The sequence below is a fragment of the Nuphar pumila genome, chromosome 8, assembly GCF_984573655.1.
Source record: "Nuphar pumila chromosome 8, dmNupPumi1.hap1.1, whole genome shotgun sequence".
In the NCBI taxonomy this organism is placed as follows: Eukaryota; Viridiplantae; Streptophyta; class Magnoliopsida; order Nymphaeales; family Nymphaeaceae; genus Nuphar; species Nuphar pumila.
In genome coordinates, this window is record NC_143256.1 from 58,002,455 (window position 1) to 58,074,543 (window position 72,089).

The window sequence follows — 72,089 nt, forward strand, 5'->3', positions numbered from 1 at the left end:
GAGGCTTTTATGGAAATGCCACCTTAATCCACTTTTAAAATCCTTTTGAAAAATAATGTTTTATTTTGTTTTTTTTTTTGCAAATCTTTTGTTTTCAATTGGGGTGCCACATGTGTGTGGGCCCACTAACTAAAAAAATAAATAAATAAATAACATTAAGAAATTAAAAATAAGAATTTGCAAATTGGTGCGATCTTCGGGTGGGTCCCGCTTGAAAATAAGAAACTTACCTGGGAATCTGAGTATGATGCTAGTTCAAAGGCGGGTCCTGCTCCATTTATTTGAAAATAAAAACAGAAGAAATAACTTCTTTTTTTGGAATTTTTATAATACGAGATAAAACTTTGTTTGTTTTCAAGAATTTGAAAAAAAAAATTTGGTGTTTCAGGGCTAAAATATGAATAAAGAAAATACAGAAATTTTGTAAAGAGATTTAAAATCTTCTTGTAAAAGGTTTTAAGATAAAATCTTTAAAATCAATATCCAAATATCCAGATTATTTTCCTGAGAAACTTTTATAATTAAAAGTCCTGGGGGTAAAATGGGAAAGATTGGCAATTTTGAAAACCCAGGGTTTTAAAAATCAATTTTGAAAAGTTTAAAAATAAAATCTGGATTGACAATTTTGAAAATCAGTAGTTTTGGATCTCAAAATGACATGTTGTGCAGTGAAATGATGCAAAGTGTTCATGCAATGCTATGCAAAGACATGTTCTATGAAATGTCATTCTGAATCTAGAATTGGAAATTCTAACTTCTTGTCAGGAATAGGATTTTGAAAACTTGCATTTTGAAGATGTCTCTGAACCTAAATATAGAAGTTTTGAGGCTCAAGAATGAAATTTTAGACTTTCTGCATGGTTTAATCTCAAGAAATAACCATTTTGCCCTTCATTGATTCCGGAGAACTGAAATGTGCCGATTGAGGGGGATGTCAGGGAGGTGAGTGAAAATTTGGGGTATTTACAGTGTGGTGATTCTCCAGCAATGCCATTAGGGTGGTGATTTTCTGATGATGCCGTTAGAGTGGTGATTCTCTAACTATGCAACTATGATGGTGATTCCCTAACGATGTTATGATTAACGATGTCATATGAATGATGTTTCTCTTTGTTTTGTTATGTTAGAGTGGTGATTCTCTAACGTTGGTTGTCTAGAATGGTGACTTTCTAGCGATAGCGGCCTTGTATGGTGTCGCTTAAAGTTGTTTATGGAACGTGTTTATTTGTCGTATTGCTGCATGATTTAGTTGTGATGTATTTTGCTTGAAATATGTGTAGTACACCCGATAATTTTTGAATGATTGATGCGATTATCGTTTAGCGAGCATGGTTGTCACACCTATCGATTGATTATTATGTGTTTTTGTCATGATAGATGACTTGGAAGACCAGATGCAACGATATTATGGGCACTGTGAACAACCTTGCAGAGGTTGTGCAACAGCAAGTGGTTGCAATGCAACAGATGGGTGTGAATCTTCAGTCCGTAGCCCAAGGTGGGCATAACATGAGTACGGTTACTTATAAGTGTTTCATGGAGTTGGATCCTCCTGCTTTTGAGGGTAAGACAGACCCTGAAGCTGTTGAGTCATGGATACGTGAGATAGAGCATATTTTTTTCGTTTTGGATGTCCTAGAAGAACAAAAAGTGAATTTTGGTACTTATCGTTTGAAAGACCATGCTGAGAAGTGGTGGGACACGATCTCTTCGGTTAAATTCAAAGACACGAATGTTACGTGGGATGATTTTGTTGAAGTTTTTAACTCCGCATATTTTCTTAAGCATGAACGAAGTAAGAAGATGCAAGAATTTCTGGATCTGCAACAGGGAACGACGACCCTGTCTGATTATATTACGAAGTTTCATTGTTTGGAACGATATTGTCTGAATGTTTACGTCGCGGAGAATGATCGAGCAATGAAGTTCGCTCGTGGTTTGAAGCCTACTCTGAGAACCAAAGTGTTCACTAGCGGGCCAAAGTCGCTCGAAGAGGCTATTGAGGTAGCTACTCTATTGGATGAAGACCAAGCCGAGCAGCATACTCATGTTTTTGCGATTACGAGTGTAAAGAATACTAGTAGGACGAAGTCCTTGCCACATACTAGAGAGCGGAAGCGTCAGAAAGTGCAGCAAAACTGCCAGCAAAGGCAATCCCAGCGATCGAATATCTAGCGAAAGTGTCGACGATGCAATGAAGATCATGCTTTTGGAGCTTGTCCTCTCTAAGATGGCAAGTGTTTCAAGTGTGGACAACCGGGGTATATTGCCAAGTTTTGTCCGAGGAAGTCTACTGGAGACTTAGTTGTTGCCGATTAGGCACCGTCAAATGAGATCTGACCATTTTGTCGTTGTTTGGTGTTTTGTGATTTCGCGGACGAAATCCTTTTTAAGGAGGGTAGGATGTAAGACCCGTAAATTTTTTTGAAGAATTCACTGTTTGCATAGAGTTGATATATAGACTTTTGTGTGTTTATGAGGTTATAACACGTAATTAGATATAATTTGACTATGCTTTGTATTTCAGCTTTATGCGCGTGACCTGAAAACACGTAAGTACACTATATGAGTAAAAAGTGCCCAATTCTGGACGAATTAACTTCTAAAAATTTAAGGATAAGTTTATAAAGTATGTATTTAGTTTGTCCCCGATTTTGGGACCTATACGACAAAAAAACCTTGTGAGTGCATGTGAATTACGAGAATTTCTTAACGATAGTACGCGAGTCGTAACAAGCATATTTCATGCAAACGAAGGGAAATTTCTTTAAGAAGCTTTGAACATTTCATGTCAATTAAGATTGTGAAAATGAGTATTTGAATTATTGAAGTCAAATTTTAGTTTAAAATCATTAAATAAGCATTTCCTTTTATATTATTTAATTTTTGGTTTTGGTTTTTGGATCTGGAGTTGGCCCATATCCATGGACGTCCCAGCCCCATCATGTGTCGCTCTAGGAGGACGTCTGTGGCCATAAGGACCATCTGGTCAATGGTTGACCAGCTGGGCGGTGGCATGACTGTAAAAACCCAACATTTGATTTAAATCTCAGCCATGGGTTGTCCAAGTGGGCCGCAACACATGGCAATCTTGAAAACCTTTTAGTGCAGCCAAAAGGTTGCTCATGCACTGGTTGTAGGGAGGTGGCAACCCTAGGACAACCCTTGTAATTTAACCAAAATTTTAATGGCTTTTACAAGACATTGTCAATGGCATTTTTGAAAGGAATTTCAAAGAATTCAAAAAAGAAGATGTCTATTGGAAGAGTGGGCGGCTATGGGGGGGCGTGGAGCACCCCAGCTTTCCATCTCCTCTACTTTGATCCCAGCCATTCATCTAAGAAGCTTTAGGTACTTAACCCTTAGAGAAAGGAGGAGAGCCCTAGTGGACGACTTTCTCTTCTTTCTCCTCTCTTGCTTCTCTCTCTCTCTCTCTCATATTCCTTTCTTCTCTAAATCATGTAAGAGAGTGAGTGTGGGTGCCAAGTTGAAGCTCCTCAGCCCTAGCACCCTCTCCACCATTTTGAAAGCCTTGGAGGTGAGATTTCGACCCCTTTTTTTCATTCACAAGCCTTCTTGTTTTCGTTAAAAGATGCCTATGTTTTCTCCATCGTAGTGGCATGAAACCGAACTCCGTTTTATGCATTTTGGGACATGCATGGAGATTTTGGTGGATTAGACAATGCATGTTCATTTTTTTAGAATTCGGCAATGCCTTCTTATGTTTAAGTTGTGCTTCGAATGGGTTTTTGTTGCATGAAATTCCCCTTTTCTCAAATGATGCGTTTGGGGCTACTTGCGCTTTTTCCCATTTCGAGGTGGTGGCATGGGTGTGGCCTTCCCGGTTGCAGCCACCACTCATAGTGGGGAAGGTAGCAACAATGCTGCCACCTTCATGGTTGGGCTGGGGTGGCAGTTCGTGCTTGCACCAGGCCGAACTCACCAACCCACCCTCTCTCGGTTTTTGTCTCAGTCTGAACCGAGTGGGTTCAGACTGGGCATTGGAACCCTAGGTCTGAGCACAGGCTCAAACCGGCTAGGGTGGACTTCGGTGTGCCCAGGTCATGCTGAGTGCTGGAAAAGCACTCGGGTGGTCCGGTGGCACTGGCGCCCATGCGCGCACTGGCGCCTTTGGCACTGGCCCCCTTTTTGGTAGGCGCAGGCTGCAGCACCCTGCCCCTTTCTGTTTGGTGCGACCCGCACCTCTGCTGGTCTGGACACCTTTGTCCAGACCAGTGCACAGCCCCCCCCCCCCCCCCCCCGTGATGGACCCAGGCCAGTACCAGGACAGAGTCAATCGGTTGTTGCACCTGAACCGAATTCGATTTAGGTGGCGTGCGTGGCTTGCATGCGGGCAAGTCTGGACCGAATGTCGAGACTTGTTGTTGGCATTCTGGCCCTTTGGCGTGGGTCTAGGTCTGTACCAGACCTGTACCCAGCCTTGTTGCACCTGAACCAAGCCCGGTTCAGGTGGTGCATCGTGGACGCGGACTTGGGCAAGTCTGGACCGAATGTCCAGACTTGCTACCAAGTATTTCGGGACCCCATGGTCCAGCTGCATGGATCTGGACCTTTGTCCAGACCAGTGGGCCGCTAAGTTGGCATGGCAACAACACTTATTTGGTGTTTTTGGGAAGCCTCGTTCCCGAGTTGCACCTAGGGGTGCGGCTGCGGCGCTTTGACTGCAATTAGGTTAGTGTGTGTTGCAGGTTTGGGGCCAAGGCGTGGCCTTAGTGCAACCTCGTATATGAGGTTGCTGCAGTTGTTTGGGGCAGCAAGCGGTCGGGCCCCACTCTTGTTGTTACGCGGTGTTTCGCATAGTATGGTCTTCCACACTCTTATGAGCAATTCCACCTTTGTAAAACAAAGTGTATAATGGTTGTGTATGACATTGTATCAAGTGCGCAATAAATATTATTATTGCATGAACAAGAAGCTCATTGTGTTTCGAATCGTAACATCTTGCATGAATTAATGCAAACATGGCACTATTCTTATCGCACTCCGCTTGTACCTTGGTACGTCATAGATTATTCATTGGAGCGTATTATCTTACATGTAAGTGTCATAGTGTTACATGGCACATGCATTGTTGAACACTCTAGCACGAAAGCTAGTGCATAAATGTATGCTAGCCTCTGTTCGTATATGTTATTGGGCACGAATCACACTGGCAATTAAATGTAATCCCTAAGTACGAAGGGATTTTGAGGCACATATATGGAAACGTTAGTCTTTCGAGACTTATGTGAGTGTTGGAATACTGTGAACACCCCAAATTTTTCAAAATCTTTTAAATATCCCCTTTTTGCCCCTGATTTCATTTTCTGAGCAATTGAGTCACTTTTAAATCTAAATTCCAGTTCATTTCTCAAGTTTTACTGAAATTAAATTCATTTTATATATCTGACTTGATTTCGAATCCGGATCCATTGTCAAGATCCAAATCTAAGTCTCGTTGTCCAACTTTTAATTAAAATTACAGAAAATACCAAAAATAGTTTTTAAATAGCTCGGACAGTCCATCTGGCATCCGTTTGGATCCATCACGTTGTATTTCTCGATTCGAGTTTTAAAACGTGAACGTTTTCTAAAAACCTGAATCCAAACCCATTTTCTGAAGGAATTTCCCCAAAATAACCCCGATCTTTCATAAAAACCCTTCTTTTGTAAATATCTTAAAATTTTCTAAAATCAGTTTAAATTCCTTAGTTTTTAGAGTTTTGTTTTCAAAAAATACAAAAAAAAATGTAGAAAATTCAAGAAAAGAACAAAAAATAAGAAAATCGAAAAAGAAAAAGAATTCCAAAAAATCAGAAAAATATGCAATTAAAACTCTTTTTTTGAAACTTGTTTTACTAAAAACCCTCTCTTAAAGCCCCTTTTTTTTTTAAATCGTCTTATAAAAAACCACCTTTTAGAAAACTTTTTTGAAAGGAACCCCCTCTTTATAAATATTTTTTAAACAGAAGGACCAATGTCGAAACATGCCTAACGGCCTCTTGTTATAAAACAAGAGGCCCGACACCCCTCTTTCACATCCACAATCCCCCTATCGATCCACCATTCGCCTCCCCTCCACGACTCACCTCTTCATTGCATCATTCTCGCTTCTGTCCTCTCCTTCTTTTTCCCCTTTCAGTTTTTTTTATTACATTCATCTGGTGTTTTTCCCTTCCAAGCAACTAAAGGCAGAACACATTTACAGGTAAGAAACATATCCTTTTACTTTCTCCATTCCATTTCAGTATTTTTTTGAAGTTTATTCCTATTCATTTTTTTTAGATTTTCATCATCTAGCACCTACGCATCATTCTTCTATTCTTATTTTTGTTTCTCTTTTCTTAAATTTTATATGATTTTAATTCATCAATGCACATTCGGGAATATCAGATTGCTTAGGGTAAAACTGATTAACCTCAGTGCGATAACCAGTGGAACGAATGGTTCCAACATATTTCTCTTATCTCTTTATTTATTTATTTTTTTCTTTATCTTTCCAGTTTACAGGGGTCTTAATGTATATTTACAGACACGATCCTCCATTGTATCGGATTTCTAAAACTAGATATAGCAGTATTCTGTCTTAGCGTTACTTGATCCCTCGATATTTTGCCCTTTTCATCTCATAATATCCCAATCCGATTATGCTTTGTTTTGGTTCTCTTTTTTTTGTTATTGTTATTTTCCTGTAGGTTTCAACTTCTCATCTACATTAGGGTCACTACGTTTGACACTTGATTTTGGTCTATTGCATTCCGATTTTCATTATTGTAATTGCTTGGGTAATTTTCTTTATCGTTGATTCATTCCATCTAATCAAACCTGCATCATTGATTTGGATAGCCCTGTTCATATCCCCTACAGGTTTCATTTCTGAGATAGTTAGACTCCTAGATTGGATTTCAAAGTTCTGAAGGTGGATGTAAAATTTTGAATCTAGTTGGTATACAACAATGGATTATAATTTACAACATTCACATTTATTCTATTTAATTGCAGCACCCATGGTGGATACGAGATTTTCACTCTGTATATACGACTAGTCGTATGTGTGAATAACTAAAATTTTTAGATCTCCTCTGGATCCATGAATGTATGCAACTGTTCTTTCTAAATAAAATGCTCTGATATTTTCTTTACATTGAGGGTTGTCTAAAGCTGGAACCCAATCCCCATAACTACTTCATTTCTTTAATTACCATTTCTTTGGAATTTTCTGTTGGTTCAGTGTGGAGTGGATAGTGGTGTTAATATCAGGAAATATTCACTTTGGTTTACAAAGTAAATAACAAATGAGAATCATCAGACCTTGTGGTTTGTATTCGTCATTTGGTGATCTTACAACATTCCAGGAGGTCGCTGGGATTTATGTTGTTTTAAGGATCGACTGTGTATCCAGCCGAGATTAATTTACATTTCGCAAACGAAATTGTTAAGATGGAAGTGAGATCATCTTTAGTGACCTGTAATGGATGAATGTTCTGGATCATACGATCATCATTTGATATGGATGCGGATGTCTCGGCTGTGATATCCCCAGCAAGGTATGTAAATCAACTTAATGCTGAAGATGTCGTTTTATTTACAGGAAATGACCATCAACTCAAAAATTTTGGCAGCCACCTGTGGCAAAATGACCAGACTGTCATTACAGGAATCATTCTTAGTGTAATTTGGATTCTCAATGCCTATACACGGCACATATTTTCACATCTCAACACCATCACCAGTTGCCTACTACATTACATTCTCTTTTTTTTATTATATATATATATATATATATATATATATATATATATATATATATATATATACATTAGCAACATTTGTATACCTTATTCCATCAGCATTATCAATTGTTTTATGTCAGAATTGTGCACCACCAGCTTTTGTATTTTATCATGCTGATTTCCTGTATCATCCGAGAAAGGTAAAGGTAAGGTCGTTGGTGAAATTTCAAGGGCATCAGACTTCAAACTACATACTACATCAAAGAGGTTGGATGTGCGGCGTTACAGAGACTTGTTCATCTCAAAGCCTAAGAAACAGAAGAATGAAGAGTCAGGAATCATGGATTATGGTGATGAGCTCAAAAAAAAAATGGAGATTGTAGTTTGTTATGTTGAGATAGTTTAGCAAAGTGGAGATGTGTGTAATGATAAAACTGCAGTCCAGTGCTTTCAAGAAAGATTCTCGAAGTGGAAGCCTTGTTACTGACCTCCAAACCCAGCATCACCGACTCCCTGCAACTATCTGTGTATTCCAGCTGCAACCCATTATATATTACAGTCACTGCTACCTAATCCCACAGTAGCACCACATTGTGCCAAGCCCCCCCACCCCCCCCGAATTTCCATCTTCTTCATGGTCCCAGTTGTGCTCATTTTGTGCATCCTGCTTTTTGCACCCCTAAAGCTTGTTCCACTCCCACTTACACATTGCACAACCCTTCAGCATATAATAACCTCTAGCATCCCTGTAACATTCATTATCATAACCTTCACCACCATTATCACTCCTCATATTCATTCCAGTGTTTTGCCATCCATGCCCTACCATCATTGGCATAGCTGCCCTTCCATGTTATCTATCTCCATCTACAGATAATGCACTGTGGTACTGCTATCACAGTAACACCCACAAGTCCGTATTTACACCATTATCAATTGCAACATGTCCTTCACCCTTCCTGTTTATTTCCAGCTACTACCTCATTGTATACCCTACTATTTGCATGTTTTCACTCTTCCTATCCTAGCCGCCACTTACATATATCCACCTGCATGTCTGTCAATTGCATTATAGCCACCAGTAGGTTATTTTTCACATTCACAAAATCTTTATTCATTTTCGCCACTCCAGTCACACCACCATCACACAACATATTCATTGTTGGGGCTCATTCTGCAAAATACACTTTAGCGTTCACATCCATCTTGCCCTGCTGCCTCTCCAACCCCAGTGCACCGGCGCAATTGTACTTTATAGCAACATCCATATGGCATTCATTGCTAGTTCCACTTCTCATTCATAACCCTGTTTTGCTGCAAATCAAACTCCTTGCTAACTCAGTGTTTTTACACATGTTAAAAGCATTTTTCTAATGCAGGCAGTCACCAAATCACATCTCACACCTCCATCTGCTGCAGCAAGTTATCCTCTCAAAGCACCTAACCAATCTGGTTATAGAATGCCACCTTGTTACGGTGACTATCAGGCACCAGTTACACATCCCAGTCACGTCTGTCATATCTTTACAACCTATGTCCACTATCACCTACATTTTTTTTTTATCTCCTGTAACACCATTCATCACTTACAGCAATGCTTAGCATTGCTGTAACACCCAACCACTTACAGCAATGCTTAGCATTGATGTAACACAACAAACACTTACAGCAATGCCAGGCATTGCTGCAACATTCGTTTACCCGCAGCAATGCTGGGCATTGCTGAAGTCACCATGTCCATCACCATCACTAGCCGCTGTCCACCCTTGTTGATGCCATCGGCTATCTTCACAGTAGGTTTATTTGATCTTCACTTGTAACATATTATGATTTCCATATCATAGCAACTCTCAAGGCCATTGTAGCTCTTTAAGCATACATGAAGCATTTCCGTATCCATCCTTTTGGCATGTTCATTACATATCAAGTGAATTCTCGCTACATCTTGTATATATTCACAGCATATCAAATTTTTTCATACTTTTAGCAAACTCATCTATTGCTTCCTTACCTAGACATATTCATCATTATTATACCTCCAGTATACAGTTCATCATATATATCTTCATGAAACACAAAGGTAATGAGTGTGCCTCCTCACATGTAGATTTCCATTGGCTTGAGAAGCCATTGTCTCATTAGCTATGTCTACCCACACACACACACACACACACACACACACACACATATATATATATATATATATATATATATATATATATATATATATATATATATATATATATATATATGTATATATATATGGGCATTTCATTGTTAATATAAGCATGGAAGATTTTGTATTGGTGTTCACATTAGAACAGAAATGAGTACATCCACGTTTTTTTTTCATTTCTAGGATTGTACCTTCATCCTTTTCTACAAGTAGTGCCTTGCTAACTCTGTTTTGCAGAAGAAAGCAAAGGGTTAAATTCCTCCTTAAAATTAGAAGCTTTTGTAAATTTAAATTTGACTCCAAATTGTAATAGCTAGGTATAATGAGAGTTATTTACCTTTCAAGCACTAGATTAGAATGTATGAGCATTATACATGTCATAAATTGCTTGTTTTCATACTTTTTCCACTTTTATTTCCCCAGAAATTCACAATGGAAACATGAATGGCACGCGCACCATTCTAATAAAAGGTAACTAAATCCTAAGTTGATGATTTACATCAATGGCCATAGTCAGGATGTAAACAAAACTTAGGATTTTCATCTTTTATGGAATAACATTGGATCCACACCGGATCTCTTTCTAAAAATCATCATACATTTAAATATTTTCTTCTTTTATCAGAATTTTACTTAAAATTAACTCAAAATATATATCAATGGCCATAGTCAGGGTATATTGAGAGTTAATTTCATTTTAAACTCTATAAAAGCACCAAAATATATCTTATTCTTCATTTAAATTTAAATGTGGTTATTATATAATACACTCAATAACCATAGTCAGGGCTGTATTATATCTTCAATCTCATTCTTAATTCATTTAAAGAATGAGATATGATTTTCAAAGTCAATTTCAAAATTCTTTAAATTCATTTCATCATTTAGGATAGAATTGCATCATATTTTCAAAATTCCCTTTTAAAAAAAATTCCAAGTGATTCTTTTCTTCTCAGATCAAATCTTACTTATGGATTCAAATTCAATTCTATCTTATTCTCAAGATTCAAATTCTATTTCAAAGTCCAATTTGACTTTGAAATTTCAGATTCATTTTGTATTCGAATTTCAAATTTCCAATTCAATTCAAAATTCAAATTCAAAGCTCAATTTAACTTTGAAGTTTCTGATTCATCTGCTGATCTCAAAATTCAAAAACAAGGTTTGAGATTGATTCTGAATCTCAAAATCTAAATCCTCTTAAAGTTTTAAATTCAATCTGGATCTTCAAAACCCAGATCCATCTTCAAAAGTCCCATTTGGACTTTATCCAAATCCAAAGTTAGATCCTAATCCCAACTTGGATCCAGATTTCCAAGTACAAATCTCCACTTTGGATCTCAGACTTCAGATCCAATTCTATTTTAGGATCTAGAATTCAACTGTCATCTTGGATCTCAGACTTCAGATCCAAATCCATTTTAGGATCCAGAACCCAGTTCCACTTTGGATCTCAGACTTCGGATCCAAAATCCATCTTAGGGTCCAGAGTCCAACTCTATTTTGGACTTCAGATTTCAGATCCTAAATCCATTTTAAGATCCTAAATCCATTTTCAGATCCAAAATTCATTTTTAGGATCCAGAATCCATTTTCACCTTGGATCTCAGACTTCAGATCAAAACCGATTTTAAGATCCAAAATCCATTTTAGGGCTCAGAATCCGATCCCATCTTGGATTCCAGATCTTGGATCCAATTCTATTTAAGATCCAGAATCCAATTCCATTCCAAATTCTAGATTTCAAAATCCAATTCCATTTTCAGATCCCATCTGGACTTCTTAAATCTATTTCTATTTTTAAATTTCATTTGGATTGCTCAAGTCCTAATTCCATCCTGATTTCAAACTTTAAAACTAGAATTCAATATGACTTCAAATTTTATCTCTTTCTCTTAAATCCATGTTTAAATTTAAATTCAAATTCAAAGTCCATCTCTGACTTTCAAGCTTCATTTTCTTTATCAATCATCTTCAAATCATTCTTTTTAAATTCAAAAATTTATTCTTCCAACTCTCATTATTTCAAAGACTTAGAACTTAATATATCTTCTCTGATCTATCTAAGTTAGATTCAATCATTCAGAAATCATTTCTTCATTCTATTATCAAGTCTATCTTAGAAAAACTTGGAGATTTTTAAAACATTTTTTCAAAAGAGTATACATCCTTGCATTGCACAAGCATGATTCTTTGTACATTTTAGACTTAGAATAAATTCTTAGATAATATTTAGGCAAAGCAAAAGGTATAGATTCGATCCTTGGTTCGATTACCCCTGGTAAAGGCGCCAGGAACGGTCGAACCTCGTACCGACGAGTGAATCCCGTCTCTCCATTTTTCTGCAAACATTTTCAAAACGGAGGCGAGTTATTTGCTAAATATTTTCAAATCAAGGTCAAGTGAGGGCAAAAGACTTTCCTCTTCTCTTCTTTCTTTTCTTTTCTCTTCTCTCTTCTTTTCTATCTTTTATTTTCTCCCTTCGAAAAGGAGAAAATAAAGGATAGAAAGAAAAAAGAGAAGGAAGAGAGAGAAAGATACAAGAGAGGAAAAATTTTGCGATGATCACAGTTTTGGCGACTGTGATGGAACACGTCTCCGTCTCGTCGAATTATGCCCTTTTGCTTTGCTTTAATATTATCTAAGTCTTTATTCTATAAATGTCAGCTTCATTTTTTCATGCAAACCTTAGGAGTCTAGACTCTGTCCTAAAGCTGACGAGTCGATCTCCATGATACCTCAGCAGAAGGGGCCTTACTCACAGCATACATTTTCATCATATAAAGCCCCATTTTCTCAGCCTTTAGGATCACCAATCGTTTTGAGTAAGCAAGAGGTGCAGATGCAGAAGGTGCTTGACCAAGTCAAGCCTGATCATATTCACCACTTGTCTGAAGTAGCATTTATTGATACTCGGTCGGTCCTAGACTCTCGATTCTTGACCAGTCTCTCAGATGAGATTAATGTCCGTTCTTCATGTCAAGAGAGTTATGATCCTACAGTTAGAGGTAGACGGGATGGAAACACAGTGCGTAGTGTCACAGATGACACTCTTTTCTACATAGAGCCCGGTTGAGCCTGACTTCATGTCCATTGATCTCATGGACGATGAAGGTTTTTTCAGGGATCCGTCTGGCTGGGGACGTGAAACTTAGCGCTTTATGGGAGGCAACCCATATCTTGTATATTATTAGATTTGCTTAGAATTTATAGATTTTATTTTTTTTTTACTTTTTCATGAGTTTTTCATGTTCTTTTTGTTTCATTCATGAGTTTTATGTTTTGTCATGTGTACATTGCATTCATTACATTCATAGAACGTGTATTTTTATTTCATGTCAGGTCATTCTACTCTTTTCCCTCATTTATTTCCTTTCATGTGCATTCACTTAGTTTCATTCAAGCATGGGGGAGTGCCACTGGGACAGTGTCATTCAAGCATGGGGGAGGGTGTAGTTTGCACACCTTGATATTTCTTGTTTACGTTCTTGCACATATTTACACATCTCTCATGAAAAGTAGACTTTTAAAGAAAGAGTTTGAACTTATATGAATGTTATTTCAAATCTGATGTTTTTAGAGGATTTTTAAGCCCCACGAAAAAATTTTCTGACATAGATCTAAAAATTATGGTTGTTTATGCGAATTTCAAAGAAATGATGATAAATACATGTTAGAGTTTATTTTGAATCATAAATATGAATATGCACAGTGTTATTTTTGAAAAACTAAGCAAATGAACAAAAGCATAAAAATGAGCTCAAAAAGTGAGAAAAAACATGCGTTAGGTTGTTTGGATAATTTCACAATCCTTAGTAGATGGAAATTAGATGTAAGTTGAAACTTTTAATTCTATTTTCGAAAAGGAGAGTGGAAAACTTCGTGATCCTAAGTAACTGAGAACAGATACAAGTTGAAATGTTTGATTCTCATGTTATAAAGGTGAATGAAGGAAGTCACTTTTATGTCTTAGTTGATATCTTTTGGTATGCATTGAAAAAGTATAGAAGATATTGACATTGCACAAGGCATAAAAGCAGACCACACGCAAGCTATAAGAGAAGAATGAATACGCAAAAAGAAAAAGCGTGAAAAAAATGAAAAAATCGAGAAAAGAGCTGAAAAAGAGAGAAAAGTTCAGTGCTTAGAAGTGTGATTGAGAAAACCTGTGCAGAAAACATATGAGTGAGGATAAGTAAATAATAATATGTTTTTATTGGATTTTCTAAGAATAAAACATAAATAATTGTGATATTTAGAAAGTGAAAGAAATTCTTTTTCTGTGGTGGTATATAAAAGACTTTAATTATATTGTGATTTTGAAATAATAGGTAATATTTGTGAAAACAAAGTCTTTGATTACCTACTGATTGTGAGGATGTGTAATATTATGCATACATGACAGAGATGTTTGTGGGTAGCATCACTGCAAACCCTCACGAGACCTTACTCATCCACTGGGGTAACCCAGGGGTTGAAAGAGCTTGTTGCATGAGCTAAATGCAACCGTGATTCCTACGAAAGTGAGTTAGGTGATAGTTTGATTTCTTGCATTTTTCTAGTTTGCTCGAGGACTAGCAAAACATAAGCATGGGGGTATTTGATCATGCATATAATTCAGGGTTTATTAACATTAAAATATGCATGATTTTATAAAATAATGTTTTAAAAACCCAATTTTATGTTAGTTTTCGAGTAAATGTGCTAAAATGATTTAAAAATAGAAAATGCATGAAAAATAGTTTTATTTTACATTTTTATACATATTTTAGTTTTTGTTATATTCATAGTAGTTTAGTGTTAGTTTTTAATTAAAAATAAAATAAAAAAAATAGAGAAAATAGTTTTTAAAATCATTTTAAATGTTTGTTTTTTAGAAAAGAAAAAAAATTAAATATAAATATAAATATAAATAGTTAGAATAGTTTTTTTTTTTTTTAGTTTCTTTATAAATAAGTTTTGATTTTAATTTTTGAAAACTTTATAATAAACTAGTTTACATAGTTTTTGTTTTTTTTTAAAAATTGAAAAAATATAAAATAACCAACCGGTTTACACGGTTTGGGTTTCTTGGAAAAAATTGAGAAAATCATAAACAAACCGGCTGAACCAGTTTGAATTTTAAAAAAAAAAATAATAACCAAACCGGCTTGAACCGGTTTGCATTTGTTTCAAACTGGTTCCAGCCGGTTTGTTGTTTTTAAAAACCCCAAAGACAGGGAAAGAAAGGGCGCCTCTTCTATACGCCTGAAGCCCCCTTTTCCCATCTTTCCCTCTCTTTCCCTCTTTTCTCACCATCCTCCATTAATATCGGCATTTCTTCTTCCCTACCTTCCCCTTCTCCCTCTTTCTCTGTCTACACTCCAGCCGGTAGCAATGGAGGACTCTTCAGTCCGGTGAATGGCGCACGGTGGAGGTCGCCGCCAACTTCTCTAACCCCTCAGGTTCACGGTGAGTGTTGAGTGCTCTGCATCTTCTCCTACTTCTTCTTCTTCTTCTTCTTCTTCTTCTTCTTCTTCTTTATTTCTTCTTCATCCGATTTCTTCTTTCTCTTCTTTTTCTTCTTCTTCTTCTTCAAAACTTCTTCTTCTTCAGATCTTTTTCTTGTTGCTGATTAAATTTAAAACCAAAATAAAAAGATAAAAATTGAAAAAACAGAAAAAAAAATATAGATCTGCTGGAGTTTGATTGACCGATTGCTGGAGTTGATTGAACGGATGCCTGAATCAATTCACGGATTGGCAGAAATGTTTTAATATCTCTTTGAATTGCAGATTAATGGAATATGTGTCGATTAAATGTGAGAATAACTAGATCATCTACTATTTGATATTTTCCGGTGACTGAATATGAGAATCCAATCTACTGACCGATCGAATGGCTGCAGTTTTTATTTGGTTTTAATTTGATTTCAGTCTGAGTGAGTCATCCAATTTCTGATCATTACCATGAAGAGGTGAATCCGATGGTTTCATTATTGAGCCACCGTGAAATGTATTACACGATTGTTATTCAATGCTGAAATTAAGTTTCATTTCACAAATGTTATTTCAATGTAAATGTGAAAGAAACTGGTTTTTGATTTCAATGTAAATGTGAAAGAAATTGGTTTTTGATTTCAATGTGAGTGTGAAAGAAACTGATTCTTAGTTAGTTGATTACTGGATTTTTTTAGTGACTGATATATTTTTTTTCTGAGTGTTTTGTTTTGGTTGATCGACTGTTTGGAATCCATTGAAGTTAATGTAGTTGATAATTGTAATATTTGAGCTGTAAATTGTGATTGAATTCCAGTAGTGATTGAAGAATTGGATTTATTCCAGCCGGTTATGAATAGTAAAATTCTATAGTCTGAAATTCATTTGAAAATTGGATGGATGTTTGCAGCTTGAAAGTTTGATTTTCAATGTGATTTGGATGTTTGAAATACAAAGTATGTAATGAGTTCATTGTTAATTGTTTTGTAATTAGATTAGTTAACTGATTAGCATATCTTTGTTTGTAGTTTAGAGTTCTTTCATACTATATTTTAGTTTTTTTTTAGTATTAGAAATTAGTTAATCTGGATGTTCTGTTTAGTAGATTTTCTACTTCTTTCTCTTGTACTGCTCGTGTCCTTTTGACTTGTGCAGGATCGCACAGAAGAGGAGCAGAAGTGACTACATGACATACGAGATGCAAGATTAGAAGATTTTTACTTTTAAATTTAGAATTAGAATTTTAATTGGGTTTGTAAATATTGCACTTTATGCCCTCTGTGAAGGGTATTCATTTGTTGTAATAGTTAGTTGTTTTACTCTTTTCTGAACATTTTACATTTCAAATAATTCGGCAATAAAGAATAGTTTAGATTTGTGTACTTGAATACGATATATTCCCGTTCCCTGAGTTCGACCCGGTTTTTATTATTTGATGTCTGGTTTTCACATGTTTTACATTTAAAAATCTTTTCAAAATTACAACGATTTAAAAGAAGACATCAGATGTTGAGAAGCCATTACCTTAGAACCGGAGAAATATTTTTTATGCCACGTACTTTGAGCTTTGGCTTGAGTATATCGGTGTACCTTGATTGGAATCATATGATCTAAATCTTAGAGTTAGGATTAAGGTCCTATCAGCCATTTCAAATATTGCATTTAGAGTCAGCTTTAGGGAGTGCTGATTGTGCATCCTCGTTTGTATATCTGTGATTGTGTGATATTTTATATCTTCCTTATATTCTCCAAAACCTTGGGTATATATTATTCAAAATTTTCTTTTCGTTTTTAAAACCCAGGTGTATTTCCCTTTTATTCTTCTTCTGATTTCTTCAAAATTCTTTTGATCCTGCCTGCAAGTTCTTCAAATTTTAAATCTTTACCATTTATTTTCAAATTTCATTTTTTCTCCTATTTTTCTTCTGATTTTATATTCTTGTTTATAGTTTCATAAATAAAATCTCTTTTCGTCTAGAGATATCCTTTTCTTTGTATTTTAGTTGGTTACTCTCCCTCGTAGAGTAAACAACGCGATTGTCATAGATTCTCAATCCCTAGTAATGGGATACAATTTTTTAACAGATTTCAACCTAATCCTTCCTCTTGTCAAAACTTCTCCAAAAGTTTCTTCGGTCTAAAAAACCTCCACTTTTCTCTACAAAGAGAGCGCTGATATCCGAAAATGGTTCAGACAAGAGCTGGAAAAGAAACAGTTCATCAACACAACGACAGTGAGGCAGAAGAGATGAACTCTCCTAAGTTGGTCAGGGGACAGGGTCAGAATAAAGGAGATGACATTGACCCCGCTATGTATGATATGTTCCAAAAGATGATGTCGGAGCAAGCCGAGGCCAATCTGAAAGAAGCAGTTCCTAAAGGCAAACTGAGGAAGAAGCCTGTAAAAAAGCAAGTCAGAATCATCAAAAAGAAGGTACAGCCAGACACTACTTCCAAAGAATCAGAGTCAGTTGAGGAAGAGTCAGAAGAGGAAGAGCAGATTGTCTACAAACAGAATCCTCTGAGGCAGTCCGTAAAGATAGCTGCAGAAGAGCCCGAATCCGTCAACAAGCCCAAGTCTGGGACTCCAGCAAAGGATCCGATGAGCAAGCAGATGAAGGAGATGAATTGAGCAATCAAGGACATTCAAGCCAAGGGTAAGAGCAAGCAGACCTACACTGGCGAAGATTTTTACGATGGTCTAGATGAGGACGATAACCTGGAGAACCTTCCTCATAAATTTCTCAAGTTTGATGGAACTGACAACCCTAAAGCCCACTTAGCCACCTTTTATGCAGAATGTTGTCGTTTCAGAAAAGACAACAGGGCTTTGTTCATCTATTTTCCCCGCAGTCTAGAGGGTGTAGCAGCCAGGTGGTATGCTGACCACATCAATCCTATCGAACTACGGGAGTTCGATAAGGTAGTAAATTTGTTCATTGAGTGCTTCCTATTCAACACTGAAGCCTCACCTACATTAAATCATCTTTACAACCTGAAGCAAGGTGAGACTGAAAGAGCAGGAGATTTCATTCACAGGTGGAGAAGCACCTGTAATAAGATGAAGGTACCCATTCCAGAGGAGCACGCATTGCAGGTAATCCTCAACAATTTCTCTTAGCCCATAAGAAGCCTCATCGCCACTTCCTCGGCGAAATCCTTCATCAAGTTGATTGAGCGAGCTGAATGGCTCGAAGTAGGAATAGAAAGCGGACTTTACGAGGGCACGCCTCTGGTCAAGAATATCCAAGACCAGAAGAAGAAGGCGCAGTTCGCTCATTCAGTTGATGCCTCCTGTAATAATCTTGGCAGTAGCAGCAAAGGAAACAAAAACAGTAGTGGCAGTGGCCCGAGAATAGATCAGAGCAAGGGGTAGAAGGAGAAATCCTATAAGAACAATGACAAACCGCTTCCAATTGGCCTTCAGCAAAAGGGTGATCTTCAAAAGAAGCCCAAGTATATCAAGTGGGAGAAAGATCGAGTCTTCACCCCGTTAGCTCAAAGTTTAGAAGTGATTATGGATTACCTTTTAAAGCATGGGATGATCAAACTCCCTAAAATCGCAGATCCTCTCATAATGTTTGGAAAATTCAATGACCATTTCTGCAAGTACCATAGGGCAACAGGGCATGACACCGAGCACTGCTTCGTCCTCAAGCACATGATACAAGACTGCATTGACATAAGTGAGCTGATAGAGGACGAAGAAGAAGAGCGCCTAGCAGTCCTGACAGAACCATTTCCAAAACACTCCAAGAATTGAGGATGCCCGAGTTCTTCTGCACTGTCATTTTCTTTTATTAGTCATCTTATAGGGGCAAGTCAGCCCAGTCTTTTTGAATCCTTTCCTTTCAAAGTTCTTTTAAATATTTAGTTTTGTTATCAGACCTTTTTGCTTATCAATGAAATGTCAATTTCCTTTATATATCTTTTATATCCAATACTTCTTTCTTCCTTTGCCATGCTGGGGCATTTAAATTCCTGTTCTTTCAAAATGCAAGACAATCCTGACATCATTCATGAGAGAAATGATATTACCTATGAGGGTTTTTCCAAAAATCATAAAATTTTGAAAGTCTTTGTTATGATAACCAAAAAGTTCGAATATTTTTAAACCAACCTTTGTCAAAAAATCAACCCTCATGTTGATCATATTAGGTTTCGAACCATTGCATTGAAAGATCAACCCTCGTGTTGACCATGTTTTTAAAGATAGGTTTCTGAACCATTGCATTGAAAAATGAACACTGTGTTGATCATGTTTTCAAAGATAGTTTTTTGAACCATTGCATTGAAGGATCAACCCTTGTGTTGACCATATTCTTCCAAGAATGAGTTTAAATCATTATATCTAAAGATCAACCCTTGTGTTGGTCTTATCTTCTGAAATGGGTTTCAAATCATTATATCTAAAGATCAACCCTTGTCTTGGTCTTATCTTCCAAAATGGGTTTCAAATCATTCAAAGATCAACCCCTGTGTTGGTATTATCTTCCAGGATTGATTTTAAATCATTATATTCAAGGATCAACCCCTGTGTTGGTCTTATCTTACAAGATTGGTTTTAAAACATTATATTCAAAGATCAACCCTTGTATTGATCTTATTATCAGTTTCGAACTATTATTTTTAGAAATCAGAACTATCGTTCATCTTCTTCTTCAAAAATAGGTTTTCAAACCATTGCTTTCAAAAATTGACCCTCATGATAATCTCTCATGTTTGATTTGAAGGATCAGATCCTCGCACTGATCATTCTTCTTGCGGTAGATTTTCTTCCCAAAAATGATTTCTCACTTATCTTTCAAATAAACATTTTCCTTTCAAGATCCCATATGCAGGCAGGATCAGAAAAACTCCTTTTTATCAAATCTTATAAATTTTCAGTTAATTTTGATATCTTTATCAGTTTCATTCATTTTATTCATATTTTGATCAATTTTTATCAAGTTTTATCAATTTCTCCTCAATTCTATTAAATTTTATCAAAATCATTACCCTTTCAGGTTAAGGGATAAACCTCACCCTCGTTGTCCGAGGTGTTTACCCTTTTAGGTTAAGGGATAAACCTGACCCTCGTTGTCTGAGGTGTTTACCCTTTTAGGTTAAGGGACAAACCTGACCCTCGTTGTTCGAGGTGTTTACCCTTTCAGGTTAAGGGATAAACCTGACCCTCGTTGTCCGAGGTGTTTCTCCCTCAGGTTAAGGGATAAACCTGACCCTCGTTGTCCGAGGTGTTCCCATTCAGGATAAGGGATAATCCTGAAGCCCCTCGTAGGAGCAAAAATGCTACCTATGAGGATTCTTTTGTAAAGACAATTTTTCAATTCTTCTCGATTTTGTAAATGTTCATCAATTTCTCTTTTAAATTCCCCCAAAGTTCTATTCTTTCACATTACCCTTTCAGGTTAAGGGATAAACATGACCCTCGTTGTCCGAGGTGTTTACCCTTTCAGGTTAAGGGAAAAACCTGACCCTCGTTGTCCGAGGTGTTCCCATTCAGGATAAGGGATAATCCTGATACCTCTCATAGGGGCAACAATGCTACCTATGAGAATTCTTTTTGCAAATACAAGTTTTATCGATCTTTATTGATTTCTAAATTTATATCAATTCTATTTTTTTTCTTATTCAGGACAAGGGATAATCCTGAGACCCCTCGTAAGAGCAATAACGCTACCTATGAGGATTCTCTTGTAAATACCAGTTTCGTCAACCTTTATTGATTTTCTAAATTTATATCATTTTTTCTTCATTTATTTCCCTTAAATTCTATTCTTTTTCCCATTCAGAATAAGGGATAATCCTGAAACCCCTCATAGGAGCCACAAGGCTACCTGTGAGAATTCTTTTCAAAAACAAAGTTTTCATAAATTTATTCCATTTTCATAAATTTTATTTTTTTCCCCTTTCAGAATAAGGGATAATCTTGAGATCACTCATAGGAGCAACAATGCTACTTGTGAGAATTCTTTTATAAAATAAATCAATTTTCCTCAAATTTTCTCTATTTTTGTCAGTCTTTCACCAAGTTCTATCTCCGTCTATCTTCTCAAGTTTTATTCTTTCTTTTCCCCATTCAGAATAAGGGTTTAATCCTGAAAATTGGACCGCATACCTGGTCCATCTAAATCATAGATCATAAATTCTAAATCTTGTCATACCCCTTCTAAATTCCAGTCTCAGGTGATCTCCTCACCAAATCTTCTATTTCCCCTTCAGGTTAAGGGATAAAACCTGAATCACTTTTTCCTAAATTCTCATCAAATGTCTATTCTATTTTCCGTTCAGGATAAGGGATAATCTTAAAACCCCGGCAATCATTCCTGCTTTGATCTCTAAATATCTTAAGAATGTCGGTCTCCTTCCCGACTCTCAGTAGGAAAACCCGGTGCTCGCACTGGTTATTTTGCTAAATTTTCAAATCTAAAGATCAAGTTCATTCATAAGAATCAGTCCTCGTGTTGTTTGAAAGTCTCAAATCAAATCATTAAATCAAAGGTTGTTAAATGAAATGTCCCAGCTACTTCGTTGGTCGTTAAATGAAATGTCCCAGCTACTTCGCTGGTCGTTAAATGAAATGTCCCAGCTACTTTGTTGGTCGTTAAATGAAATGTCCCAGCTACTTCGCTGGTCGTTAAATAAAATGTCCCAGCTACTTCGCTGGTCGTTAAATGAAATGTCCCAACTACTTCGCTGGTCGTTAAATGAAATGTCCCAGCTACTTCGCTGGTCATTAAATGAAATGTGCCAGCTACTTCGCTGGTCGTTAAATAAAAAGTCCCAGTTTCCATTGGTCATTAAATGAAAGGTTCCAGCTTCTTCGCTGGTCGTTAAATGAAAGGTCCCAGTTTTCACTGGTAGTTAAATCAAAGGCTTCAGTCTTCACTGGTTGTTAAATCAAAACTCCCAGCTCCTTAGCTGGCCGTTAAATAAAATGTCCCAGTTTTACTGGTCGGAATTTCCAAAATCATAAAATCAACTCAAGGTCGCATCAAAATCTATATTGAGTGATTATTTCACATAAAATTCATGAAAACTTTGCCAATTTGCTAAAAATATTTGTTGATTTCAAAAATTCATACTACACAAAAGAATAACCTCAAATTACCTCTAGTATTCTTTCCAAAAAGGTGAAACTCTTTGTGAAAAAGGGATAAAATTCAAATATTTTTCCTGTTGATCAACCAAAAGGATGAAAGAAATATCCTCGGTATGATTAGCAAAAGAAATATTCAATGACATTGAAAAGCCATAAGCGAATTGATATTGATCATGGCTGTGACGCATGTTTTAAGACGGTTTTCTGGCAACCAGGCAGTGGAAATATCCTGAGCGATAAAAAGAATTCACTCAACCAATGTCTCCTCAATCCAGTATAGTTGCAATCAAATATCCACAAAAGGGATCTCTCAATTGTCGTCAAGATGAAGACGAATAGGCGAGCTAGACCCCCGAGGCTAAAGAAGATTTGGATCATCTCCGAGATGAAATAGTTTGTGACGGATCCTTCCAGGGAAAGTTCAGATCACCGTCGAGTGCGATGAACCTACCGACAAACCCTAAAAGATATTTGATTTCTGCTATCATCTAAAGACCTCTTTGAGCCTATATCATCAATATAATGCCTGAGATAAAAAAAGGATCAGAACATCTCCAAGATAAAGGAGTTTGTGACGTACCCTTCCCCGAAAAAGAGAGAAAAGTCAGGACATCTCCAAAATGAAGGATGATGTAAAAAGCCCGAAAAGCCCAATGACTCAAAAAGAGTGCAAAAAGATCTATCATGGGAAAACACCCAGATATCAAATTGTCAAAGTTGCCAAGAAGTCGTCTTTTTCTTATGCAAAAATTCTTTTATCAATATCTTTTCACTACTTGCTTTTATGAAATTGAGAATATTTCTTCTCTTCTCATATCAAGGAAATGGATAGCTTCCTTGAAGAAAATCATTAGCGCTAAAATTTTGAATTTGACTCTTAAAACCGAGAAGTTAACCTCCTTGGAGGAAATACTCTAGGTAAAAGAGGGAATGTCTTTTGCACACACGTGCATATTTTCAAGCGTTTAAGTCAACTATAAATTTATCTTATTGGCAAAATTCTCTAGATATTCCAAGAATAAAATAAATATTCAATATCCATTTTGATGCAACCTAGCGTTGTTTATATCTTCCAGAAGAGTTGCCCCATTTAGTTGAAGTATCTCTTTTGTCCCATCACGGTTTCGAGAATTCCGTATGGTTGTACCCACTCAGATTAAGGGTCAAACCTGTACTTTCTGCGAGAGGTCATTGATTTCAAAAGGCTATTTCAGTCTCAACAATGAGACACCCAAGATCATCCCTTTTCCAAGCTTTAGGGAACCCCATTGTCCTCCTTTCGCAAACCCCTTTCGGATTTGTTCGTCCAAACTCTGAAGGTCCCATCATGGTTTCTTCGTTCGAAGATTCCATTTGGTCGTCCCCTTCAGGTTAAGGGTTAAGCCTGAACCTCGCCCCTCAAGGTATCTTCCTTTTCAGGTTTTGGATAAACCTGAATCTCGTTCTAAACGAGTTTCCCTCGTTTCGACGAGGTGTTTTCTTCTAGTCCCATCATGGTTCTTCCCATCGAGGAATCCATGCTTTGTATATCCATCCAGGACGGGATCCTACTTGAGCTTCATCTCATGAGGCATTTTCCAAAAAAAAATGTCCCATCAAAGTCCTCATATATTCCTTTCCCCATTCAGGTTATTTTGAGATATCTTCGTCCCATCCAGGTTAAGGGCTAAACCTGACTCATTCCAAAAAGCTGATCTTGTGTCACCCACGAGACTTGATCAAAATTCTTATCTCTTATCAATTCGGGATCCCCAAAGTCCCATCATGATTTCTTCATCTCTATTATTCAGTCATATCATTATTCGAGGATTTCGTCTCCCCAAGCCATTCAGGATAAGGTTTTTAAGCCTGAAAAGCCATGTCTTTCAAATAAATTCTTCCACACCCAGTTCAGATCTGTTGACTGGGGCATTTTTCAAAATTTGGAGTGTTATCTTTTCCACTAAGCTCGGCTTTCAACCGGCTTAGTAGCAAAGAGGGGCATCTGTGAACACCCCAAAATTTTCAAAATCTTTTAAATATCCCCCTTTTGCACTGATTTCATTTTCTGAGCAAATGAGTCACTTTTAAATCTAAATTCCAGTTCATTTCTTAAGTTTAAATGAAATTAAATTCATTTTATATATCTGACTTGATTTCGGATCTGGATCCATTGTCAAGATCCAAATCTAAGTCTCGTTGTCCAACTTTTAATTAAAATTACAGAAAATACCAAAAATAGTTTTCAAATAGCTCGGACAGTCCATCCGGCATCCGTTTGGATCCATCGTGTTGTATTTCTCGATTCGAGTTTTAAAACTCGAACATTTTCTAAAAACCTGGATCCAAACCCATTTTCTGAAGGAATTTCCCCAAAATAACCTCGATCTTTCATAAAAAACCTTCTTTTGTAAATATCTTAAAATTTTGTAAAATCACTTTAAATTCCTTACTTTTTAGAGTTTTGTTTTCAAAAAATACAAAAAAAAATGTAGAAAATTCAAGAAGAACAAAAAAATAAGAAAATCGAAAAAGAAAAAGACTTCAAAAAATTCATAAAAATATGCAATTAAAACTCTTTTTTTAAAACTTGTTTTACTAAAAACCCTCTCTTAAAACCCTTTTTTTTTTAAATCATGTTATGAAGAACCACCTTTTAGAATTTTTTTTTTGAAAGGAACCCCCTCTTTATAAATATTTTTTAAACAGAAGGACCAATGTCGAAAGATGCCTAACGGCCTCTTGTTATAAAACAAGAGGCCCGACTCCCCTCTTTCGCATCCACAATCCCCCTCTCGATCCACCGTTCGCCTCCCCTCCACGACTCACCTCTTCATTGCATCATTCCCACTTCTCTCCTATCCTTCTTTTTCCCCTTTCAGTTTTTTTTTTTACATTCATCTGGTGTTTTTCCCTTTCCAAGCAACTAAAGGCAGAACGCATTTACAGGTAAGAAACATATCCTTTTACTTTCTCCATTCCATTTCAGTATTTTTTTGAAGTTTATTCCTGTTCATTTTTTTTAGAATTTCGTCATCTAGCACCTACGCATCATTCTTCTGTTCTTATTTTTGTTTCTCTTTTCTTAAATTTTATCTGATTTTAATTCATTAATGCACATTCGGTAATATTAGATTGCTTATGGCAAAACTGATTAACCTTAGTGCGATAACCAGTGGAACGAATGGTTCCAACATATTTCTCTTATCTCTTTATTTTTTTTTATTTATCTTGCCAGTTTACAGGGGTCTTAATGTATATTTACAGACACGATCCTCCATTGTATCAGATTTCTAAAACTAGATGTAGCAGTATTCTGTCTTAGCGTTACTTGAACCCTCAATATTTTGCCCTTTTCATCTCATAATATCCCAATCCGATTTTGCTTTGTTTTGGTTCCCTTTTTTTTGTTATTGTTATTTTCCTGTAGGTTTCAACTTCTCATCTACATTAGGGTCACTACGTTTGACACTTGATTTTGGTCTATTGCATTCCGATTTTCATTACTGTAATTGCTTGGGTAATTTTCTTTATCGTTGATTCATTCCATCTAATCAAACCTGCATCATTGATTTGGATAGCCCTGTTCATACCCCCTACAGGTTTCATTTCTGAGATAGTTAGACTCCTAGATTGGATTTCAAAGTTCTGAAGGTGGATGTAAAATTTTGAATCTAGTTGGTATACAACAATGGATTGGAATTTACAACATTCGCATTTATTCTATTTAATTGCAGCACCCATGGTGGATACGAGATTTTCACTCTGTATATATGACTAGTCATATGTGTGAATAACTAAAATTTTTAGATCTCCTCTGGATCCATGAATGTATGCAACTGTTCTTTCTAAATAAAATGCTTTGATATTTTCTTTACATTGAGGGTTGTCTAAAGCCGGAACCCAATCCCCATAACTACTTCATTTCTTTAATTACCATTTCTTTGGAATTTTCTGGTGGTTCAGTGTGGAGTGGATAGTGGTGTTAATATCAGGAAATATTCACTTTGGTTTACAAAGTAAATAACAAATGAGAATCATCAGACCTTGTGGTTTGTATTCGTCATTTGGTAATCTCACAGCATTTCAGGAGGTCGCTGGGATTTATGTTGTTTTAAGGATCGACTGTGTATCCAACCGAGATTAATTTACATTTCGTAAACAAATTTGTCAAGAGGGAAGTGAGATCATCTTCAGGGACCTGTAATGGATGAATGTTCTAGATCATATGATCATCACTTGATATGGATGCGGATGTCTCGGCTGTGATATCCCCAGCAAGGTATGTAAATCAACTTAATGCTGAAGATGTCATTTTAATTACAGGAAATGACCATCAACTCAGAAATTCTGGCAGCCACTTGTGGCAAAATGACCAGACTGTCATTACAGGAATCATTCTTAGTGTAATTTGGGTTCTCAATGCCTATACATGGCACATATTTTCACAGCTCAACACCCATCACCAGTTGCCTGCTGCATTACATTCTCTTTTTTTTTATTATATATATATATATATATATATATATATACATTAGCAACATCAGTATACCTTATTCCATCAGCATTATCAATTGTTTTATGTCAGAATTGTGCACCACCAGCTTTTGTATTTTATCATGCTGATTTCCTGTATCATCCGAGAAAGGTAAAGGTAAGGTCGTTGGTGAAATTTCAAGGGCATTAGACTACAAACTACATACTACATCAAAGAGGTTGGATGTGCGGCGTTACAGAGACTTGTTCATCTCAAAGCCTAAGGAACAGAAGAATGAACAGTCAGGAATCATGGATTATGGTGATGAGCTCAAAAAAAAATGGAGATTGTAGTTTGTTATGTTGAGACAGTTGAGCAAAGTGGAGATGTGTGTAATGATAAAACTGCAGTCCAGTGCTTTCAAGAAAGATTCTCGAAGTGGAAGCCTTGTTACTGACCTCCAAACCCAGCATCACCGGCTCCCTGCAACTATCTGTGTATTTTAGCTGCATCCCATTATATATTACAGTCACTGCTATCTAATCCCACAGTAGCACCACGCTGTGCCAAGCCCCCCCCCCCACCCCCACCCCTAATTTCCATCTTTTTCATGGTCCCAACTGTGCTCATTTCGTGCACTCAGCTTTTAGCACCCCTAGAACTTGTTCCACTCCCACTTACACATTGCACAACCCTTCAGCATATAATAACCTCTAGCATCCCTGTAACATTCATTATCATAACCTTCACCACCATTATCACTCCTCATATTCATTCCAGTGTTTTGCCATCCATGCCCTACCATCATCGGCATAGCTGCCCTTCCATGTTATCTATCTCCATCTACATATAATGCACTGGGTACTGCTGTCGCAGTAACACCCACAAGTCCTTATTTACACCATTATCAACTGCAACATGTCCTTCACCCTTCCTGTTTATTTCCAGCTACTACCTCATTGTATACCCTGCTATTTGCATCTTTTCACTCTTCCCAGCCCAGCCGCCACTTACATATATCCACCTGCATGTCTGTTAATTGCGTTATAGCCACCAGTAGGTTATTTTTCACATTCACAAAATCTTTATTCATTTTCGCCACTCCAGTCACACCACCATCACCCAACATATTCATTGTTGGGGCTCATTATGCAAAATACACTTTAGCGTTCATATCCATCTTGCCCTGCTGCCTCTCCAACCCCAGTGCATCGGCGCAATTGTACTTTATAGCAACATCCATATGGCATTCATTGCTAGTTCCACTTCTCATTCATAACCCTGTTTTGCTGCAAATCAAACTCCTTGCTAACTCAGTGTTTTCACACACGTTAAAAGCATTTTTCTAATGCAGGCAGTCACCAAATCACATCTCACACCTCCATCTGCTGCAACAAGTTATCCTCTCAAAGCACCTAACCAATCTGGTTATAGAATGCCACCTTGTTACATTGACTATCAGGCACCAGTTACACATCCAAATCACGTCTGTCATATCTTCACAACCTATGTCCACTATCACCTACATTTTTTTTTATCTCTTGTAACACCATTCATCACTTACAACAATGCTTAGCATTGCTGTAACACCCAACCTGTAACACAACAAACACTTACAGCAATGTCAGGCATTGCTGCAACATTCGTTTACCCGCAGCAATGTTGGGCATTGCTGAAGCCACCATGTCCATCACCATCACTAGCCGTTGTCCACACTTGTTGATGCCATCGGCTATCTTCACAGTAGGTTTATTAGATCTTCACTTGTAACATATTATGATTTCCATATCATAGCAACTCTCAAGGACATTGTAGCTCTTTAGGCATACATGAAGCATTTCCCTATCCATCCTTTTGGCATGTTCATTACATATCAAGTGAATTCTCGCTACATCTTGTATATATTCACAGCATATCAATTTTTTTCATACTTTTAGCAAACTCATCTATTGCTTCCTTACCTAGACATATTCATCATTATTATACCTCCGGTATACAGTTCATCATATATATCTTCATGAAACACAAAGGTAATGAGTGTGCCTCCTCACATGTAGATTTCCATTGGCTTGAGAAGCCATTGTCTCATTAGCTATGTCTACCCACACACACACACACACACACACACACACATATATATATATATATATATACATATATACATATATATATATGGGCATTTCATTGTTAATATAAGCATGGAAGATTTTGTATTGGTGTTCACATTAGAACAGAAATGAGTACATCCACTTTTCTTTTCATTTCTAAGATTGTACCTTCATCCTTTTCTACATGTAGTGCCTTGCTAACTCTGTTTTGCAAGAGAAAGCAAAGGGTTAAATTCCTCTATAAAATTAGAAACTTTTGTAAATTTAAATTTGACTCCAAATTGTAATAGCTAGGTATAATGAGAGTTCTTTACCTTTCAAGCACTAGATTAGAATGTATAAGCATTATACATGTCATAAATTGCTTGTTTTCATACTTTTTCCGCTTTTATTTCCCCAGAAATTTACAATGGGAACACGAATGGCACGCGCACCATTCTAATAAAAGGTGATTAAATCCTAAGTTGATGATTTACATCAATGGCCATAGTCAGGATATAAACAAAACTTAGGATTTTCATCTTTTATGGAATAACATTGGATCCACACCGGATCTCTTTCTAAAAATCATCATACTTTTAAATATTTTCTTCTTTTATCTGAATTTAACTTAAAATTAACTCAAAATATATATCAATGGCCATAGTCAGGGTATATTGAGAGTTAATTTCATTTTAAACTCTGTAAAAGCACCAAAATATATCTTATTCTTCGTTTGAATTTAAATGTGGTTATTATATAATACACTCAATGACCATAGTCAGGGTTGTATTATATCTTCAATCTCATTTTTAATTCATTTAAAGAATGAGATATGATTTTCAAAGTCAATTTCAAAATTCTTTAAATTCATTTCATCATTTAGGATAGAATTGCATCATATTTTCAAAATTCCCTTTTCAAAAAAATTCCAAGTGATTCTTTTCTTCTCAGATCAAATCTTACTTATGGATTCAAATTCAATTCTATCTTATTCTCAAGATTCAAATTCTATTTCAAAGTCCAATTTGACTTTGAAATTTCAGATTCATTTTGTATTCGAATTTCAAATTTCCAATTCAATTCAAAATTCAAATTCAAAGCTCAATTTAACTTTGAAGTTTCTGATTCATCTGCTGATCTCAAAATTCAAAAACAAGGTTTGAGATTGATTCTGAATCTCAAAATCTAAATCCTCTTAAAGTTTTAAATTCAATCTGGGTCTTCAAAACCCAGATCCATCTTCAAAAGTCCCATTTGGACTTTATCCAAATCCAAAGTTAGATCCTAATCCCAACTTGGATCCAGATTTCCAAGTACAAATCTCCACTTTGGATCTCAGACTTCAGATCCAATTCTATTTTAGGATCCAGAATTCAACTTTCATCTTGGATCTCTGACTTCAGATCCAAATCCATTTTAGGATCCAGAACCCAGTTTCACTTTGGATCTTAGACTTCAAATCCAAAATCCATCTTAGGGTCCAGAGTCCAACTCTATTTTGGATTTCAGATCCTAAATCCATTTAAAGATCCTAAATCCATTTTCAGATCCAAAATCCATTTTTAGGATCCATAATCCATTTTCTCCTTGGATCTCAGACTTCAGATCAAAACCCATTTTAATATCCAAAATCCATTTTAGGGTTCAGAATTCGATCCCATCTTGGATTCCAGATCTTCGATCCAGTTTTATTTAGGATCCAGAATCCAATTCCATTCCAAATTCTAGATTTCAAAATCCAATTCCATTTTCAGATCCCATCTTGACTTCTTAAAACTATCTCTATTTTTAAATTCCATTTGGATTGCTCAAGTCCTAATTTCATCCTGATTTCAAACTTTAAAACTAGAATTCAATATCACTTCAAATTTCGTCTCTTTCTCTTAAATCCATGTTTAAATTCAAATTCAAAGTCCATCTCTGAATTTCAAGCTTTATTTCTTTATCACTCATCTTCAAATCATTCTTTTCAAATTCAAAGATTTATTCTTCTAACTCTCATTATTTTAAAGACTTAGAACTTCATATATCTTTTCTGATCTATCTAAGTTAGATTCAATCATTCAGAAATCATTACTTCATTCTATTATCAAGTCTATCTCAGAAAAACTTTGAGATTTTCAAAACATTTTTTCAAAAGAGCATACATCCTTGCATTGCACAAGCATGATTCTTTGTGCATTTTAGACTTAGGATAAATTCTTAGATAATATTTAGGCAAAGCAAAAGGTATATATTCGATCCTTGGTTCGATTACCCTTGGTAAAGGCGCCAGGAACGGTCGAACCTCGTATCGAGGAGCGAATCCCGTCTCTCCATTTTCTCACAAACATTTTTAAAACAGAGGTGAGTTATTTGCTAAATATTTTCAAATCAAGGTCAAGTGAGACCCCACAAAAGAGTTTTCTCTTCTCTTCTTTCTTTTCTTTTCTCTTCTCTCTTCTTTTCTATCTTTTATTTTCTCCCTTCAAAAAGGAGGAAATAAAGAATAGAAAGGAAAAAGAGAAGGAAGAGAGAGAAAGATACAAGAGAGGAAAAATTTTGGGATGATCACAAATACCTCGGTGAGCTTTGTGTGGGCGATGTCCCCACCTCTTGAGACGAGCTCATTATGATAACAACGTATTGTTATTCGCACTTTTCTCGCTAAAGTGCACCTCGTTCGATGTATGTTCAAGAGAGGCCTTGCCTTAGTTAATCAATTGCCGAAGTGTTCCTTATTACAATTACGCTTGGCTCCTATCTTTAAATAAACAAAATTGTATCACTGCAATGCACATAAACGTATGCATACACTGTTTGAGTTAGTTTACCATGGCTAAATATTTCTAACTGTCTCATCATAATGCACTTTCTTTGGAATGTGATGATGCATTAATTACGCATAATCTTAATACATTTTCACTGCATAAATGCATCATTTATAAATTTAGAACCCACACTTAGATGCATATTGATGTCATGAAGCTACGGTTTAAATTTCGTCTGAATCGGACTTAAAACGAGGAAGGTATTGCATTTACAGTGTAATGGGTCACACTTCGAAGTAAATTTGGATATTTCAGATCCAAACCGCCCATCTGGGCTTTGGATCTAGGCTAAAATGCATCAAGATGCACTCCAGCCCATCCCAACTCAAGTTTTACAAAATGTTATCCAGAAACCCCTCCTGAGAAGAGGCACCCAACTATTAAATTGGTTTTAATCCTCTTTCTGGAAATGCCAGAAAGTGATCTATTCATTTAAATTGTAATTGATGCCCAGCAATAGCCGTCTTTGCCTAGGGTTTTGCAACCCTAGAGACCCGATTCTTGCTTTCCCACCTTCTTCCCCAGCTGCCCTTCACATTCACTTTCTTCTTCATCCATGGAGTTGTCGAAACTGCAGCCACCATTAGAGCAGTCGTCGACCTCTTGTCTTCCATTTCTTCCTTGCATACCCCGTCTTTTCTTCTCACCTTGTTGTAACTGTTGGTTCCTTCAATATCGATTTTAGTAAATAGTCTTGATGTGTTAGGTTTTTATTTTAATTAATGTAGATAATGTAGTAGTCTTGCAAAGTAATTTACATTAGTTAAAAAATAGTGTTTTGCTTTTATTAGATTTTGTGGTCTTTGTTTAGTTTGTTTACAGGTTTGGTTAATTAATTCAATTGCTTGTGTTTTCTTGCAGTTTAACAGTAGATTAGAGTAGTTTAGGACTGTTTTGACATGCAAGTCAAAGTTATAGTGTCATTAGTGGATTCATGCAAATGAATAGTGCACTGATTTAAAAACCAAAATTTTACTGTATTTTGCACTCGTCATTTCATGGGTAAAATTTTGAAGTTTTCTCATAATTTTTCTTATATTCTCTTCATCAGAATGTTAAATATCACAAGACCAAAAATCAGCTCATTTAGAGTTGTTTTGGTCTGACTTTTAAGCATTTTCCAAAATCAGCTTTTTGGGTTTTTCAGTTTCGGGACATGCGATTTCCAGAATTTCCATGAATTTGAAACGCTTATATCTGGAGCTTCAGAACATATTTTTCAAATCCGTAAAATCTGACAGAATCTTGAATCTGTCAAGAATAGAACGAAAGAAATTTCGTGAAAATTGGACTAAATTTGCATATTCAAATCATCTGTTTGTGAAAATCTTTCAGAATCCACTTTTGCACTATTTAGGGACAAAATAGTCATTTAGTTAGTTGTTTGATTTTACGGAGTTTTTAGTATTTTCTAGCATGTAGTTATTGAATTAACAGTAGTTAGAATAGTTAGAGTGCATTTCCTTAGTTAGTTCAGTAGAAATTAACGTTTAGTTTTCTTTATTTGTTTAATTGTAGTTTGATTCATTCAGAAATAATTGTAGATGTAATTTAGAATTAATTGTTGATTGTTATTGACTTTTTTTTTCCATTGTTGTAGGTTGATAAGTTAGAAATAGGTCTACATGTGTATTTACAATGTGAAGTGCAAATGCACGTGTGGTGAAAAGATAGAATTACCCCTGGCGATCTAGAGAAGACTTAGCTACCTGTTTTAGTTCATTTTCATTTTTAGATTGTTATTTAATTAGAATTATAATATTAACATAGTTGTAAACATGTGTGATATTAATAAATTGATGTTTTAGATTTAATTCAGAATGTATCCCGTTCCCTGTGGATTCGACCCGTACTCGCCACATCTGTGGAAAGTCAATTTTAGAATGGAGTTTTCTCATAATTTTTCTTCTATTCTCTTCATCAGAATGTTCACTATCAGAAGACCAAAAATCATCTCATTTAGAGTTGTTTTGGTCTGACTTTTAAGCGTTTTCCAAAATCAGCTTTTTGGGTTTTTCAGTTTCGGGACATGCGATTTCCAGAATTTCCATGAATTTGAAACGCTTATATCTGGAGCTTCAGAACCTATTTTTCAAATCCGTAAAATCTGACAGAATCTTGAATCTGTCAAGAACAGAACAAGAGAAATTTCGTGGAAATTGGACTACATTTGCATATTCAAATCATCTGTTTGTGAAAATCTGTCAGAATCCACTTTTGCACTATTTAGGGACAAAACAGTCATTTAGTTAGTTGTTTGATTTTACGGAGTTTTTAGTATTTTCTAGCATGTAGTTATTGAATTAACAGTAGTTAGAATAGTTAGAGTGCATTTCCTTAGTTAGTTCAGTAGAAATTATCGTTTAGTTTTCTTTATTTGTTTAATTGTAGTTTGATTCATTCAGAAATAATTGTAGATGTAATTTAGAATTAATTGTTGATTGTTACTGACTTTTTATTTTCATTGTTGTAGGTTGATAAGTTAGAAATAGGTCTACATGTGTATTTACAATGCGAAGTGCAGATGCACGTATGGTGAAAAGATAGAATTACCCCTGGCGATCTAGAGAAGACTTAGCTACCTGTTTTAGTTCATTTTCATTTTTAGATTGTTATTTAATTAGAATTGTAATATTAACATAGTTGTAAACATGTGTAATATTAATAAATTGATGTTTTAGATTTAATTCAGAATGTATCCCGTTCCCTGTGGATTCGACCCGTACTCGCCATATCTGTGGAAAGTCGGTTTTTATTATCTTTGATTGACAATTTTCTAAATACTTTTATTGAAAATAATGTTTTAAAAATATCACTGCAAAAAGTGCAACCAAATTTTGGCGCCGTTGCCTGGGAACCGACGATTATATTTTGTTATTTCTGAGATTTCAGTTTATTAATATGTGTTCAGTTAGTTGTTTTTATTTGTTTTAGTTAGTAGGATTAACATAGTTAGAAAATATAGGATTCACATGTTGTTTTCCTTAGGATTCACTGAATTTCATGATTTAATGAGCGATTAGACAAGTGTGTCTTAGAGAACATAGTGATGATTTTCTGTATTTATTGATTTTGTGATTTAGATTTAAATTGTCTTTTATTTCAGAGATTCATTAGATTGTTTTAGCATTGCTTAAAATAGAGTATTTGCTAAACTTGCTGATTTAGATATAGATTAGTTTTTATAGAGTAATTCTGACATAGTTTAGATGCTTAATATGTTAGAACTTTTGTTTTGTTAGTTGTTTTTCTTTATGTATCATATGTATAATAGAAATAAAATAGTTATTTGTTTAGGCGTTATGTTCTGACTTTTGTTTCGGATTGCATTGTTGTCATGCATGAACACCATTCCATCTGATGCCTCAATGCATGAATCCAGGTTGCCAGACATAGAGCATGCCTTCAGGAGCAGACCATTGACCAGATCAGCAGAAAACTATGCATTCGTATATGCATAGTGGTGGTGCGAAGTCAAGTCAATCATTAGCTTCAGAGGCTCGAGCATATCAGGTTGTATCTATCCTTTCTCCCATATTTATTTTATTGTTCTATAGTGTGCATCTGCATTGCATGTTTGCATATTTTGTATGCCACTAGGGACAGTGTCATTCAAGCATGGGGGGGTGGTTTAGATGCACACTAAATTTTTTTTTATGTCAGGTAGCAAAAAACTCATCAAATTAGGTCTTTAAGAACAAGTTTGTAGCATATATGAATGTTTTTACATAATCTGACAAGTTAGAAATTTTTAAGCCTGATGTCTTCTTTTAAATCGTTATAATTTTAAAAAGATTTTTTTAAATGAAAAACATGTGAAAACCAGACATCAAATAATAAAAACCGGTTCTCACTAGTGGATGAGACCGGGTCGAACTCAGGGAACGGGAATATGTTGTATTCAAGCACACAAATCTAAACTAATCTTTATTGCCGAATTATTTGAAATGTAAAATGTTCAGAAAAGAGTAAAACAACTAACTATTACAACAAATGAATACCCTTCGCAGAGGGCATAAAGTGCAATATTTACAAACCCAATTAAATTCCTAATTCTAAAAATAAAAGCAAAAAGACGCTTTATTCTTCGTACTTCGTGTCACATAATCGCTTCCGCTCCAGTCTGTGCTATCCTGCACAATTCAAATGAACACGAGCAGTACAAGATACTAACAAGTGTATTATGAACAATGTAAATCTAGAACTGACCAAAGATCTAAGATATGATGAAACTTTATAAAGCAACTATACTATATGTAATCAACTCAAGAACCTAGATACAATGCAGTACAAAAGCTAAAACAGTAAAATGAAATCTATACTAAAACAATAAAATGAAAGGTTTAACATGCTGAAGTAGTACAAAACAACAACAAACACTTAACTGATCTACATTACAGGTAATCAACAAGAATTTATGGAAAACAACAGAATTTCAGTAAACTCAGAAACAACTTAGTAAAATGCAAAACAGAAATTTAATGTGATAAGGAAAACATGATGCAAACAACTAATGAAGGAAACTTATGAAGATGAACTGCAATGTTGTAACAAACAAATCAAACAAATCAAACAGGAAATACAGAAAATGAAGAACACTTGAAACCAGAAATGAGTAAGTAAAAAATAGAAAAACAAAGAATACTAAGCAAAATAGGAAATACAGAAAATGATTGATTACACTAAAAAGAAAATAAAAGATGCAATAAAAAACAGGAAATTACAATGAAAAATGTAACAAAACATGAATAATCGGTAACAGGAGATAAAAAAAATTGAACAACAGAAATTTACTTAATGCAATGAGTAAAAAAAAAACATAATGCAAAACAATGAATGAATGAAATTATGAAAATAACAGGCTAATCAAAACAGAAAAAAAATAGATGTATAACAAGAAAATTAAACGATGAACATAAATTTCAAAAACAACAAAACAGGAAAATAACAAAATGTCAAACAGAAAAAAAAAACAAATTACAGATTAAAAACAGAATTATGAATACATACAGCAAATCTAACTAAAAATGAACTACAAAATAGAATATCGGACGATACAAAAAGAAACAAAAACTGAAACATCTATTGATTTTTTTTTCTTTCTTTTCGTTTTTAATTTTTTTTTTATTCTGTTTTTCATAATCAACACAGCTGAAGAAAAATTAACAAAGCTGAAGAAGAAGAAGAAGTAGAAGAAGAAGAAAAGGATCGGATGAAGAAAAATCGGAGGAAGAAGAAAAAGAAACTGCAGAAATTGGAAGAAGAAGAAGATCTGAAAAAGTAGAAGAAGAAGAAGCTGCAGAAGATGAAGATTCGGATGAAGAAGAAATAAAGAAGAAGAAGAAGAAGAAGAAGATCTGAAAAAGTAGAAGAAGAAGAAGCTGCAGAAGATGACGATTCGGATGAAGAAGAAGAAGAAGAACACTCAGCACTCACCGTGAACCTGAGGGGTTTGGGGAGAATGTGGCGACCTCCACCACCACGCCGTCGCCGGACTGAAGCTTCACCACCACCGGTTGCCGGATTTGACAAAGAAAGAGGGAGAAAGGGAAGGTAGGGAAGGGAATAGCCACCGGTGTTAGTGGAGGATGGTGAGAAAAGAGGGAAAGAGAGGGAAAGAGGGGAAAAAGGAAGTTTCAGGCGTAAATGGAGAAGGCGCTTTGTTTTTTCGTTGCTTTGGGTTTTTAAAACATTACAAACCGGTTCACCGGTTTGTAACAGTTTTTATTTTGAAATGCAAACCGGTTGGAACCGGTTTGTGATATATTTTTTCATTTTTTTCAAGAAATCAAACCGTGTAAAACGGTTTGTTATTTTATAATTTTTTTTCAGTTTTTTTTTTTAAATTCAAAAACTATGTAAACCTAGTTTATTATAAAGTTTTCAAAAATTAAAATCAAAACTTATAAAGAAACTTAAAAAGTATTCTAACTATTTATTTCTATTTAATTTTTTCTTTTCTAAAAAAAACAAACATTTAAAATGATTTTAACAATATAAAACTATTTTCTCTATTCTTTATTTTTTTTATTTTATTTTTTAATTGAAAACTAAAACTACATTACTATGACTATAAGAAATACTAAAATATGCATAATAAATGTAAAAGAAAACTATTTTTCGTGCATTTTCTTTTTTTAAATCATTTTAGCACATTTACTCAAAAACTAACATAAAATTGGGTTTTTAAAACATTATTTTATAAAATCATGCATATTTTAATGTTAATAAACCCTGAATTATATGCATGATCAAATACCCCATGCTTATGTTTTGCTAGTCCTCGAGCAAACTAGAAAAATGCAAGAAATCAAACTATCACCTAACTCACTTTCGTAGGAATCACGGTTGCATTTAGCTCATGCAACAAGCCCTTTCAACCCGTGGGTTACCCCAGTGGACGAGTAAGGTCTCGTGAGGGTTTGCAGTGATGCTACCCACAAACATCTCTGTCATATATGCATAATATTACACATCCTCACAATCAGTAGATAATCAAAGACTTTATTTTCACAAATATTTCCTGTTATTTCAAAATCATAATATAATTAGAATCTTTTATGTACCACCACAGAAAAAAAATTTCTTTCACTTTTCTAAAAATCACAATTATTTATGTTTTATTCTTAGAAAATCCAATAAAAAACATATTATTATTTACTTATCCTCACTCATATGTTTTCTGCACAGGTTTTCTCAATCATACTTCTAAGCATTGAACTTTTCTCTCTTTTTCAGCTCTTTTCTCAATTTTTTCATTTTTTCACGCTTTTTCTTTTTGCGCACTTATTTTCTCTTATAGCTTGCGTGTGGTCTGCTTCTATGCCTTGTGCAATGTTAATATCTTCTATACTTTTTCAATACATACCAAAAGATATCAACTAAGACATAAAAGTGACTTCCTTCATTCACCTTTATAACATGAGAGTCAAATATTTCAACTTGTATCTGTTCTCAGTTACTTAGGATCACAAAGTTTTCCACTCTCCTTTTCGAAAATGGAATTAAAAGTTTCAACTTACATCTAAGTTCCATCTACTAAAGATTGTGGAATTATCCAAACAACCTAACGCATGCTATTTTTTTTTCTTTTGAGCTCATTTTTTACGCTTTTGTTCATTTGCTTAGTTTTTCAAAAATAAAACTGTGCATATTCATATTTATGATTCAAAATAAATTCTAACATGTATCTATCATCATTTCTTTGAAATCCGCATAAATAACCATAATTTTTAGATCTATGTCAGAAAAAAAATTTCGTGGGGCTTAAAAATCCTCTAAAAACATCAGATTTGAAATAACATTCATATAAGTTCAAACTCTTTCTTTAAAAATCTACTTTTCATGAGATATGTGTAAACATGTGCAAGAACGTAAACAGAAATATCAAGGTGTGCACTCTACACCCTCCCCCATGCTTGAATGACACTGTCCCAGTGGCACTCCCCCATGCTTGAATGAAACTAAGTGAATGCACATGAGAGAATTAAATGAGGGAAAAGAGTAGAATAACCTGACATGAATTAAAAATGCACATTCTATAAATGTAATGAATGTAATGTATATATGACAAAACATGAAACTCATAGAAAAGATAGAAAACGAAAAATAAAACCAAATGAAATCTACAAATCCTAACAACAAATGTAAAACTGTACAGAATATGGGTTGCCTCCCATAAAGCCCTAAGTTTCACATCCCCAGCCAGACGGATCCCTGGAAAAACCTTCATCGTCCATGAGATCAATGGACATGAAGTCAGACTCAACCGGGCTCTATGAAGAAAAGAGTGTCATCTGTGACACTACGCACTGTGTTTCCATCCCTTCTACCTCCAAATGTAGCACCATGACTCTCTTGACATGAAGAACAGAGATTAGTCTCATCTGAGAGACTGGTCAAGAATCGAGAGTCTAGGACCGACCGAGTATCAATGAATGCTACTTCAGACAAGTGGTGAATATGATCAGGCTTGACTTGGTCAAGCACCTTCTGCATCTGCACCTCTTGCTTACTCAAAACGATTGGTGATCCAAAAGGCTGAGAAAATGGGGCTTTATATGATGAAAATGTATGCTGTGAGTAAGGCCCCTTCTGTTGAGGTATCATGGAGATCGACTCGTCAGTAGAAATGATATGGGGTTCATGAGTGGATTCTTGAGTAGGGTGACACGCCTTCCCATACTGAAGGGATGTAACAGATTTGACTTGCTCATGATGTGAAGTAGTGGGTTGCAAGTCAAATAACATGGAATCCTCTCCCTTGGATGTGACAACAGACTGACTATGAAGGTTCCCCTGACTTTGTCTACTCAATGTCTGAGCTAACTGTCCCATTTGAGTTTCTAGCTTGGCTATTGACTGCGTATGGGAACAAAGAGTGGCCTTGATATCAGAAAAGGCTTCTAACATCTTCTCTTGAAATGATGAACTTGGAATGGGCTCCTGAGGAGATGGTAGACAATACTGGGAATGAACCTGTGGAAATATAGGATGCGAGTAACCTTGTGAAGGGTTACTGGGTCTATACTGTGTCTGGGAGGGTTGATGGGATAGGGAAATAAACTGGTTTCGCCAACCTGGGTTATATGAGGATGTAAATGAATCAGGCATGGGTCTAGCAAAACCTTGGGCAGCATTCACCTGCTCCTGAACGAATTCAGGATATAATGGCGCTGCCAGACAATCCGCAACACAGTGTGCAGGGCTAGCACATATCTCGCACACTCTTTCTACTGGATTTCTCGAAGAATTGGCTAGGAATTGATCTAACTTCCTAGTCAACTGGTCAACCTTGGTATGCAATTCTAACTCGGACCCAACTTCGGAAATCCCAACTTTCCTAGAACCACTAAGCAGAGATGTAGTCCTATCGAGCCGTGAAGACAAATTATGATGCATCGTGTTTTCACTCAAGGTCTCAAATAGAGACCACGCCTCATCTTCACTCTTGAGCATAAAAGTGCCCCCACAAGACGAATCAACCATTTGACGATGCTTTTCAGTAAGCCCGTCATAAAAATACTGCACCAGCTGCCAACAAGGCACTTGGTGATGAGGACATATGCGGAGAAGATCTTTCAATCTCTCCCAAGACTCGTGAAACTGTTCTCCCTCAATTTGAGAAAAACTGGTTATAGCTTTACGAAACTGGTTCGTCTTACCAATTGGGAAATATTTTTTTAAAAATTCTCTTTGCATTCCTTCCCAAGTAGTAATATGAACCGTCTCAAGAGATTTTAACCAGTGCTTGGCTTTATCTTTGAGAGAGAACGGAAACAAGGTTAACCGCATAGCATCTTCTCCAAAATTATTGATTCGCACAGTCGAGCAAATCTGAAGGAATTCGTCGAGATGACGATATGGGTCCTCATTGCTAAGGCCATAAAACAAAGGTAACATTTGAATCACACTGGCCTTAATCTCAAAATGGCTCGCTCCTACATCAGGTCTCGTGATGCAGGAGGCAGGAGTATACGTATTTGGCATGAAATACTCCCTCAAAGAACGGATCAATTGATGATCGTCAGCCATTGCTTACACCTTAGAGTAGACCGGTGTAGCACACGTCCTAACTCTGGGTTTTCTACCTAACTAACGCACTAAGCGGCCAAACCACGCAAACCACAAAGCGAGTAAACTAAACAAACACCACGCAGTTACACATAACAGAGATTATGCATGAGAAATATAAAATCTATGTGTACGGTACCAATCGTACACAGTCACCTCAAAGGGGGTCCAAGTAGGTGGGCTGTGCAGAAAAATAAGCTCTTCTCTAAGATATGCACATACGTGGTTCTAAACCTAAATGCAACACAAACACTAGGCAATAAAGCGAATACTAATATTACGCCGTTCCCCGGCAACGGCGCCAAAAATTTGATGTCTTCTTTTAAATCGTTGTAATTTTAAAAAGATTTTTTTAAATGAAAAACATGTGAAAACCAGACATCAAATAATAAAAACTGGTTCTCACTAGTGGATGAGACCGGGTCGAACTCAGGGAACGGGAATATGTTGTATTCAAGCACACAAATCTAAACTAATCTTTATTGCCGAATTATTTGAAATGTAAAATGTTCAGAAAAGAGTAAAACAACTAACTATTACAACAAATGAATACCCTTCGCAGAGGGCATAAAGTGCAATATTTACAAACCCAATTAAATTCCTAATTCTAAAAATAAAAGCAAAAAGACGCTTTATTCTTCGTACTTCGTGTCACATAATCGCTTCCGCTCCAGTCTGTGCTATCCTGCACAATTCAAATGAACACGAGCAGTACAAGATACTAACAAGTGTATTATGAACAATGTAAATCTAGAACTGACCAAAGATCTAAGATATGATGAAACTTTATAAAGCAACTATACTATATGTAATCAACTCAAGAACCTAGATACAATGCAGTACAAAAGCTAAAACAGTAAAATGAAATCTATACTAAAACAATAAAATGAAAGGTTTAACATGCTGAAGTAGTACAAAACAACAACAAACACTTAACTGATCTACATTACAGGTAATCAACAAGAATTTATGGAAAACAACAGAATTTCAGTAAACTCAGAAACAACTTAGTAAAATGCAAAACAGAAATTTAATGTGATAAGGAAAACATGATGCAAACAACTAATGAAGGAAACTTATGAAGATGAACTGCAATGTTGTAACAAACAAATCAAACAAATCAAACAGGAAATACAGAAAATGAAGAACACTTGAAACCAGAAATGAGTAAGTAAAAAATAGAAAAACAAAGAATACTAAGCAAAATAGGAAATACAGAAAATGATTGATTACACTAAAAAGAAAATAAAAGATGCAATAAAAAACAGGAAATTACAATGAAAAATGTAACAAAACATGAATAATCGGTAACAGGAGATAAAAAAAAATTGAACAACAGAAATTTACTTAATGCAATGAGTAAAAAAAAAACATAATGCAAAACAATGAATGAATGAAATTATGAAAATAACAGGCTAATCAAAACAGAAAAAAAATAGATGTATAACAAGAAAATTAAACGATGAACATAAATTTCAAAAACAACAAAACAGGAAAATAACAAAATGTCAAACAGAAAAAAAAAACAAATTACAGATTAAAAACAGAATTATGAATACATACAGCAAATCTAACTAAAAATGAACTACAAAATAGAATATCGGACGATACAAAAAGAAACAAAAACTGAAACATCTATTGATTTTTTTTTCTTTCTTTTCGTTTTTAATTTTTTTTTTATTCTGTTTTTCATAATCAACACAGCTGAAGAAAAATTAACAAAGCTGAAGAAGAAGAAGAAGTAGAAGAAGAAGAAAAGGATCGGATGAAGAAAAATCGGAGGAAGAAGAAAAAGAAACTGCAGAAATTGGAAGAAGAAGAAGATCTGAAAAAGTAGAAGAAGAAGAAGCTGCAGAAGATGAAGATTCGGATGAAGAAGAAATAAAGAAGAAGAAGAAGAAGAAGAAGATCTGAAAAAGTAGAAGAAGAAGAAGCTGCAGAAGATGACGATTCGGATGAAGAAGAAGAAGAAGAAGAAGAACACTCAGCACTCACCGTGAACCTGAGGGGTTTGGGGAGAATGTGGCGACCTCCACCACCACGCCGTCGCCGGACTGAAGCTTCACCACCACCGGTTGCCGGATTTGACAAAGAAAGAGGGAGAAAGGGAAGGTAGGGAAGGGAATAGCCACCGGTGTTAGTGGAGGATGGTGAGAAAAGAGGGAAAGAGAGGGAAAGAGGGGAAAAAGGAAGTTTCAGGCGTAAATGGAGAAGGCGCTTTGTTTTTTCGTTGCTTTGGGTTTTTAAAACATTACAAACCGGTGAACCGGTTTGTAACAGTTTTTATTTTGAAATGCAAACCGGTTGGAACCGGTTTGTGATATATTTTTTCATTTTTTTCAAGAAATCAAACCGTGTAAAACGGTTTGTTATTTTATAATTTTTTTTCAGTTTTTTTTTTAAAATTCAAAAACTATGTAAACCTAGTTTATTATAAAGTTTTCAAAAATTAAAATCAAAACTTATAAAGAAACTTAAAAACTATTCTAACTATTTATTTCTATTTAATTTTTTTTATTTCTAAAAAAAAACAAACATTTAAAATGATTTTAACAATATAAAACTATTTTCTCTATTCTTTATTTTTTTTATTTTATTTTTTAATTGAAAACTAAAACTACATTACTATGACTATAACAAAAACTAAAATATGCATAAAAAATGTAAAATAAAACTATTTTTCGTGCATTTTCTAATTTTAAATCATTTTAGCACATTTACTAAAAAACTAACATAAAATTGAGTTTTTAAAACATTATTTTATAAAATCATGCATATTTTAATGTTAATAAACCCTGAATTATATGCATGATCAAATACCCCATGCTTATGTTTTGCTAGTCCTCGAGCAAACTAGAAAAATGCAAGAAATCAAACTATCACCTAACTCACTTTCGTAGGAATCACGGTTGCATTTAGCTCATGCAACAAGCCTTTTCAACCCGTGGGTTACCCCAGTGGACGAGTAAGGTCTCGTGAGGGTTTGCAGTGATGCTACCCACAAACATCTCTGTCATATATGCATAATATTACACATCCTCACAATCAGTAGATAATCAAAGACTTTATTTTCACAAATATTTCCTGTTATTTCAAAATCATAATATAATTAGAATCTTTTATGTACCACCACAGAAAAAAAATTTCTTTCACTTTTCTAAAAATCACAATTATTTATGTTTTATTCTTAGAAAATCCAATAAAAAACATATTATTATTTACTTATCCTCACTCATATGTTTTCTGCACAGGTTTTCTCAATCATACTTCTAAGCATTGAACTTTTCTCTCTTTTTCAGCTCTTTTCTCAATTTTTTCATTTTTTCACGCTTTTTCTTTTTGCGCACTTATTTTCTCTTATAGCTTGCGTGTGGTCTGCTTCTATGCCTTGTGCAATGTTAATATCTTCTATACTTTTTCAATACATACCAAAAGATATCAACTAAGACATAAAAGTGACTTCCTTCATTCACCTTTATAACATGAGAGTCAAATATTTCAACTTGTATCTGTTCTCAGTTACTTAGGATCACAAAGTTTTCCACTCTCCTTTTCGAAAATGGAATTAAAAGTTTCAACTTACATCTAAGTTCCATCTACTAAAGATTGTGGAATTATCCAAACAACCTAACGCATGCTATTTTTTTTTCTTTTGAGCTCATTTTTTACGCTTTTGTTCATTTGCTTAGTTTTTCAAAAATAAAACTGTGCATATTCATATTTATGATTCAAAATAAATTCTAACATGTATCTATCATCATTTCTTTGAAATCCGCATAAATAACCATAATTTTTAGATCTATGTCAGAAAAAAAATTTCGTGGGGCTTAAAAATCCTCTAAAAACATCAGATTTGAAATAACATTCATATAAGTTCAAACTCTTTCTTTAAAAATCTACTTTTCATGAGATATGTGTAAACATGTGCAAGAACGTAAACAGAAATATCAAGGTGTGCACTCTACACCCTCCCCCATGCTTGAATGACACTGTCCCAGTGGCACTCCCCCATGCTTGAATGAAACTAAGTGAATGCACATGAGAGAATTAAATGAGGGAAAAGAGTAGAATAACCTGACATGAATTAAAAATGCACATTCTATAAATGTAATGAATGTAATGTATATATGACAAAACATGAAACTCATAGAAAAGATAGAAAACGAAAAATAAAACCAAATGAAATCTACAAATCCTAACAACAAATGTAAAACTGTACAGAATATGGGTTGCCTCCCATAAAGCCCTAAGTTTCACATCCCCAGCCAGACGGATCCCTGGAAAAACCTTCATCGTCCATGAGATCAATGGACATGAAGTCAGACTCAACCGGGCTCTATGAAGAAAAGAGTGTCATCTGTGACACTACGCACTGTGTTTCCATCCCTTCTACCTCCAAATGTAGCACCATGACTCTCTTGACATGAAGAACAGAGATTAGTCTCATCTGAGAGACTGGTCAAGAATCGAGAGTCTAGGACCGACCGAGTATCAATGAATGCTACTTCAGACAAGTGGTGAATATGATCAGGCTTGACTTGGTCAAGCACCTTCTGCATCTGCACCTCTTGCTTACTCAAAACGATTGGTGATCCAAAAGGCTGAGAAAATGGGGCTTTATATGATGAAAATGTATGCTGTGAGTAAGGCCCCTTCTGTTGAGGTATCATGGAGATCGACTCGTCAGTAGAAATGATATGGGGTTCATGAGTGGATTCTTGAGTAGGGTGACACGCCTTCCCATACTGAAGGGATGTAACAGATTTGACTTGCTCATGATGTGAAGTAGTGGGTTGCAAGTCAAATAACATGGAATCCTCTCCCTTGGATGTGACAACAGACTGACTATGAAGGTTCCCCTGACTTTGTCTACTCAATGTCTGAGCTAACTGTCCCATTTGAGTTTCTAGCTTGGCTATTGACTGCGTATGGGAACAAAGAGTGGCCTTGATATCAGAAAAGGCTTCTAACATCTTCTCTTGAAATGATGAACTTGGAATGGGCTCCTGAGGAGATGGTAGACAATACTGGGAATGAACCTGTGGAAATATAGGATGCGAGTAACCTTGTGAAGGGTTACTGGGTCTATACTGTGTCTGGGAGGGTTGATGGGATAGGGAAATAAACTGGTTTCGCCAACCTGGGTTATATGAGGATGTAAATGAATCAGGCATGGGTCTAGCAAAACCTTGGGCAGCATTCACCTGCTCCTGAACGAATTCAGGATATAATGGCGCTGCCAGACAATCCGCAACACAGTGTGCAGGGCTAGCACATATCTCGCACACTCTTTCTACTGGATTTCTCGAAGAATTGGCTAGGAATTGATCTAACTTCCTAGTCAACTGGTCAACCTTGGTATGCAATTCTAACTCGGACCCAACTTCGGAAATCCCAACTTTCCTAGAACCACTAAGCAGAGATGTAGTCCTATCGAGCCGTGAAGACAAATTATGATGCATCGTGTTTTCACTCAAGGTCTCAAATAGAGACCACGCCTCATCTTCACTCTTGAGCATAAAAGTGCCCCCACAAGACGAATCAACCATTTGACGATGCTTTTCAGTAAGCCCGTCATAAAAATACTGCACCAGCTGCCAACAAGGCACTTGGTGATGAGGACACTTGCGGAGAAGATCTTTCAATCTCTCCCAAGACTCGTGAAACTGTTCTCCCTCAATTTGAGAAAAACTGGTTATAGCTTTACGAAACTGGTTCGTCTTACCAATTGGGAAATATTTTTTTAAAAATTCTCTTTGCATTCCTTCCCAAGTAGTAATATGAACCGTCTCAAGAGATTTTAACCAGTGCTTGGCTTTATCTTTGAGAGAGAACGGAAACAAGGTTAACCGCATAGCATCTTCTCCAAAATTATTGATTCGCACAGTCGAGCAAATCTGAAGGAATTCGTCGAGATGACGATATGGGTCCTCATTGCTAAGGCCATAAAACAAAGGTAACATTTGAATCACACTGGCCTTAATCTCAAAATGGCTCGCTCCTACATCAGGTCTCGTGATGCAGGAGGCAGGAGTATACGTATTTGGCATGAAATACTCCCTCAAAGAACGGATCAATTGATGATCGTCAGCCATTGCTTACACCTTAGAGTAGACCGGTGTAGCACACGTCCTAACTCTGGGTTTTCTACCTAACTAACGCACTAAGCGGCCAAACCACGCAAACCACAAAGCGAGTAAACTAAACAAACACCACGCAGTTACACATAACAGAGATTATGCATGAGAAATATAAAATCTATGTGTACGGTACCAATCGTACACAGTCACCTCAAAGGGGGTCCAAGTAGGTGGGCTGTGCAGAAAAATAAGCTCTTCTCTAAGATATGCACATACGTGGTTCTAAACCTAAATGCAACACAAACACTAGGCAATAAAGCGAATACTAATATTACGCCGTTCCCCGGCAACGGCGCCAAAAATTTGATGTCTTCTTTTAAATCGTTGTAATTTTAAAAAGATTTTTTTAAATGAAAAACATGTGAAAACCAGACATCAAATAATAAAAACTGGTTCTCACTAGTGGATGAGACCGGGTCGAACTCAGGGAACGGGAATATGTTGTATTCAAGCACACAAATCTAAACTAATCTTTATTGCCGAATTATTTGAAATGTAAAATGTTCAGAAAAGAGTAAAACAACTAACTATTACAACAAATGAATACCCTTCGCAGAGGGCATAAAGTGCAATATTTACAAACCCAATTAAATTCCTAATTCTAAAAATAAAAGCAAAAAGATGCTTTATTCTTCGTACTTCGTGTCACATAATCGCTTCCGCTCCGGTCTGTGCTATCCTGCACAATTCAAATGAACATGAGCAGTACAAGATACTAACAAGTGTATTATGAACAATGTAAATCTAGAACTGACCAAAGATCTAAGATATGATGAAACTTTATAAAGCAACTATACTATATGTAATCAACTCAAGAACCTAGATACAATGCAGTACAAAAGCTAAAACAGTAAAATGAAATCTATACTAAAACAATAAAATGAAAGGTTTAACATGCTGAAGTAGTACAAAACAACAACAAACACTTAACTGATCTACATTACACGTAATCAACAAGAATTTATGGAAAACAACAGAATTTCAGTAAACTCAGAAACAACTTAGTAAAATGCAAAACAGAAATTTAATGTGATAAGGAAAACATGATGCAAACAACTAATGAAGGAAACTTATGAAGATGAACTGCAATGTTGTAACAAACAAATCAAACAGGAAATACAGAAAATGAAGAACACTTGAAACAAGAAATGAGTAAGTAAAAAATAGAAAAACAAAGAATACTAAGCAAAATAGGAAATACAGAAAATGATTGATTACACTAAAAAGAAAATAAAAGATGCAATAAAAAACAGGAAATTACAATGAAAAATGTAACAAAACATGAATAATCGGTAACAGGAGATAAAAAAAAAAACTGAACAACAGAAATTTACTTAATGCAATGAGTAAAAAAAAAAACATAATGCAAAACAATGAATGAATGAAATTATGAAAATAACTGGCTAATCAAAACAGAAAAAAAAAATAGATGTATAACAAGAAAATTAAACGATGAACATAAATTTCAAAAACAACAAAACAGGAAAATAACAAAATGTCAAACAGAAAAAAAAAAACAAATTACAGATTAAAAACAGAATTATGAATACATACAGGAAATCTAACTAAAAATGAACTACAAAATAGAATATCGGACGATACAAAAAGAAACAAAAACTGAAACATCTATCGATTTTTTTTTCTTTCTTTTCGTTTTTAATTTTTGTTTTATTCTGTTTTTCATAATCAACACAGCTGAAGAAAAATTAACAAAGCTGAAGAAGAAGAAGAAAAGGATCGGATGAAGAAAAATCGGAGGAAGAAGAAAAAGAAACTGCAGAAATTGGAAGAAGAAGAAGATCTGAAAAAGTAGAAGAAGAAGAAGAAGATCTGAAAAAGTAGAAGAAGAAGAAGCTGTAGAAGATGAAGATTCGGATGAAGAAGAAATAAAGAAGAAGAAGAACACTCAGCACTCACCGTGAACCTGAGGGGTTTGGGGAGAATGTGGCGACCTCCACCACCACGCCGTCGCCGGACTGAAGCTTCACTACCACCGGTTGCCGGATTTGACAGAGAAAGAGGGAGAAAGGGAAGGTAGGGAAGGGAATAGCCACCAGTGTTAGTGGAGGATGGTGAGAAAAGAGGGAAAGAGAGGAAAAAGGAAGTTTCAGGCGTAAATGGAGGAGGCGCTTTGTTTTTTCGTTGCTTTGGGTTTTTAAAACATTACAAACCGGTTCACCGGTTTGTAACAGTTTTTATTTTGAAATGCAAACCGGTTGGAACCGGTTTGTGATATATTTTTTCATTTTTTTCAAGAAATCAAACCGTGTAAAACGGTTTGTTATTTTATAATTTTTTTTCAGTTTTTTTTTTTAAATTCAAAAACTATGTAAACCTAGTTTATTATAAAGTTTTCAAAAATTAAAATCAAAACTTATAAAGAAACTTAAAAAGTATTCTAACTATTTATTTCTATTTAATTTTTTCTTTTCTAAAAAAAACAAACATTTAAAATGATTTTAACAATATAAAACTATTTTCTCTATTCTTTATTTTTTTTATTTTATTTTTTAATTGAAAACTAAAACTACATTACTATGACTATAAGAAATACTAAAATATGCATAATAAATGTAAAAGAAAACTATTTTTCGTGCATTTTCTTTTTTTAAATCATTTTAGCACATTTACTCAAAAACTAACATAAAATTGGGTTTTTAAAACATTATTTTATAAAATCATGCATATTTTAATGTTAATAAACCCTGAATTATATGCATGATCAAAGCCCCATGTGAATTTTTTTTTTGAACTGATCCAAATAGAGGAGTTATTTATGAAACTGTTCAAAGAAAATATAGTATTTGAATGTTAGAAAGTTTTGAATCATTTTATTATAAGTATGCATAGCAGGTTTTGTGGAAAAACTAAGCAATGGAAAGATGTTTTGAAATATGAGCTTAAAGGAAAAGCGCTACGTTTAGTTGTTAAGGTCTTCGCGATTCCTAGTAGTGGAACTCAGACACAAGTTGAAGTGTTTGAGTCTCTTTACGAAAAGGATAACGAAGGAGATCATCTTCTTGTCTAGTCGATATCTGTGGCCTATGTGGTTCGAGTAAGTAGAGTCTGAAGGGTGTTTTACACCTGATGCCCTAAAGCCATCTAGTTTGGGAGCCACCAATTCGAAAGCTCGTTACTTGAACTTCATAGAAAGCCTAAAAGATAGACATTGCACATGATGAGAAGAAGACTATACGTAAACTATTAAAATAGAAGGTTTAGTGACTCGAGCAATTAATTCTGAGGGATACTCTATATTTGGTGCCCTAAGGTCATCTGGCCTGGGAGTCACTGACCCAAAACTCATTACATGGGTCACGAAACCGGATATTTGAAATAGTGCTCAAGTTAGAAGAATGCTCAAGTGAGAGAAATTGAAAAAGGGTGAAAATTTGAAAATCAAAAGAAAAAGAATGAGCTTAATGAGAAAAAATCATTGCTTAGGAATAATTGTGAAATGCTATGCAGAAAATATACAAGTGAGGATAAATGAATAATAGCATGATAATACTTGACTTTCTGAGGAAAATCATAGATAATTACAAGTTTAGAAAAGTGAAAGAAAAAGGTTTTTACTGTGGTGGCATAAGAATTCTAATTTTATTATGAGAGTGTACATTACATGAAATATTTGCTTAAACTGATTTCTTAATTGCCTAATATTTATGAAAATTCATTCTTGCATGACATTGATGTTTGTGGGTAGCATCTCTGCAAAGCCTCACGAGACCTTACACGTCCAATGGGGTAACCCAGGGGTTTAAAGGGCTTGTTGCATGTGCTAAATGCAACCGTGATTTCCACGAAAGTGAGTTAGTTGTTTAATAAGAGTTTGCATGTTATCTGGGTAGTCTGTATCCTCATTGCAAAGGTAGGGTGTATTGCTAGAGACTAGCAATTATTCTAGCATGGGGGTATTTGATGATGCATTAATTATGTATAATCTTAATACATTTTCACTGCATAAATGCATCATTTATAAGTTTAGAACCCACACTTAGTTGCATATTGATGTCATGGAGCTACGGTTTGAATTTCGTCCGAATTGGACTTAAAACGAGGAAGTTATTGCATTTACAGTGTAACAGGTCACACTTCGGGTTAAATTTGGATATTTCAGATCCAAACCGCCCATATGGGCCATGGAACTTGGCTAAAATGCATCAAGATCCACTCTAGCCCAGCCCAACTCAAGTTTTACAAAATGTTTTCCAAAAACCCCTCCTGAGAAGAGGCGCCCAACTATTAAATTGGTTTTAATCCTCTTTCTAGAAATGCCAGAAAGAGATCTATTCATTTAAATTGTAATTGATGCCCATCAATAGGCGTCTTTGCCTAGGGTTTTGCGCCCCTAGAAACCTGATTCTTGCTCTCCCACCTTCGTCCCCAGCCGCCCCTCACATTCACTTTCTTCTTCATCCATGGAGTTGCCGAAACCGCAACCACCATTGGAGCAGCCGCCAGCCTCTTTTCTTCCATTTCTTCCTTCCATATCCCGTCTTTTCTTCTCACCTTGCTGTAACTGTAGGTTCATGTTGTTGTTGCAAGAGATAGCTAAGCGTGGAGTGCACCAGCCATGGCAGGGGTGCTGTCTGCCCCTCCACAGCCAGCAGTCCCTTCCCCCGTCGGCTCTCTTCTTCACCAAATCACGTCATCGTCGGGGCATCTCCATCTAGCGTCTCCCAGCACCCAGCAGCAAAGTAAAGCAGCCCAGCACCACCAAGGGAACTCTTGGCATGGATTTGAAGCAAAGATCGCTCACCCACTACCCCTCCACTCGTCGGATCACCCTTGAGGTATGATCTTCCTCTTCCCCGTCTTTTAGATAAAACCTATATTGTGCAAGTGATTTGTATATATCTGTGTTTTTCTGTTTTTCATGCAGCCATAGTGCAGAATTTGTGCATAGACAAGCACAGTAGGTTAATTAGATATTTTAAGTTTTGATTTCGTTTCTAGTTTCTTTTTTATATTATCGAGCCTTGTTGAATATCGATTTCTGCAGGATTGTCTAAGTCGGTTGTAGCGTTTTATGTTTGAATATTATTTTGATAAATTAGTTTAAGTTAGTTAATTTACTGTGTATTTTTAATCTTGTAGCAGATTTAGTTTATTGCTGAATTTCTGTTTTGGTTTTGAGTTAGCCGATTGTAGTGAATGTCAATGGTGCGTTTTCTATTTTTGATTCATTTACAGCATATTAGTAAGAGTAATATTTGTGTTTAATAGTCTATAAGTCCAGTCCTAGTCGTGTATTATTGTATTTTAATTCAGATTCTTGGTTGGCGTTATGGTGATTAGTTAAATTTAGTTTTGTTTAGTGTGTGTCTTGTACAACCAATGTAATAACTTGTATATTTATATGTTCGTGCAAATCCCATATGTAATAGTAAGTTGGGTTAATGTTGATGCATTTTAGAATAGATTTAGTCATAGGTCGATATTAGGGTGCAATGTCTAGGTCATTGAAATTGGTTTTCGTCATTTTTAGAATGAATTTAGTAATGTTGATTTGTTTGTAGTAATTAAAATAGTTAGCTCTTTCCAATTTGTGTTTTATTTACTATTCATAGTCTTCAAGTTAATCGTGTATGGTTTAATTTAGTTAGGTTAGGGATAGATTAGATTAGCTAGTTAAATATTCTTGCATTTTATATAAGGGGCAGTTGGGTCATTGTGGTTGAAAAATGATTTTTGTAAGTTGAACTCCTCCAAATTCGTGGAATTAAGTAAGGCAAGCTTTGGAAATTGTTATCTAGCCAAGTTAGAAGGGATTGATCTTTTCAATTTTGGAAACACACTTTGATTTTCAAATCACTTTCTAAAAATGGTGGACACGGTTTTGAGAAAGAGTTTAAATCTTTTATTTCCTTGTAATGCCAACTTGAAACCGTGTGGGTCCATCAAGCTGGACGGTTTTGAAATTCCAAGCTTTCCAATTAGATTATTAAAGTAATTATGGAGGAGGATCTCCTTTCCAATTTCGTTGATTCTCATCTATAAGCCCTCTTTACTAATTTCCTAGTTTGACATAGCATAGATTTAATATTAATCAGTTTAGTAAGTTTTGAATTAGTCTTAGATTTTAGAAATCGTGAATTATCCTTTAGGTAGGCTTTCATTAATGTTAGTTTGTATTCCATTTAGTTGTCTAAATTATATAGATTAAGTTTAGTTTTAATTCCTTCAATATCGATTTTAGTAAATAGTCTTGATGTGTTAGGTTTTTATTTTAATTAATGTAGATAATGTAGTAGTCTTGCAAAGTAATTTACATTAGTTAAAAAATAGTGTTTTGCTTTTATTAGATTTTGTGGTCTTTGTTTAGTTTGTTTACAGGTTTGGTTAATTAATTTAATTGCTTGTATTTTTCTGCAGTTTAACAGTAGATTAGAGTAGTTTAAGAATGTTTTGACATACAAGTCAAAGTATAGTGTCATTAGTGGATTCATGCAAATGAATAGTGCACTGATTTAAAAACCAGAATTTTACTATATTTTGCACTCGTCATTTCATGTGTAAAATTTTAGAGTTTTCTCATAATTTTTCTTCTACTCTCTTCATCAGAATGTTCACTATCAGAAGACCAAAAATCAGCTCATTTAGAGTTGTTTTGGTGTGACTTTTAAGTGTTTTCCAAAATCAGCTTTTTTGGGTTTTTCAGTTTCGAGACATGCGATTTCCAGAATTTCTATGAATTTAAAACGCTTATATCTGGAGTTTCAGAACGAATTTTTCAAATCCGTAAAATCTGACAGAGTCTTGAATCTGTCAGGAACAGAACAAAAGAAATTTTGTGAAAATTGGACTATGTTTGCCTCTTTAAATCATCTGTTTGCCAAAAGCTGTCAGAATCCACTTTTGCACTATTTAGGGACAAAATAGTTATTTCGTTAGTTGTTTAATTTTACGGAGTTTTTAGTATTTTCTAGCATGTAGTTATTGAATTAACAATAGTTAGAATAGTTAGAGTGCATTTGCTTAGTTAGTTCAGTAGAAATTATCGTTTAGTTTTCTTTATTTGTTTAATTGTAGTTTGATTCATTTAGAAATAATTGTAGATGTAATTTAGAATTAATTGTTGATTGTTACTGACTTTTTATTTTCATTGTTGTAGGTTGATAAGTTAGAAATAGGTCTACATGTGTATTTACAATGCGAAGTGCAGATGCACGTGTGGTGAAAAGATAGAATTACCCATGGCGTTCTGGAGAAGACTTAGCTACCTATTTTAGTTCATTTTCATTTTTAGATTGTTATTTAATTAGAATTGTAATATTAACATATTTGTAAACATGTGTGATATTAATAAATTGATGTTTTAGATTTAATTCAGATTGTATCCCGTTCCCTATGGATTCGACCCGTACTCGCTACATCTATGGAAATTCGGTTTTTATTATCTTTGGTTGATGATTTTTCAAATACTTTTATTGAAAATAATGTTTTAAAAATATCACTGCAAAAAGTGCAACCAGAATGTTACATTGCTTGTTCTCGTACTTGTCACATAATGCACATGTACGTTCACACACGCCTGTGCTTTACTTGCCTAATTCGTTTAGTTGCATTTAATTATAAAGCATGCTATCACTTGATTGTTGTCAATTATTGTTTCATACACACTCTTTACCGCCTCTTACTTGCTTATAGTTATGCTTGTTCAATTATTGCAAATAAATGATAATGCTATGAATTATTGCAAATGGATTGTCATGGTTTATTTCTCACCAGCTCACAAGAGTACTGACCCCGTTTTTTGGGGATACAGGTGTTTGATTCTAGGCATGCGATAGAGCTTGATGTGCGGCGGAAGACATGAACCCACACTTCTAGAACATCAAGGATCTTGGCAGAGTTTTTGTAAAAGGGAAATGATTGTACCATTTTGTAAAATATGTTAAATAAAATTGTTTCATATCCTTGTTGTTTCACTCTGTGACCCACCCAGGGTTTTCCACTTGTTTTCCCTTTTTGGTACTTCCACATTTGTGCATTGTTTTCAAAAAAAAAAAAGTTTACCCTAAAAGTCTAAAGGATTTTTATTTTCCAAGTTGGAAATCCTTAGGCGTCACAAATCTACCGATGGAGCATGCATGCATAGATGTGTTGGCTCCTCGGTTTCACGATGCACTTAAACAAGGTGAAAATGCGTGTTAAACCTTCACCTTCGGGGCTCGGATGAAGAAGGTAAGTACAGCTGCTCTTCAACGTTGATGGTGGAGAAGCACCCCCGCGGTTGGGAGGAAGAGGAAGGAGAACTGAGAGAGTATGGGAGAGAGAATGAGAGAGAGTGAGAGAATGAACTTTGAAAAAAAATCGCCCCTTCTATGGGGTTCTTGATTTTTCAAAGGGTCATAAAGGGGTTGTGTTAAGATGGAGGGTAGAGAATCACCCTCCAAGATGTGGGGCTGAAGGTGAGTCACGGATTCCCACCACCGCCCAGCTCCACCACTCATCTAAAAGTATTTGAAAATCCTCTTAAAAATAACGAAAATGCCATGGGGCTGCCGCCCCATGCATCATTTGAGGTTTTCTCCAACCTCATCATGTCTCTTCCCTCTTGGGAAGAGCCCTTGGGATTCCTTAAATCCCAAGGCAAGGGGTTCTCAAAACCCACGCGCTCTCCAAGGGAGAATGTCGACCCCCACACACACTATGCACTCTTCCTTTTTGCTTCTTTATTAAACTCATTATTACATTTATTTATTTCTACTTTTTTTTTTATTTGGGTTGGGCCAATCATGGCCCTCCCTTTTAGATTACTTTTGAGTCTCTTATGAGACTGTCACTCATCCAGCTGGTTAATGTGACCAGCTGGTTTCATGGCCATGGTTGTCCCAAGGCCATCCTAAATGGACAATCATGGCTTTGGTCGACCTTTACCAATGAAAGAAATGATTATTTATTATATCGATTTTATTTTTAATTGAACTTTAGATATTTTTCCATTATGTATAATTATTTTATTTTATATTATCAATGTAAATGACATTTCAAAGCTACCCAAGTGAAGAAATCTCTGTTACAAACGGAATGGGTCTCGTTTAGGCCCTCGCTAATTTCTAAGCGATCTCCCGTAATTCACATGCACTGACAGGGTTTTTTTGTCGTTCAAACCTTAAATTTGGGGTTAATCACAATATACCTATTATAAACTTGCCCTAAAAATTTTGGAGGCTAATTCGCTATAGATTTCCCTCAATTTCCTTTTTATGTAAAATTACGCGATTTGACTCGTATCACTATGTAGGCTTAAATACGAAAATTGCCAAATTCAGCAAAAACTCTCGATCTCAACACAATTTGCGTAATATTACCTCAAAACAAATCATGAACCTTACATTAGAAGATATGATGCGAGCTTGTATGCTCAATTGAAAGGGTGAATGAGATTCACACTTGTGTTTGGTCGAATTTGCCTTCAACAACAGTTATCACGCTAGTATCGGGATGGCTCTGTACGAGGCTTTGTATGGGAGACCTTTCCAATCACCCTCATATTGGGACGATATCAGTGAATCGCCGATTGTTCTTCAGCACTACACTCAACAAGTGCAGAAGATTCAAGAGCGTCTGAAGGCAGCTCAAGGTAGACAGAAGAGTTACGCCGACAAGAGGCGGCGAGAACTTCATTTCGATGTGAACGACATGGTTTTTGTGAAAGTGTCACCGATGAAGAGCGTCTTTCATTTCGGAAAGAAAGGAAAGTTGAGTCCTAGATACGTCGGTTCGTTCAAGATTCTTGAGAGGATCGGAGGAGAATCCTATCGGATTGAGCTACCACAACAATATGCTCAAATTCATAATGTGTTTCACATGTCAATGTTGAGGAAGTATATTCCTGACCCATCACACGTCATCCGATACGAAGATATAGAAGTGCGAGAAGACTTGACCACAGCCGAGAAGCCTGTCGAGATTGTTGATCATCGAGATCAAGTTCTGCATACTAAGACCATTCCATTGATTAAGGTACGATGACAATACCATGGCCTAGTGTTCGTGATTTCGTGGATGAAATCCCTTTTTAGGAGGGAAGGATGTAAGACCCACTATATTTCTGAGAAAATTTTAATTGAAATGTGTCTCAGTGTTGGTCATTTCTTGTTGTATCATGAGAATTTCTCATAATTGTGTATATATAGCTATACGAGGTCCTAAATCGCGTAATTTCACTTTACAAGGCAATTCAGGGCAAACCATGATGAATCAAACATCGATATTTCTAGATTTGATTAATTATATATCTACTTATACACACTCCAAATTCAAAACCTAAACAAGGAAAATATCTCATTATTTTATGTAATTTGGCGAAATAGGGCATATCAATAAGTATGAGTCGTAACAAGGTCCAATTTCTTAAGAATTAAAAATTTAAAATAAATAATTTTATAATTTAAGTTGCAATTCATGAACTCTAGTTTAAAATATAGCATTTAAACTATTTTAAACCTAACTTTTAATTAAGAAAGCAAATTGAGTTTTAATGATGTAAATTGCAAATTTTACAAAACCTAATTGAGGTCTTTTCAAAAAAATTATAAAATAAGCATGTTTTAGAATTTATGAAAAGTGGTTAGCATGGAACCCACCTCAGCCTATGCTAATTTAAATTAAAATAAAAAAAAAATCAAAAAAATGCATCTTATAATGTGTTTTTGAAAAGTTTGGAAAAAACCTAACTTGGAGGCTTGTTTTGGCATTTCAAAAGGCGGTTGGCCAAAAAGCCAACGTGATTTTAAGATGGGTTGGGCGCCCCATATGGGGTAGCCCAAGCTTTCATTAATTCCCTACAAAAAAAAATATAATAAAGGTTTGAATTTCAAAAAAAATGAGTTTTTGGGAAGGAGACTTGTCCTTGACAAGCTCCCTCTAAATCAAGGAGCGATTTAGGGAGAATTGGTGGGGGTGGTTGGGGCCAGCCCCTTGACCCCTTGACCAAAGGTCTTGCGTAGGGAGGGGCGTGGAGATGGAGGTCTCTCCATCTCTCCCCCATTCACTCCCCACCCTCCATCTCATTTCCCCTCCTTTTCCTCTTTTTAAAATAGAAGGACAGGAGAGAGAAGGTTGACACCCTCTCCTTCCCTCTCTCCTTCTTCCCTCTTCTTCCCCAATGTCTCTCCTCTCTTTTCCTTTTTTTTTTGGGTGTTGTGTGTGTGGGTAGCAGCAGCCCCTCTTCCAGTTGAGAAGGACTCCTTCCCCTACTCAAGGTGAGTTACCTCCCCTTGTCATTGCGTTTTTCTTTGGAAAAAACATGGGTTGCATGCTAATGGACTCGAACCGGGTTGCACTTGCAAGGTGCATACCAATTCATAATGGCTTCAAGCCATGGTTGTGCTAAGTGGAAACACATGGTTTCCAATGCTTCTCCTTTCGTTTTGTTACATGCACCATATTGCATAAGTTTTGTTTTTGCTCCCTTAGAATGCATTTTCTTGTTTCGGTGGAAACACCCCTTGTGGGGCTGTGCTTGAGGCAGCCGAGCTGGGCTCCTTCGCAGCCAGACTAGGCCTGCTTTTGGTCTCATTTGGGGCCCCATGACCCCACTTGGAGGCTAATGCAAGCCATGCAGTAGGCCCTCAAACTGACCAAGGGTCGGTCAGTCTGGGCCCCCTTCCGTAGCCCTTCGACGATTTTGAGCTAGGGTGGTCTGGGCCACCATGGACTCAGACCTACCCTGGTGGACCCACTCACGGAGTGGGGCCACCATTGGGGGCCATCCCCCACTCATTCGCCCAAGGCATAGGAGTCGGGTGCGATGGGCACCCTGGTCGTCTCCTCCTTGGCGCACCCACTGGTTGGGTGGCTTAGGCTGAGGCAACAACCCTGGTCCGAACCCCTACCAAGTTTGAACCAGGGAGCCGCCCAGCCCCTTTCCTTTTTTTTTGGATCTGCCTAATAGCAGCAGGAAATCGGGTGCACTCATCACCCGGATTTCCTTCTTCCTGGCGCACCCACCTAGTGGGGCGTAGGCTGAGGGCTGGGCTTGGTCTAGACCCTCCCAGGGTCCGACCAGAGGGTACAGACCCCCCCCCCCCCCAACACTCCCCATACTTCTGACCTAGCACGGTCTGGACCCACAGAGTCCAGACCATGCACCTTGGGCTCACCACCCAAATCGAGTGCTAGGCGCCCAATTTTCCCTTGGGCGCACGTTGGTGTGGGTGCAGGCCCAACCAGTGCCTTGGTCCGGGCCCTCCTTTGGGTCAGACCAGAGGCATCTACTGTAAACACCCCAAATTTTACACATCCATTCTCAAACAATCCTCCTCAGGCAGTAGGAGCCAAACCCCAAGTCAGTTTCAGAAAATCACCATTTTACCCATTTTTACTAGGAAAATTACCATTTTACCCCTAGGTCATCCCGGACCCCAGTCAACCAAAGTCATTGATCAGTTCAGAACATTTAGAATATCAGTCATTTCAAGCTCATTTAAGTTCACAGTGAGAAGGCCATTTCCATTTCTGACCATTCCTGCCAAAATGGGACCATTTCTTCAAACATGAACTCATTTCTCACTCAAATCCAAGCCAATTGTCTCCAAGTCAGTCATTCACAGTCAGTCATATTCCTTAGAGTCTAACTTGAGTTCACCAAAAGTTCAAGCACTCCAGTTTCAGTTCAAAACCACTTCCAAGTGTCTAGGAGCTCATTTTAGTCCATTTCAACTCTTTCAGCTGAAATTGAGCTGAGTTCAGTCAATTGAGCTAGTGTTCGAGCTTCAATTTTAGTTCATGTCAGTATTACTGACCTTTGTTTTAACTCAAATCCAGCTCAGGTTCGTAATTCACTTCGCTCAAGTGATCATTCCGTACCATTTCTCTAAAAATGGCAGCTTTTCTTGAAAATTCAGTCGGAAAGGTCAGTTGAGTTAGTGTCTGGTCAGCTTATTGGAGTTCTGAAACCCTAAAACCCAACTCAATCTAGCTCATCTCAGTTCAATCCAGCTCGAACCATAATTTTCAGTGTCACTCTAACCCAATAGAGTCCAAAAACCATTTCTTCAAGCATTTAGCAAATTTTATCAGTTTTTATGCTTTTTGAACTGGTACAACTGTCAATCAGGGTTTTAAAATCCAAAATTCTTCATTCAGGGTCTGCATTTCGCATGTCATTTCTCATCATTTCGTATCATTTCTCAGCATTTCATAACATTTCATTCCATTTTTGAAGTCCAGAACTCCAGTTTTATAAATTTCAATCCAGATTGAGTTTTAAAAGTTTTCAGAAATCAATTTCAAACCCCGGGTTTCCAAAATTGACATTTTACCCCCAGAATTCTAGATTTGGAAATATTTTCTCAAGAAAAATAATCTGCATTTATTTCAAACTCAAATTTTTTAATTCTACACTGGATTTGCTTCGCAACGGGGTATTGAACCTCAAAATCCGAGCTCGTTTCAAAAACTGCCAAAAATAGCTCGTTTCGTCTGGAAATAAATTTGGAAGTATTTTCTCGAGAAAAACAATCTGGATTTCTTCCAAAATTAAATTTTTAAACTCTACATTGCATTTGCTTCGCAAGGAGGTATTGAACTTCAAAATCCGAGCTCGTTTCAAAAACAGCCAAAATAGCTCGTTTCGTTTGGAAATTTTTTGAAAAGACATTTTTACCCCTCTAATCATCAAAATGAATTTCAAAACTGGAATTTGGACCCACTCTGAGATGGCCCATCCATTTACAATTCCCTTTTATTAAAAAAAAATGTGTTTCTTTTCAATTTTCTTTTTATTTATTTGTTTTTATTTTATTTATTTTATTTTTTTATTTTATTTTGTGAGGTGGGACCCGCGAGGGGGTCGCCCAAACCTCCAACCCACTTCCTTTCTTCTTTTTCCTCATTTTCTTTTTTTTTCATCTTTTTCTTCTTTCCTTCTTTCTTTCTTCTTCCTTTTTCTTTCTTTCTTTCTTTCTTTCTTTCTTTCTTTCCTCCTTTCTTTCCTCTCCCTCCAACTCACGTATGTTATTTTTCCAGCCCCTCCTTCTTTCTCTTTCCCTCTCCTTTTTTTCTCTTTCTTTCCTTTTCTTTCTCCCCTCTTCTTTCCTTTTTCTTCCCTTCCTTCTTTCCTTCTTCCCTTCCTTCCTTCCTTCCTTTCCCTCTTGCCCAGCCATTCACGTATGGCTATTTTTCAAAGCCATATCACCTTATTAAACCCTAGTAAGACAGCCACCATTGCAGCACTTGGAACCGGTCTTCAAGCAGCCATCTCCATCTGCATCAAGAGTCCAGCCATCATCCTTGTTGCAGCCCACCTCCAAGCTCCATGCTCCAGCCCCAACGTCTTCAATACCTCCTTCACGCCAGCCACCAAGGAGCAAACTCCAGCAGCCCACCTTCATCCTTCCAGCCACAGCTGGTGCAGCTCTGCTTCAACTCCCAAACGTGGCAACATGCCACCCTCAACCTACAGCAAGCTGTAGCAACCTCCAACTGCCTCGATTGTTTCAGCCACCATAGTCATCCTCCTCTTGCCAGTATACGTGAGCCCAAGGTAACGTTTTTTTTTTACGCAGTTTCTCCTTTTTTCCCATGAATCTACTTTGTGAATCTAGTCCAAGACTGGGTTCACATAGCTAGAAATTCATGTTTTCATGGAAGCTACCATGGAACAGCCATGATTTGGGCTGGATAGGAGAGATTTGTCCGATATATGGATTGGATCTTCTCTTTTCGCAGCAATAAAAGAAAAAAAAAGGTTCATATCTCCCTAGTTTTTTTTCTCATTTTAAGCTTTATTCTCATGTCATTCATTTGTTTTATGCAATATAGTTAATCCATGTTATTGAGTAAAGTTAGTTTTAATTCATTTCATTGCTATTTACCTAATGGTTAGTATGTTTGATTCACATATGATAATCCAGTTATAATTTTATGCTTAATATTTCATTTAAAAATTCTAGAAATTTTACTATAGTTAGGTTAATTTGTATGCATTTTTCTTCCAAAAACCCAGGTTCGTTCAAGTTTCGGAACCCATCTAAACTGATCAAACCCTAAATTGGGTTTTCTGTCTCTTAGAACTTCCAGTTTGTGCTTTAGCAGACAAGAACCTCCGGCATCACCCTTGTGAGAGATCCAGATTGTCCTCAAAAAATCACAGTGGATTCATGATTGAATCTACTAATGATTTGAAAATTTTTAGGTTTTTACAATTAGTTTTGATCTCTGTAAAAAATCAGATTTCTTATCCCTCTGGGAAAATCTTGATTTTCCTTTATCAGGGTATAGACAGACTCTAATGCATTGAGTCCGTTCAACCCGTAGCCCATATTCAAAACCTTTTAACACAAAAGTTGTTCCTAACATGTTTTTCTGTCATTTTGCAATATTTGGGGATTTTTTAAACTGTTTCAGTATTTTTCTTGAAAATTCCTTTTCTGTCTGACAGATTTCGATATCCCAAAATTTTAGAGATTTGGGTCTCTAATAACAGTGTGCCCTTTTCCAAACCGTAACTCGCATCCCAATAATGCAAACATATGAAATTTTTTCCTGTTTGTCAGAGACATTTTCCCATAATTTCATCTATTTTCCTTTCTATTTAGTATTTTTTCTACATTTTCTACTGAAACCTGTCTGTTTCCCTTAAATCCTAGAGTCGCCAGATTCCGATCCGACTTGCTGAAGTGATACAGCTCCGACCATAGGTCAAAACCAGAAAGTGTAAACGTAAAAAATCTTTGCCTTACTGTCCTATGTCACCGGATAAAATTTGGGAAATTTTTATGGAAGTTTGATATCCAAAATCCTCTTTAGAATCAACATTTTAAGCAAAAATCACAAATTTTAGGGTTTTTATTTGAATTTCTATATTTAAAAATACAAAAAATTTATATTTTCAAGCTTAATTCTGTTTATAAGGTTATTTTAGGTGTCCATGCCAAATTTGGCTCAATTCCAAGTTCATTTGAGTTACATGTTAGTTTATCTTTAAATTCAAAAGCGAAAATCAGGTTAAATTTGATATTTTATGATATTTTCGCCATTTTAGGGTTTTTATCATGTACATGAGCATGTAGAATCATATTAGGGTTAATTTCAATGTCATTTGAATTTCACATTTTTCATTTTTGCAAAATTTATTTCAAAAAACCCTGGTTTCATGGCCATAGTCTTGTTATCGGGGGTATTTTGGTCATTTTGACCTAAATTTCTAATTTCATAAATTTTCATGCATATCATCATATTTCATCATATTATATTTGATTTATTTCATTTGATTTTCAAATTTCCAAAATTTACAAAATTTCTTTTAGAAAACCATGATTTTAAGGTCATCAGGGGTATTTTGGTCATTTTGATCCCAATTTCGAATGTTCAAGTTTATTTTCAAATTTTATTCATTATTTATCATGTTTATATCAAAGGGGGTATGAATTTGGGTTTATATCTGAATAATATCCGATAATTTCCCATATTTTCGGATAAATTCAGAAAAACCTACATTTTTGTGCTAACACTGTTTTCTAGTTTTGCAGGAACATTCAAGAAGAAGTCTTAGTTACTTTATTTCTTTATTTTATTCAATTCAATGTAAAAAGCAATGTAATATTTGGAATAAGAGTTACATTTCTTCTTAGAATAGGGTTGCATTGCATATAATTTAATTTCTGCAAATTTCAATATTTGATGTATGATTCATGAACATTTATTTCAAATTGACTATGGTTTACATGAATGGCACATGCACAAGCTCTTATGGAGTTTATAAACTCGGTGGGATTTGTATTTATGGACATAGTCAAAATACGAAGAAAACCAAGATTTATGGTCTTCGTATTAGCCACATTCAGCCTACACTCTTAGGCTAACTTCAAAAATGCACTGCATTTCTCAAAAACTCAAAAAGGATTTCCCAATTCCTTGATTGAAATTCCCTTTCAATATCATATTCATTCATTCATTCATTTCATTCAAATTGCACTATTTTCAAATTTATTTTCCAATTCCATTTCAAAAAAAACTAATTTTCCCAAAAATTCCTAAGTCTTTCTCAGGATTTGATTTTCTCAAAATTATGAGTTTTCCAATGACATTTCAAAGCATTTCCCAAGTTCAAATCAAGATTTTCCAATGTTTTAAAATTCTCAAATCTCAAAATCCCAAGTTTTCAAAAATTGATTTTCCCAAGATTCAAGTTTTCCTGAGAATCCATTTTCCATCTAAAATTTCTCAAATCCATTTCCTCAGAAAAGTAATCCAAAACTCAAAATCAATTTTCCAAAGTTCAAGTTTTCTTGAGAAATCACTTTTCAATGCAAATTTCTGATTTCCAATGAAATTCAATAATTTTCCCAGGAATTCCATTTTCAAGCACTTGCCAGTCATTTTTCAATTGCATTTCAATTTTTCAAAGCAAACATCATGTTTCTCAAACTTGCATTATTTTCAAAATTCCATAGCACAAGCCTGATTCTTTGTGCATTCTATGAAAAATAGAGCATAATTTAGATATTTGAGTCAAGTTAGAGCACATAATTGATCCTTGGTTCAATTACCCCTGGTGAAGGCGTCAGGAATGGTTGAACCTCGTACCGACAGGCGGATCCCATTCTACAGAATTTTCTCGCAAATTTTCAAAACGGAGGCGAGTTAATTTTTAAAACCATTTTCAAAACTTTGGTCGAGTTTGACTCGCGAAATTCGTTTCTCTCTGGCAAGAGAGGGGAAAAATTTTTGCGATGATAACAGGTTTGGCGACCATGATGGGATCTGTCTTCGCCTGATCAATTATGTGCTTTAACTTAGCTCAATTATCAAAATTATGTTCTATGGAATGTCATCTTTAATTCCTGATATCATGTGAACCTAGAAGCCTAGACTTTAACCCAGCTGACATGAACTGCATGTAGACTAGGCATGGTTTGGTAGGACCATATTGAGGAGAATTATTCATGCTCACATAGACTTAGGTCTGAAATACAACACTCCTCAATCTAGGATTTGTATGAAAACAATGTTTGCTTCTTCAAAAAAATTCAAAATCTCTATCTCTTTAGATTTTAGAGCCCTCTTTTTGCTTGCATGTGCTCATATTTTAAAAACCACCCCACCTATGTCTACCCGGTCTTCACGTTGCTAGGCTCTCTTCCAGAACCATAGTTCGGGACAGAGCCTCACAACTGGGCCACTTATTTGGGCTAACGCCCCCTGCCACGTACCAAGGGCCATAGTCCAACGTATATCGACAGGCGCTCAAGGATGTTGGGAAAACACAAGCCTAGAACCGGAGATGAATCTTTATGCCACGTACATCGAGCCTCGGCTCGAGTATATTGGCATAGCATGATTGAACACAGTTGATTTGAGCCTAGAGTCAGGATTAGGGTCCTACAACTCTTTCAAAATTGATGCATTTAGAGTCAGCTTCTTAGGGATTGCTGTATGTGCATAATTGTTTGAATGTATGATATTCATTTTCACCTTATTTTTCCATATTTTTCCCAATTTTTCTAAAAATATTGGACAATTTTCCAAAATACCTCATTTTTCATCTTTTATGAAATATCTCCTTTTTCTCAAAAACCCTAGATGATTTTTCCAAATTTTCCACCTTTTCCTCAAAACTCCAGGTGATTTTCCATTCTTTCGTTCCTCTAGACTTCGAATTTTCAGCTTTTATTTTATCTTGCCTGCAATTTTCAAAATTCTTGTATTTTTCCAAAGTCTAATTCCAATCTTCCTGTCTTTCAGTCCAATGGCATCCAGTCAGCTCGACTCCGTTTTTCCTGAGGGTCACATCTCCTACGAGGTGCGACAAAGTCTTCCCGAGCATCAAGCTCTTAGCATCGGACCCTTCTTCCTCCGGTGGTACTATGTTTGGTTTAAAAACTTCTCTCCTATGTTTCCGGACCACTTGAGCGATTGCGGGTTGGAACTGGCATCTGCAGTGGGAAAGTTGACAGTCAACGACAATCTGATCCATGCACTGGTAGAGCGATGGAATCTGCGTACTTGCACATTTTGGTTCCCATGAGGGGAGATGACACTACTGATGGACGAGTTTTCAGAGATCATGGGACTACCTGAGCCAGCCGGTCAGCTTGGAGATCCGTTAGAGCAGCAGTTCTTGATCAATGTTAAGGATCTGGACCCTAAAGATGTTGTGGCTCGCATGACAGGGTGCAAGTCTTGACCACTGATTGAAGAAGACGGGAATGAATACATGAGCCTGATCAAGATCTACAGACAGTATGAAGAATTCACAGAAGTCAGCTCGTTGTCTAGGACGGCTCGAGAGAGAATTCAGCATGCGATGGTTCTGTGTACTGTAGGACTTGCTTTCTTTCTAAACGGACAAAATTATGTGGATGTCAGAATAGTACAGCTTCTTAGAAGATGGGAAAGTCGACAAACCAGCTGTCTTTCGATAGCGATGGCCGCGCTTGCTTTTCTATACAGCGGATTGACCCGCTTCACAATGGGAGAGTCCATCTTAGTCGAGGGATGTACCTATGCTCTTCAGTCTTGGTTCCTTCAGCATGTACCGACCAGAGCTAGTTTGTTCACATATAACGGCAAAGAGCTCCTTCCAGTTGCACGGTACCGGTTCCTGATCGATTATTTGCAGGAAGAGGAAGTGGTATGAGACTATTTTGATTGAGAGTTATCACCTCCCAGATACACTTATGCATATGGCAAGAGATTTAAGCTGCTTGGTCCATTCTTCTGCGCTTATTATCATCCAGAGCGGTGTGTTCGACAGTTTTCTCAGAGACAAAAGCACATAGAGATGCGACTGCTATCAGGAGTCATGTCAGAATTCGACCTTACATCAGCACAGTGGTCCGGAACATACCATTCTGTCAGATATGGCTGGGACTCTTTTGTCACTCTTCCACCTTTTCCCGGTCCTCGTGTCTCTGCTAGTTATAAAGAGTGGTGGCAAATTGTTTGTCTGCTTCCTCTTTCCCAAGTTTATTATGGAGGCAATCATGTTTTCTTTCAATAAATAAAAATCTTGCAAATTCTTCAATTCTTGGTTTGACGACCTTGCCTAGGTAACAAGGCATAATTTTTAGTTGTTTATTTTCTTTGCAAAGGAATGACAACGCAATTTTCGTAATCCCAGCGACGACTAAATCCCTAGTAATGAGATATTCTTTCAATTGTCTACCAGATTTCTCAGAAAATATTTTCTTCCAATCAAAATCTCTTTCAAAAGCCTAACCATCAATCTTGCTCTACAGAGAGCATTCGTGATATTCAATGGTTCAGACAAGGTCAGGGAAGAAAACTGCACCAGTCGAAGGCATGGCATATTCAACAGCTTCAGAAGAAGAAATGGATTCCCCTCGTTTAGGCAGAAATCAAGGGCAGCAGGTTGAGGATGACATTGATCCTCAAATATATGCCATGTTCAAAAAGATGATGAGCAAGATGCTGGCAGAGCAAGCTGAAGCCAGTGCAAAGATGACCCAAGTCAAGCAGAAAGCAAAGGGCCGGGTAGTCAAAAAGGTTTTGAAGTTGTCTAAGAAGCCTATTCAGGATACTGATACAACAGATGAAGAGGAATCAATAGAGGACACTGATGAAGAATATGAAGCTCAGCAAGCTTTTCAAAGATCCCCTCATAGACAAGGGATAACCTATAAATTGAAGAGTCAAGCAATGGATGATCCAGTCCAAGTGCAGTTGAAGAAAATGGCTGAGGAGATTAAAAATTTGCAAGACCGTAACAAGGGCAAGAAGGTCTTCGCGAGCAAAGACCTATACGAAGGCATCACTCCTGTCAGGATTGATCAAGATTAAAAAAAGAAGATGATTTCTGCCTTCTTCGTCAATGCCAACCGCAATGATTGTAAAGATAACAAAGGTAATCATACAAATCAGAAAGAAAAATCTTCAAAGTAGAGTGAAAAATTGAGTCAATAGAAAGAGAAGATAAAACGTGAAGGTTGGGGTTACGATCGCGAATTTACCCCTCTAGATCAGCCCCTCAAAAAGATCCTTGAAAACATGCTGGTCAAGGAAATGGTTAAACTCCCAAAGATTGTTAATCCTCCTGTCGCAAAAGGCAAATGGAAAAATCGATTCTGCAAATTCCACCAAACAACGGGGCATGATATCGAAAGTTGTTTTGTCTTCAAGAACATCATCCAAGACTATATCCATAAGAACTTCTTCATTGAGGATGAGAAAGAATGCCAACCAGCTGTCTCGGCCAAGTCTCAACAGAACTCAAGCACTCGACAAGAGGTACAACATGACAATCGAAACCAGGACAGCAAGGTGGCCCTATTGGATCAAATGCTTGAGAGTTTCTTGGAATACATGCTCACAAAAGATATGGTTAGACCTCCAAAGGCATGCTTCACTCTTTCTGCCAACAATAGCAAGGGTAACCAGAAAAATCATGATGACCATTCAGAAGGATCTGAGGATCAAAAAAAAAAGATCTCCAACAATGATAAGCCTCTTCAATCTAGTCCTCAGCATAAAGAGAAAGATCAGGAGAAACCAAAACATAAAGACTGGAGCACTGATCGAAAGTTCACCCCTCTGGATCAGAAGCACGAAACTGTTTTAGAAAATTTGCTCGCAAAAGGCATGGTTTATTTACGAAAAGTCATTGATCCTCCGACAATCATGGGCAGATTCAAAGAACAATTTTGCAAGTTTCACCGTGCAATAGGACATGATACAAAAAATTGTTTTGTCCTCAAGAATATCGTTCAAGATCATGTTGATAAGAATATTCTGGGGGAAAGCAAAATGGCGGATCAACCGACCGTCCTAGCCAAACCCCTTCAATCCCACTCCCAGCAGAAAGCAAGCAGTCAAAAGAAGCCAAAACATGAAGGTTGGAGATGTGATCGCCAATTCACCCCATTAGATCAGACACTCGAGAGCATGCTCGAGTATATGTTAGCCAAAAATATGGTCAGACTTCTGAAGGCTGTCGATCCTGCTGTCGCTTTGGGGAAATGGAAGAATAAATTTTGCAAATATCATCGAGCATTGGGGCATGACATAGAACATTGCTTTGACTTCAAGAAGATTGTGCAAGATTGCATCGACAAAGGATTACTTGTAAGGGCTGAGTCAGAAGATCAATCAGCTATCTTACCTGAACATAAGGAAGAATGATGATACTATTGCTCTCATTCTTTCCATCTTACTCTTGTCATTTTGAAAAGAAGATGTAGCCCAAATTCTTCTATCGACTTATTTTTCCAGTACATCAATAAAACATCAATTTGCCTTATTTCTCTTGCAAGATATCTCTCACAAGGAATTACCTCTTCAAAGTCCCTCTAGAATCAATCAAAAGTCAGAAAACATTCTTCAAATATCAATTACTTATCCTTTCATCCAACTTCGCACTTCCCAGTTATACTGGGGCATTATTTAGAAAATTGTCTTCAAAACATTCTGTATGCAGGCAAGATCAAATAAATCTCTCATTTTGCATGCATGTGCATCCATTTACATCATTTTGCATTCATTGGCATTCATTTGCATTTGCATGCATTCATTCGCATTCATTTGCATCCATATGTATCGAATTCACTTCCCCTTTAGGTTAAAGGATAAACCTGAACTACCCATTCAGGGTAAGGGATAAATCCTGAGACCCCGACAGTTGTCTAAGTCATCGTGAGGATAAAGATTGAAAATCTCTCATCAGAATCAGTTGGGTAAAATTTTCTAGATCCAGTGTTTGTGCTGGATGAATTTTCAAAAAAATCCAGTGTTCGTGCTGGTAAGATTCTCAAAATCCAGTGTTCGTGCTCGGAAAATTTTCTAAATCCATTGTTCGTGTTGGTGAATTTCCAAAAAAAAAAAATCCAGTGTTCGTGCTGGTAAGATTTTCAAAATCCAGTGTTCGTGCTTGGAAATTTTTCTAAATCCAGTGTTCGTGCTGATAATTCTTCCAAAAATAGTATTCATAATGATCCATTTTCAAAATTGAGTACTTATACTGGTTCATTTCCAAAATCTGATATTCACACTGGTACATCTTTCAAAATCCAATTGTTATTGGTCGGACTTTCAAAATCCAATTTTTATTTGTCAAACTTTCTAAATCTGGTTTTACTGGTTAATGTTTTCAAACCTAATCCATGCTGGTCTAGTCTTCTTGCGGGATTCGAGTTCCGACTCGAATTTTCTTTCCTCCGGGATTCGAATTTCAACTCAAAATTCTTTCCCTTCTGAATTGGTCTAGAAAATTAGAGTTCTGACTCGAATTTTCGTCCAAATCCAATTCAAATGTCCTAGAATTGGTCTAGAAGATTAGAGTTTCGACTCAAATTTTCTTCCAAATCCAATTCAAATGTCCTAGAATTGGTCTCGAAAATTAGAGTTCCGACTCAAATTTTCTTCCAAATCCAATTCAAATGCCTAAAATCAGTTTAGAAAATTAGAGTTTCGACTCGATTTTTCTTCCAAATCCAATTTGCTTGGCTTTCCTTTAAAGGTTTGAACTCCTACTCAAACTTTTCTACAATTTAGTAATTGGTCTAGAAGATCCAAGTTCCGACTTGAATTTTCTTTCAAAACCCAATTCATTTAGTTTTTCCTTGAAGATTTGAATTTCGATTCGAATCTTCCCTCAAAACCCAGTTTAGCACCTTGTCCATTCAAAGATCACAAGTTGAATACTTCCTTCTTAAACTATGATCCTTAGGTTAAATCCCTATGAAATTGATAGTTCGTAGGTCGAACCTCAGTTGAACCGATGTGATTCCTAGGTTAAATTCCTATGGAATTGATAGTTCTTAGGTTGAATCCCTATTGAACCCATATTGTTCTCAGTAAACCAATTCTCAATTTTGACCTTCGGGTCAATCAATTTCCAAATTTTTAATTTCGACCTTCAGGTCAATCAATTTCCAAATTTTCAATTTCAACCTTCGGGTCAATCAATTTCCAAATTTTCAATTTCGACCTTCGGGTCAATCAATTTCCAAATTTTCAATTTCAATCTTCGGGTCAATCAATTTCCAAATTTTCAATTTCGACCTTCGGGTCAACCAATTTCCAATTTGGACCTTTGGGTCAATCAATTTCTAAATTTCCAATTTCGACCTTTGGGCCAATCAATTTCCAAAATTTCCAATTTCGACCTTCGGGTCAATCGATTTCCCAATTTCCAATTTCCAATTTTCAAATTCCAAATTCCAATTTTCCGATTTCGACTTTCGGGTCAACCAATTTCCAATTTCGAACTTCGGGTCAATCATTTTCCAATTTCCAATTTCCAAATATCAATTTCCAAATTCCAAATTCCAAATTTCCAATTTCAAATATCAAATTTCAAATTTTAAAATTTCGAAATTTCAAATTCCAATTTCGACCCTTTTGGTCACCCAATACCAATTTCAGTCATTTCCTCTTGCGAGAGACCCTTTTTACAGGGAGAGTTCAAGGGAGCTCGTTCTTTTCGCAAGATATCCTTTGTTCACCTAGCCCCTTTTCAGGGAGAGTTTGAAGGGACTCGTGTCTATGCGAACCATTTGCAAAACAAATTTCCAATTTCATACAAGGAACCCTTAGTTCAGGGAGAGCTTCGACGAAA

At 36.1% G+C, this 72,089-nt stretch overlaps 1 non-coding gene across 1 annotated transcript; it reads left to right on the top strand.

The window, feature by feature from the left end:
- The first annotated feature begins 40,890 nt into the window (after positions 1-40,890).
- Positions 40,891-40,996, top strand: LOC149829947 (small nucleolar RNA R71). The gene has a single exon (XR_016433939.1). It is a non-coding gene; the product is annotated as a small nucleolar RNA R71 (small nucleolar RNA).
- The last annotated feature ends 31,093 nt before the right edge of the window (positions 40,997-72,089 follow it).